This window comes from Lycium barbarum, chromosome 5, assembly GCF_019175385.1.
Source record: "Lycium barbarum isolate Lr01 chromosome 5, ASM1917538v2, whole genome shotgun sequence".
Lineage (NCBI taxonomy): Eukaryota > Viridiplantae > Streptophyta > Magnoliopsida > Solanales > Solanaceae > Lycium > Lycium barbarum.
Window position 1 is genome coordinate 63661638 of NC_083341.1, and position 72089 is coordinate 63733726.

Below are 72089 nucleotides of genomic sequence, written 5' to 3' on the forward strand. Positions count from 1 at the left end.
AGGAATGAATGACCTTCTTTCTTCATAGATCGTAGGATAGAGCCATGATATAAGGATTTCGTTTTCCTTAACCATGTGTTATGTATTTCAGAGATGCTTGTAAAGAGAAAAGCTACAGCAGCCTAAAAGGGCAAGACAGTGGCAGGAAAGCAGACTAAGAGAGTACCACCGACAGATATAGAGGAGGGTGAGTCCCAGTATAAGGTTCCATCTCGGTCCTCTCACTCGTTGCCTATTTCAGATGAGCATGAGGGAGCCTCTGCCCCAGCTCCAGCACCCCCAGTTCCCTCACCAGATGCTATGGGCCAAGACATGAAAGAGGCCATTCATTTGCTGACTCAGTTAGTCATCGTTCAGGCCCAGCAGTAGGGTATGGGTCATGGTGATAGGGCGGTTAGTGTAAGAGCCCGTGATTTTATTAGCCTGAACCTTCCGAAATTCTTCGAGTCAAAGCCGGATGAGGACCCTCAAAGCTTTGTTGATGGAATGTTGAGGACACTTCGGTTAATGCATGCTTCCAACGTCTAATCGGTAGAATTGGCCTTCTATAGACTACGAGATGTTGCGGTTCATTAGTATACGTTTTGGATGTCTTCTAGGGGAGTCAATGCACCTCCCCCGGTATGGAAAGAATTTGTTGATGCATTCCTCCGACATTACTTATCCCCAGAGGTTCGGCGGCCAGAGCCGATAAGTTCTTGAATCTTAGGCAAGGAAGTATGAGTGCCTTAGAGTATAGCCTCCATTTCAATTCTTTGGCTAGGTATGCTCCAGCCATGGTAGCAGATATGGGTGATCGAGTGCACTGGTTTGTGAGTGGCTTAGGGCCACATTTGATGGATAAGTGTTTGACTGCGTCACTTCAGGACAATATGGACTTTTCTCGCATTCAAGCCCATACACAGAATCTGGAGGAAAGCCAATAATAGCAAAGAAGTGAGCGTGAACATGATAAAGGTTGTAGCAAGAGGGCCAGATCTTGGGGTTCGACTAGTGAGTTTAGAGGAGGGTAAAGACAATAGTTTTTCAAGCATTCAGGCCATTCCATGACTAGTGCGCCTCCACGGTTCACGGGCCAGAGATTTGATAGATCTATTCACTTAGAGCCGAGTCAGAGTTTTAGAGCTTCAGGTTCTCATTACAGAGGCGACTCGGGCCAGGCAAGGCCACCCATACCACGATGTTCTTAGTACGGGAAGTTACAATGGGGCCAGTGTTGATTAGGCTCAGATGTTTGCTATGCATGTGGTCGGCCAGGCCATATCATACGTGATTGCCTCTCGAGAGGTACTAGAGGTATGGTCCCGGCCACAGGGTCAGTAGCTGGGTCTTCATCATCTATACGCCCTCCGGGGCAAAGCTCACAGACACCGGTTAGCCGTGGTAAAGGTAAAGGAGGAGCTCCCAGTTCTAGTGGTCCTCAGCAATGTATTTATGCATTGGCTGGGCGACAAGATCTTGAGTCCTCCCCTGATGTTGTTACAGGTATATTATTGGTATTTTCTCTTGAAGTATATGCATTGATAGATCCGGGCTCCACATTGTCATATGTTACTCTTTATATTGTTGGTCAATTTGGGGTGAAACCAGAGTTAATCAAACCTTTCGAGGTATCGACACCCATTAGTGATCTGGTAATAGCTAGTAGAGTATATAGAAATTGTGTAGTTGTGATTTGTGATCATCGTACTATGGTTGATTTACATGAGTTGAAAATGGTGGACTTTGATGTTATTATGGGCATGGATTGGTTGGCTTCTTGGTATGCCAATGTCGATTGTAAAACAAAAATGGTTCGCTTCCAGTTTTCGGGAGAACCAGTTTTGGAATGGAAGGGAAATACAGCGTCTCTGAGAGGTAAGTTTATTTCCTATCTTAAGTCAAGGAAAATTATTGCTATAGGTTGTATCTATGATTTAGTTCGGGTTCAAGATATAGAAGCCAAGTTGCCGACTCTTCAGTCTGTCCCCGTATGATTTTTCGGATGTATTCCCGGATAAGCTTCCAAGCCTTCCCCCAGAGCGGGAGATTGATTTTTCGATTGATGTGCTACCGAATACCAAGACCATATCTATTCCTCCATATTGAATGGCTCCCGTAGAATTTAAAGAGTTGGAAGAGCAATCGAAGGGCTTGCTTGAAAAAGACTTTATTGGGCCTAGTTCATCCCCGTGGGGAGCACCCGTGTTGTTTGTAAGAAAGAAAGATGGCTCTTTGCAAATGTGTATTGATTACAGACAACTGAATAAGGTGACGATCAAGAATAAATACCCTCTTCCAAGAATTGATGACTTATTTGATCAATTACAGAGTGTCAAATGGTTTTCAAAGATAGATTTTAGATCCGGGTATCATCAGGTGAGAGTTAGGGAGGAAGATATTCCTAAGACGACCTTCAGAACGAGATATGGTCATTTTGAGTTCCGGGTAATGTCATTTGGGCTAACTAGTGCACCGGCAGTATTCGTGGATTTGATGAACAATGTGTTTAGACGTTTCCTAGACTTGTTTATGATTGTGTTCATTGACGATATTTTGGTATATTCTCGGTCCGAGGCAGAACATGCAGACCATTTACGTACCGCTCTTAGAGCTCTTTAGACTCGAAAGCTATTTGCAAAATTTTCGAACCTGAGTTTTGGTTGAATTTAGTGACCTTTTGGGGGCACATTATTTCAGCCGATGGTATTCGGGTGGATACCCAGAAGATTGAGGCTGTGAAGACTTGGCCAAGGCCTACAACACCTGCGAAGGTTCATAGTTTTCTGGTTTGGCAGGTTATTACAGAAGGTTTATAGAAGGCTTTTCTTTTATTTTTGCATCATTGACAAGGCTAACTCAGAAATCAGCTAAATTTTGATGGACGGATGCTTGTAAACGTAGTTTTCAAGAGTTAAAGAATAAATTAACTTCTGCCCCGATTTTGACACTTCCAGAAAGATCAGAAGGCTATGTTGTCTATTGTGATGCTTAAGGTGTTGGGTTAGGGTGTGTATTGATGCGACACAGTAAGGTTATTGCTTATACTTCAAGGCAATTGCGAAAACATGAGAAATATTATCCAACCCATAATCTCGAGCTAGCTGCGGTGATTCATGCCTTGAAAATATGGAGGCATTATTTGTATGGTGTCCATGTTGATATTTATACGGATCATAAGAGCCTTCAGTATATTTTCAAGCAGAAATAGTTGAATTTACGACAAAGGCGATGGTTGGAGTTATTGAAAGATTATGATGTTAACATTCTATATCATCCCGGGAAGGCGAACGTTGTGGTTGATGCTCTTAGCCGTAGATCTATGGGTAGCTTATGTGATGTTCAGCCAGAGAAAAGAGAGTTAGCTCGTGAGCACCAGTAGTTAGCTAGCCTAGGAGTTTGGGTAATGGAATCAAGCAAGATGGGAGCTACCAGTCAGAATTCAGCTGTCTCGTCACTAGTAGTTGAGGTGAAAGAGCGCCAGTACGAGGATCCCGTGCTAGTTCATTACAGAAATACACTTCCTCAGAAGAAAAACTCATCCTTTGAGATTTCTGGAGTTGGAGTCCTCCGTTGTCGAGGCAGGTTGTGTGTTCCCAATGTTGCAGGATTACGTTATCAGATTTTGAAAGAAGCTCATTGTTCCCGTTATTCTGTTCATCCCGGAGCAACGAAAATATACCATGATCTTAAATCCATATATTGGTGGAATGGAATAAAGAAAGATATAGCGAAATTTGTGGCTCAATGTCCTAACTGTCAACAAGTGAAGATTGAGAACCAAAAGCCCGGTGGATTGTTCCAAGCTATGGAAATTCCGACATGGAAATGGGAAGTAATTAATATGGATTTCATCGTAGGCTTACCTCATTCTAAGCATAAATTTGATTCTATATGGGTAATTGTGGATAGACTTACGAAGTCAGCTCATTTCCTACCAGTCAGAACGACGTACACAGATGAAGATTATGCCAAGATTTATGTCAAAGAGATAGTACGACTCCATGGTGTCCCAGTATATATTATCTCCGATAGAGGGACACAGTTTACAGCCAATTTCTGAAAACCATTTCAAGAAGGTTTGGGGACTCAGGTGAGTCTTAGTACAACATTTTATCTACAGACTGATGGGCAAGCTGAGCGTACCATCCAAACTCTCGAGGATGTGCTACGGGCATGTGTGTTGGATTTTGGAAGTAGTTGGGATGATCACTTACCGCTTATTGAATTTGCTTATAACAACAGTTATCATTTTAGCATCCAAATGGCCCGTATGTGGCTTTATATGGGCGCAAGTGTAGATCGCCAATTGGGTGACTCGAAGTGGGAGAAACTAAACTGATAGGGCCAGACTTGGTCCAGCAAGCTATAGAGATGGTCAAGCTTATACAGGATCAATTATTAACAGCTCAGAGTGGTCAGAATCCTATGCAGATAATCGTCGATGAGACTTGGGGTTCCAAGTAAAGACTGGGTATTCTTGAAGGTGTCGCCAATGAAGGGCGTCAAGAGATTTGGCAAAAAGAGCAAGCTTAGTCCTCGGTACATTGGACCTTATGAGATTCTACGCAAGGTAGGCCAACTGGCTTATGAATTAGATCTACGTTCGGATTTGGAGTCAGTCCATCCAATTTTCCATGTATCGATGCTTCGCAAGTGCATTGGAGATCCTTCCAGAAGTGTACTTGTAGATGATGTTCAAGTCACCGAGCAACTATCCTATGAAGAAGTTCCCATTGCCATTCTAGATAGGCAAGTACAGAGACTCAGAACTAAAGATGTAACTTCAGTTAAAGTCTTATAGAGAAATAATAATAGAGAGAATGGCATAGGAAGCGGAAGAAGACATGAAGTTTAGGTATCCACATTTATTTCTATCTCCAGAGGAGACTCAGGCAGAGATGCCATTTCCCTCAGGTATGTAATGCTTTCTTCGATGTTTTCTTAGTCGTGTATGGCCATGGTTGTTGTTGTTGTAGCCCTGTAAGGCGATATATTTTGGGTTGCTGTAATAGGATGGTAGTGCTATATTACAGGGGAAACTCTGGCAATTTTTTTGTAGAATCTCCAATAGTCTAACATTTGAGGACGAATGTTCCTAAGGGGGGGAAGAATGTTACATCTCGGAGATTTCGGATTGTTGCATTGCGAGTAGACCAACGCAAGCTTAAGGTGAACATAAAGTCCTTATGAGATTAAGGGGAGTATTTGATAACTTTAAGCCCGTACCATAAGATTTTGAAGTCATATGAATCGGTGAAACTAAGTTCGTCAAAGGAAGTGAAACGTAAGTCATGTGTGGGAAGGTTTCGTAACAAGTGAACTATAATTTATTTAGTAATGTCTTGATAGGGATCTATAGGGCCCTTTATATTGTTAATGAAGTGTTATACAAGTTCCAATAAGGTTCCATAAGGATTGGGGGTTGAACAAATCCACGAGAATAAGATTTGGGAAAATATGGATTGTACGGTCATTTATACGGACCGTATAAATAATAAAACCCGTATATTTGTCCGCAGAATACTTCCAGAAGAGGGTGAGCCTCTGGTGGAATTATATGGTCCAATTATACGAACCGTATAATTTATACGGCATGTATAATTGGCCTTAGATTCCGGGTCGGGCCAAATTTATTTTTGCTATATATGAACGACCCTTGTTCTTTTTTTCATTTCCCACTTCCCCCAAACTCTTAAAATCTCTAGAACCTTTCTCCAAGCATATCAACATAAATCTAAAGTGAAATCAAGGATCAAGAGACTCAAGTGCTAAGAAGGTTGGTAGGGTTTGTAGAACTCAAGTTTTCCTATGGTGTTGGTGTTGGAGACTTCACTTTAGTGGAGTAAGTTGATCCAAGACTTGTTATTGAGTGATTAAGGTAAGATTTTACATCTTTTACATATGGTTAAGGTTATTTGATTGTTATATCATGTGGTTGGAGGAAGAAAAGTGAAAATAGCGTTCAAGGGTGAACTTGAGGATATCGGGAGCTATAAGTTAATTTGAATTATGATTCTTAGCATGCTATAAGTATAATCTTATTGTAGGTGGTACTAATTATGTTGAGGAAGTATTGTATGTAAGTAAATATGGTGTTGTGTTGTAGCTATTGTTATAAATGATCTTGAAAAGGAGTTTTGAGTGATGGATGTTGCTTAACTTGAATGAAGCCTTTTGATTATGGTATTTTTAATAATGTCATTGTTGTTGGGAATTGTTTTGGAAATTGGTAGAAGTAGATGAAATAGGGGAAATGCTGCCCAATTTTCGCTAGCTCATGAATTGTTCTAGTTTAAACTTAAGAGTGTCGTTATGACTTAACTTTGGTATGAATTCTTTTAAATGTAGATTTCTCAAGCTTTAGAGGTGAACGTTAAGTAGTTAAGAAGACGTAAAGGTATGTACTCCATTGTTGTATACACATATGTAAAATCCATAATGTAATGTCCTCCATGATGCCTCCATTTCTGGAAGTGTTAAAGCTCACAAGTCTTGATACTCTCATGATATCGTTGATCTCATTCTACGATAGTTGACCCTCTAAAGAAAGATATATTGAGGATGATGATTTTGACGCTACTTATGTACTCCGATGTGTATATGTATGTATATATATGTATGGTCATTATGTAATACCGAGCTTGTATGGCCGGGTATGATGTTCATTGCGTGCACACCACTGCAGTTGGGTACGGACAACACCGAGCCTTGCTATGGCCTGGTATGTGTGACACCGAACCTCTATGGTCGGGTATGGTATTAATATATATGTATGTGTATGTATGGAAAGTTTCCATTAGAAAGAGGGTAAGTAAATATGATGAACGTCTCAAGATATATATATATATATATATATATATATATATATAGTTCTCCTATCTCATAGCTCTTCTATCTCATGTTATCCTTCATGCTATTATTATGTTACTGCTTATGCCTTACATACTCAGTACATTATTCGTACTGATGTCCTTTTATTTGTGGACGCTGTGTCATGCCCACAAGTGGACAGGGAGATAGACTTGATCCTTAGGCTGCTTATCCAGAGACTGCTTAGAGGAGCTCCATTTGATTCGGAGCTGCAGCTGTTGGTACTATTCTTTTGTGTATACACATATGGGCATGGCGGGGCCCTGTCCTTTCGTTATGACGTTACCTACTCTTTCTAAAGGCTCGTAGACAGTTGTGTATAGCTAGATGTCTCTTAGCCTTGTCGGCTCGTATTTTGTATATCATTTTGCTAGCCTCGTCGGCTGGTGAATATGTATTTTAGGCATAGTTGATTATGTTGATATAAAGGTGTTCTTGCCCGATAAGATTTGTATTATTGATGCACAGGAATTGCTAGTTAGCCATGTGGCTCACCTAGTTATGGTTATGAAAGTAGGATGAGAGGTGCCCGGGTGTTTAGCTTCGGGTGCCTGTCATGGCCCTCCGGTTGAGTCGTGATAACTAGTTCCAGTTCCCATCCTCGAGAGTGATCCGAGTCTACTTGACAGAGATTCCAGGTTGATATTTTGGGCTAGATCCGCAACCCGAAGACTCTTCTTTGTATTTAACTGTCTACTTTGTATTTCTGAGACAGTATTAATATTTGAGATTTGTACCTCCTATCAGACTTGTATCTATGTAATAATGGCTCTTGTACTAGTCCAGACTAGATTTTGGGGGTTATTATTACTTCCGCACTTATATTTGTATAATTTTAATTTGTAAGCTAAATCATTGTTTATTTCGGCATTTTTTTTGGTCAAACAGAACAAATTTCATTTAACCAAGTGAGAATTACAAACCACTGATTCATGTTGGACTATAGAATCAGATCCGATGCTTCCTATATTAAGCTAGTTACAATTGAAAAGTAAAGCAACTTATACAGGGTATCTATTTAACTTCTCTAACAGCCTATGCCATTTACAAAATTGTTGACCTATAATATGTAACTTTTCCGCATAATTTTTATAAATGACTAAAATGATTTAGGAATGGTTCGCCTACCCGGGGGACAGTTTAGGTGCCATCACGATTCACGAATTTGGTCGTGACATTAATATGGAGGCCCAACATCAGAAACAAGAATTGAGATGAGTTCTACTCTGATACTATATGAAAGTGTGCGACCATATCATCTAAAAGTTTAATTCTCAACACGCTCCTCACATACAAGCCTTATTATTTTTTTTTCATGGGCAAACGCGTCGAAATTCTTTTTGATAATGGGTAATGGTGAGATTTGATCCTATAACCTCTGCCTTCTCTGATACCATATGGAAGTGTGTGACCATCTCATCTAAAAGCTTAAGTCGTTATAGAGAGCACATTTTTATTTACTTAATTATATTCTCAACATCTAGTTCATATGAGGGGTGAGTATGATCTAAATAGCTATTTTGAAAACCCGATATTAACCACAAGTGCCTTAGCTTTGTATAGTATTTTGTGGTACCTTCAACGGATAATGATGTTTAGCATATCTTCTTAGCTGTGTACTTAGCAGTTGATGTTATTTGAGCATGCCTATTTTCCGTTGATTGTTAAATCCTGCTTATTCAGTAGCACCTGATACTAGAAATATATTATTTGGTAGTTGTAGTACTTGTTTGTAATTTAGTACTGTATTACTTGTGGGTAAGATGTGGAATATCGATCTTGCCCTCCTTCTCATTAACTAGGTGCATCATGCCACTTACCAGATAGAGACTCAACATTACTAACTGCTTGTCAAAAAGACAGGTAGTCTATGGACCGAAGAAGGTGAGTAGCCATGTGACTAGCTCTCCGAAGACGCGTTAGACATAAGGGGCAGTCACCCCTTATGCATAAGCACCATATCTTCAACAATTAGTAGTGTTTGTCAGCTTTTGAGGTTATTTGTGCATCTTACTTGATACTTGATTCATCACTTATCTATATATATATTTATATCTTCTAAGCTTTTTATGATCATTATACATTAAACTGATCTGAAGAAGTGGTGGAATCCCGAAGACTAGAAGCTCCAGCAAAAACTCCAGAGGAAATGACTATCTCTGCCATAGGTGTGGTAGACCTGGTCACTTCGCTAAAGAGTGTTCTCTAAATAAAAAGGACAGTTATGACAGAACTGCAAGGAGAAACCAACTCCCTAACAAAAGGCTCAAAAGAAAGGAAGCTGCTGATGAAATAGTAAAGCAGGCATTTGCTGCATTAAGGGACTCCTCCAGTGAGTCTGAAGATGAGGACTACAGAGGGGATACATCCATGGTGGTCATTGAAAACGAAGCCTCCAATTATAAGTCTATCCTTGCCCTTATGTCAAAGTCAGATTCAGACGATAGTAACGAGAGTAATGAAGTGGAAGAGGTAAATTTCTTGGAGGTAAAGAAAAAATTGAAAGCCTACTCTCTAAATAAACTCATGCCATTGCCAGGTATGTTAATTGAGGCCTATCATGCCTTTATTGCTGAAAATGATGCACTAACTCTTGAAATCAGTAATTTTGAACTTGAAAGAGACAATTTGTTGGTGTCGATTGGAGAGATGAGAGAGCAGGTTGATGAGGCCAATCAGCTAAATATTATCCTGGAAGGTCAAATAAATGGGGATACAGGAGCTTCTCTTAAAGGGAAGGGTGAAGCTAGTAAAATTTACTTGGAGCTTGAAGATGAGATCAAAAAGGCAAAACTAAGTCTCACTACTAAAGTCGAGAGAAGCAAGCAATTGAAGGAAGACTTGAACAAAATTAAGTTTGATCTTGATAAAACTCTCAAGTGGACCTGGTCCTCTGACGTAATTATCTCCATGTACAAGAGTAAAGGAAGCGGTAGGGAAGGGATTAGTTACAAGAACACCTTACAAATCCCCACAGCAAGTATGTCTCTACCACTGAGAATTGGCTTTTCCTTCATTGTGGGTAAGTAGGTCACTACAAGAAGTCTTGCAAAGCACTAATTGAATTTTTTCAGAGGAACAAAGACTTCATCAAAAGGAAAGCAAGTTTGGGCACAAAAGGAACTAGTTCTCAAAAGAAAGGACTTCAGAAGAAGAAAAGGAATATGCTGCCTGTTTGGGCGAAGAGGAACTTGATTCACCCATTCTATAACTACAAAGGATCCAAGCTAGTTTGGGTTCCTAAAACCAAACACTGACATCATGTGCAAGTTGAGAAGAGAGAAGAGGAATGTGGATATGACAGAAGAAGGGGTATGCACACATGGGACGTGCAGGACAGCTTATAAACAAGTACAGAACTGCTGCTCAGCACGGTCAAAACTATCCAGAGACCCGGTCTCTCTGTGACTCAGGTTAGTAGTTCTTTCAGTACCTTCATATGTTCGAATGTCACAACCCTAATTACTGAACGTGCGGGCACCTACTTTATTATCACTAGTAGGCGAACCCTTACCCGTTAACCTATTAATCACTAGCCAATTTTAACTTCTTTAATCATTTATTAACAGCCAATGTGAATGAATAAATAAATATAACAAGTTATCATTAATAGATAATATAAGTGCAGAAGTCTTAACTATTACACCTCCAAAATCTGAAAGTCATCGTACAAGGACTCTAACTAACAATGTCTAAAGAATGAAGTATATCTCAAATATAATAACATAGAATGTCTGGATTAAAAATAGACATCTGGAAAGAGAGATCTTCAGGTGGCATGGTATGGATAGAAGCTCATCCTCGGATCTGATCGAGCAAACTAGCTTCAAGCTAGAGATGTAGTGTGGATGAAATCTCTGGAACACAATCTGCACTCAAAGAGGGTGCAGCAAGGTAGTATCAGTACAAACACTATGTACTGGTAAGCATCATAGGCCAACTAAGATTAGTTCACGTATATAAGCATAAAATCAACAAGATAAACAGTTAGGCACTTAATACTCAAATCCAAGTCACAGAATATCCCATAATAGAGTCACAACCTAAGATGAAGCTTCTAAACCACAAGTCTGACTAGTCTCAATAATCTCACCTGATAAGCACAAGTCCAAGTTCCGTACCTAGCTAGAGTCACTAATCCAAAATTTAACTCCGTCAATGGTCATACTGATATCACAATAGGCATTCAACACCCATATAAAAATCAGAGCCAAACGAGCATATAATAATGCAGAATAAAATGTAATAATGTGCAATCCAAATATGATAATGTGCAATGCAATGCAATGCACTGGTCAATCACTCGAACTGTACACACATGCTAACTGATGTCATTGCTCAATAGTCATGACCTGTAGGGGACCCATAGTGTCCATGTACTTCTCATTCTGGATTCACTCCTCGTACCCGAGCATAAACCTCTGCTCCGGAACGAAACTCGGACGCGGGCCATATCAATGTACCTGTCGTTTATGGAACGAACCTCAGACCACGAGCCCATAAATCCTCTGCTTCGGGAAGAACCTCGGATCGAGATCCACATCAGGTTCCACTCGTTTCCGGAACGAACCTCGGACCACGAGCTCACAACTAACATCAAATAGTATTACAAGTTCAACAAGAAGATTATATTAACTTCTTCACTAATTTCACATCACAATGTATGTCTCAACGTATTCCAGTTCATTAGTATGTATGGACTATGAACAATTTGCGATATCAATGTCAAACACAAGACATCATGCCATAAATCTTCCATGAAATGTTTCTGAACCATTTCCATTATGTATGAGTGTATAGATGCATACATGCATGTAAACATGGTAAATCAGTGCAAACCAATAAAGCAATAGTGAAGGTACAAGTCACAAGCCACAAGTCATATCAAGACTTGGATCAACCCAACCATAAAATGAATCATACAAACTGTCTCAACCAACATAAGAGTCTATGTCCCTCTTTACTTCTACACATAGCAAGTATGCCTCACAACTAAACCTTGTATCACTAAGAAGCTCCACTTTTCTATACATTATCATCAACAGTAAATCATACATCAAGTTCTCATCTACGTACTATTATAAATATATATCACAATCGAAGTTTAAACTTATTAACCTTCCTTCCTCCGAAGATGTGTTTCACAATAAGAGAGAATTGAGTACAATACGACAATTTAGGTAATAAGTCTAATCACAATAACGGGGCAACGAGCCATCATCAACAACAATCAACCTAACAGAAATCCATCCCGAATCGCCACAGTATGAATACAACTACACCTTCACAATGCTTAAATAATGGCGACAAGCCCACATAAGTAGAAGTCATACCAACCTAGCTAATATCGAACCAAAACACCATGTCCGAAGACCTAATCATACTTTCTCCCGTCAATTCTACACAACACATACATTTCGCTAACCAAAGTCTAACTCAAGTAAGCCATAACCTACCTCGAATGCAGAGCAGGAGCCTTCTGTTTCAAAAGAGCCTCATAACGGTAAAAGTCTAACAATATGATGCTGAGTAAGCAACAAACCATGTATTTAAACAAGAACAATAATTTGGGGAAGAAGACCCACTTAGGTCTACCCTTTTCAATTGGTGAGATGATCCATTAATGGTGAATTTATCATAACTTCTATATCTACAATCATTAACCTTCAATTCATGGGGTTTCTAATCAATTTTACCCCTTTCAAACAGATTTTAGGATAAAGCTTTCATTTTTATTAGAACCCTAAATCTCAATTCACTTAGTATATGGTTCTAAGAACTCAATTCATGATTAGGAGGAGTTAATCCAAGCCATTAGAGGATAAATAAGTGATAACTACCATAACCAATCAAGTTTAGAAGGTTTATAAATTTCTAGGGTTTCTATTACAATCCCACCATTAAAGACCCACAAAGGAGATGACAATCATGAAGGAGAAACGAGATGATAGAAAGGGATAGATGAGACTTACCTCTCAAGAGTTTCTTGCCCAAGCTTGGAATTTCACCCTAGGTGCTTGTTGGGAACTGTGTTGGTGTTTTATGAATTAAGAATGGGAGACTAAGTGTTATAAAATCGGGCTACTGTTTTTCATAGACCGCTACAGCGGTCATTTCACCATTGAAGCGGTCTCGCTATGGCGGTCAAGTGACTGCTATAGCGGACCAAGGGAATCCACATCATCGTTATGGCGGTCCATCCTCCGCTATGGCGGTATCGCCGTAGCGGCCAACTAACCGCCACATCGACCGCCGAGACTGGCAGCGGTCCACCCACCGCTATAGTGGTACTCCCATCACCCAATATTTCACCCGAGGCCTGAAAAACACAAACAAAACATGCATATATACATAAAGACGTCATAAGAATCCACCCGTGGCCTTGGAATTCCCAACGAAGTTCTAATTCTCTACATCACCCCCGACGGACTCGATAAAATCAAACAACAACCACAAGTAAGTCAATTTTCAGCTCTTAGGCTTACATAATCGAGTCTCTATTAGCTTGTTCTACCCTTAGGAAGGTTCTATTTGGTGGGGTGATCCTACATTTCTCATAACGATCGGAAGGGTCATTACATCTTAACTATTTAAGTGCCAAGTCGGTCAAGCGTCTTCTAATTCAAATTTCAAACCTTATGTCTTCCAATCGACGCTTCACTTCAGACCCAATCTGTCTCGTCTCTCACACCTGTCCTAAAATGTCATCTTGGACACCTCAAATGCATATCTCTTGTCCTTCTCTCTCTTCATTTACCAAAATCGTCAGACCATCGAACTTTTAATTCTCTCTTGTCTTATACAAGGCCGTCTGAACCAACTTCTATCTCATCACTCTTACCGAGTACAAATATCTCAAAACCCTCCTTCAAGCCAAATCAAAATGAACTACCAATCGTCATTCTCAGAGCACTCAGTCTCTTCTAACCAAAGTATATCTGCATCTCTATCTGGTGTCTTTAAACTAAGAGGACCCTTGAATATTGAGGAAAGATCATCAGACTCCTCTTCAAAAGAATTAGACAAAACAAGTGGAGAGGTTGGAGTGGGAAGAGGTAACATCAACAACTCTGAAGGATAACAAGAAAGAAAAGGCTGCAGATATCGTACCTGTCTCTAACCCTGAGAAGAAAACTTGGTGTCCCATATATGCTAAAGCACCTGGTGCCTCGAAAGAAAACTCAGGAGAAAATGTTGACTCCGATGGTGATATCATACTTCGCTCACTGCGCAATCATATCTCTGGGGTATGAAGGAAAACAAGACAAGGAAATCAAAGGGAATAACAGGAGGATATAGGTTGAGAAGAAAGTGATACTCAATATGCCTCGCAAAATAAACGGAGGACAAGTGCCATTGAGAGACATGAAATTGAGCTGAGAAAAGAACATCTCCAAACGTAGAAGATTATTTTGGGATAATGATTGTTGTAAACTTGGAAGAAGAGACTGGGATGAAAGAACTGTGGGAGATGGTGGAATTTCAAAAGTGGACTCATCTTTTTACTCCATTGGCTCCTTGTGTGTATGAAGTTGAATTAATGGAACTGTATACAAATCTGCTTCATCTTAATGACAGTGCCCTGGCCCTAACAGTGAATATGAAAGGCTTTGTGCTGACTGAAGCAGTGCTAGCCGAAATCTTGGGAGTACCAATCGAAGGGATGAGGGATGTGACTAGAAGGGCTTCCACCTCCTTAAAAAATGTGATTGTTAAGGAAGGCAGGTTAGTCCATCCAGGAAAGCTCTTTAAACAGGATCTCGAGCCCACTTGTCAACTGGTTTTCGAGTTTGTGGACAAGGTGCTCATACCAAGAAGTGGAAAGGATGGCAGTGCCATATCATAACATATGGTACTCATTGAAGCTTTGTCAACTATTGAACCGATCAATATACCAGCAATCATGATCAATCACATGATCAATGCAGTGAGCACTAGTGAAAATGATCTTGGTCTTCCTTATGGCTTTTTCCTGACAAAGTTCCTTGAGCATTTTAATGTGAGAACTGGCACATCCACCTTGGGAACAGAAGAGAATATGATCTCTATGGCTACTTTGGAAGATTGTGAGTGTGCGCCTAAGGGACCAAGCTCCACCATCTATGTTCTCACCAAAGCCCTGAAGACAGCACATGCAGAAATTAAGCAGGTGAAAGGTGAGAATACTCTTCTGAGGGATCAGTTGAAGATCAAAGTGGAAGATCTCAGGAACCAAATGCTCCAAGATCAAGGCGCTTATATTGAGAAAATTGACAATTTTCTTCAAGCCTTGGATCACCCCCAGTAATCAGCTTCTAGCATTTTCCTTCAGTCTCTGCTCCCTTCTCTTGTCCTCCCTTAGCTGATGTCTTAACCCCCATGTTCTCTACCTTTCTTGTCACACGGGAACATTAGTAGTTTACTTTGACATATGTTTGTACTGTTTGAACTACTTTCTATTCTTGGGCTTTTATTTTTTTATGTACTTTGCTCGTGTTGATTCTGCTTGTAATATTCTCTGCTCGTACCTCTTATTGGCTGAACTGTGGTTGATTTTTTGATGATGCCAAAAGGGGGAAGAATGAATATTTGTGCATATGTAGTGAATATTGTGCATATGTAGTGATAGTGTGACAATGGGATCACTGTGTTGTGAGAAAAAATACAGTGGATGTGCTGGAAGACATGCTGCTAAACTAAGGGGAAAGACATGCTGCAGAAATGTGTTGCGTTGTTGCTAACATATTGTGAGAAAGAATATAGTAGATGTGCTGGAAGACATGCTGCTGAACTAAGGGGGAAGATACGTTGTAGAAATATGTTGTGTTGTTGCTAACATGTTGCGGGTGCTCTAAAAGAATGGTCTGCTTCGCAGGGAGAACAGGTGGGAAGCTGGGTTTCAGGGGGAACATCGTTTATGAGTTTGTCATTATCAAAAAGGGGGAAATTAATAAGTCCAAGTGCATTTATGTTTTGATGATTTTCAAACTATTTCAGAACCAAATAGAGACCTGGTCTGCAACTTGCTCTCTGTGCAGCTTGCACTGTCAGTAGGGAACACCTATAAAGCCGAGCCACTTGCTGCACACAAGTACAACTATGAGTTGGCCCATGCTGTAGGTCAAAATGAATGAGTGGTCTCTATCCATCCCACATGCTCCCAATATATATACAATATGCTGGCAACATATTGAGTAGACTTGAAAAACCTAATCCAAATTGTGCAAAATCTGCCGATGAAAGTTTCTCAAGATCTCTCAAGAACAAAGCCATCTACAGGCTGAAGAACCTGATCCAGACACAAGATATTGTCTATGTTCTTTAGGTTTTTGTAAGTCTTTGCTTACTTGTGCTTAAACTGTAAACCTACTCTTCCCAAAAAGGAAGTTGGTTGTAGGTATTCTAAATTCTCAAGGTTGCTTCCACAAATTCTTGAGTGGTACCCTAGGCTAGAGTGAGTCTAGGTGTATTAGTTTCCTTGGCTAGAGGTAGTCAAGTGGAGGTACTTGCAATCGGAGTGTTGCAAGGGTGGAGGGACTGCGGGGGTTAGTTCCTAAGTTACATAAGCTTTACTGTAAGGGTAAGGGATTATGAGAGTTAGTTCCTAACTTACAATAGAGTTGTAACCTGAAGTTGCTCGGTGTAGTGGAGTTGAAATCCTACTGGCGCAGGTCGTGATTTTTAATCCCTTGAACAAGGAATTTTCCACGGTAAAAACAATGCCTTCTTTAGTTACCGCATTGCATAAGGGAACTGGTACACAACTAGGTCCTTCATACACTATTTGGTGGACGCAAAGCCTCTAACACCATAAATATAAGAACCTGTTCAGATGGCTAACTTAATTTTAATAATGTCATTTTTATAAGTTATATTATTTCGTTATAAACCAATTAATGAATCAAACTTACTTCGTTGCCAATGAATTTGAAAAGTTACACGGCATGATTCAATATATGCAGATTCATAACTAAAATTTTATTTGATTATTAAAAATACAGACCACATTCAGATTTAAAAATTGAATATGAATAGTCATTCTCCACTATTATGTAGGAAATAGTTTCAGAATTAAATTTGAATTTGAACAGTCATTCTCCATTGCTATTTAAGAAGCATCTTACAAACATGGATACTAAACTACAGGAAAATGAAAGAAAAGAAAGTTAAAAACTGCAAATGAGGGATAGCAAAGAACTGTTCGAAGCTGCTAAAGAGGAAAGAATAGCAATGGAAGAAAAAGAACATGAGTAAATTGAGCACAGGTGCAGAAGAACATTGTATATAGTAAACAGTCTTACGCTAATATGCTTACTCTAATAATAACAGAGTTATTTATATTTTAGAATGCGAGGGTTTTTTTTTTTTTTTTTTTGCCATATCTTCAACTCCTCACACTTGCTTTCTTTCTCTATTACAAGATTTTATTTTATCCTTTGGAATTTCATTCATTTGCAATTTTGATCAACTCAGTGTGGTTGTGGAATTCCAGCCATTATCGTGGGCTTTTGGAATAGTAAATATGTTGCCAAGTTTGTCATTCTTCTTCCTCCACTTTTATGTTTGATGTAATCTGCCTTTTAATTTTTTGAACTTCCTTTAAGTGTACTGTTTTCGTAATATTTCCCTTTTAATTACAAAAGAACGATTTAAAAGATATAGATTTTACAAGCCATGCTTTCAATAAAATGCTTTGATGAATTGAGTAATATTCATCTGTAAAAATTTTTAATAATCTTGCCGAAAAGTTACAAAAGAAAATTAAACATAATAGAAGTTATATCATCATATATGACTGCTTTATGGGCAAAGTTTAAGTCTTTTATTTTTTACTATTGAGCTTGATAAACTTTTATGTGGAAAACTAGTTTTGCATGTATGGAGACTGCATTAGCTAGTTAATTTTATAATCAAAACAAGAGATGTATAAATCTATAACTTTTGTCTCTGAAGTTGGAATATGGCATATGCTTTTTCACTTTGGGAGTCTATGTGCATGGGTTAAAATATGTTACACCTTTTCTTCGACAATAGTATAACCCCAATTGATTTTACCTTGACTATATGTCTCTTCGAAAATTAGTTTCACTGTTATATCAAAACGCTATCAATAGTCTCTCATAATCTCATATTGGTGACTTATTTGCTCGCGATAGAGTGTATATAACAAACCAATGAATATTATACATGTTTCTTTCTTAGATACATTTTATAGCTTAAACATGGTTAGGTGATATATATTTTCACTTTAATTTCAACTATTATAATTAAATCATTTGACTTAGCATAAACAACAGTTATGTATAAGCATTTTTTTTATAAAGTACATTTCTTAGAATTTGGAATATGGTGTACTTTTCACTTTAGTCTTACGTGCTTAGGTTAAAATATGTTACACCTTTTGTCCGAACATAGTATAAGCCGAATTTGTTTTACCTTATATATTGCTTGGAAAATTACTCTCACTATTATGTCAAAACATTAAAATGCTCTCTTGCATCTCGAACTGAAGACTTATTTTTCTTACGGAATATGTTTATATATAAAACACATATTTTACGAATCATATTAATAACGGAATACGCGTGCAACGGGCGTGTCGGAGGACTAGTTAATCGAAATTATGTATACCATTATCGACCTTTTTATTCGAGAAATCTCGCTCAAACTGACCCCTTCTTTTTGCAACTCCAACATCTAACATCCTTCCTACTCACGTCTTCCTAGACTTTAACCTAGCTACCGATTTGCCCCTCGCTCTTTGGAAAGTGCGACATCTAACCATCAAACTATCACCATGGTCTCCTTTCTCACCATTGTTGATATGATTTATCAATTCATGCAAATTGAAGGCATGTCTTACCATCTGTATCATGACCACCTTCTTACTATACACCATTGAATTGACTATGCCTTTATCAGCTGGTGTCAATAAAAATAATAGGTTGCACGCTAGATCTTTATCTCCCACTTTAAAATCTGTATGAATAAGGTCTATAGCCAATTTATTGAAAGCATCAATATAATCTTGTAAAGAGTTACACGTCTTCATCTTGAAGGTGTGCAAACACTAATTTAATAACATTCTAGATGTTAAAGATTTTCTAGTACAAATTTTCATGTTTCTTCCACAAATTTGCAACCGTTGCTTCGATACTGACTTCACACAGAACATTGTCAGATAAGGATATTTGAGTCGAACTAAATACATTTATCTCCATCTTCTGCTCCTCGACCTCATTCGTATCATCTAGATATGAGTTGTCAAGGCATAGAATGATCCTTCTCTCCGCAACAACACCATGATCTTTATTTTCTAGATGCTAAAGTTATTACTTCACCCATCAAAATTTGCTACCTCAAACTTCATGGATTTCATAGCCTCCCCACCTTCTAGATCTCAAGTTACGGAGGATCTGATACCAATTATTAATGCATAAATGATAAAAACAAAATAATTAACGCGTGGAGCGATTAGGCCTATGTCGAAGTTACAAGATAAAGCACCTCAAGGAAAAACAATAACTCTAGCGCGCGCGCATATATATATACCCTAAGGCCCACAAGAGAGCTCCTCTCTTCCTTTAACTTCGGTGCTTTCCGTTTAAAGTTGGAATTGCCTCGAACTTTTTCTCAAATTCACATCTAGCTCCAATCATGCTGGAGATATTACTTCGAGCATATTCAGTTTGTGGTCCTATATATCACGCTAAAAAGTACTACAAGCAAGTATAGGTTTCTAATTATAGATAAAGTTACTTAGTCATGTTTAGTATGTGGTCCATGAACATTATCCTCGTCACTGCTGATATAAACTTAATATTAATTCCTCACTACGTTCTGATAAGCAAGTAACCAACGAATCTATAAAGCACATTACTTGGTACTTATTCGTACCAAAGTAAGGGCTAGTGCATAAAAGGAAGGAAATAATTCACATGAATGAAATGAATCTGGGAAAGGATTTGAGTTTATATAGGGAAATGAGACCTTTGAATTCCCTTGAAACGGGCATCACCAGTCATTGCGAAACGTCAATCGACGCCGTCTTCCATGACTAGTGATGTTTCTGGTGATTGGCGCGACGATTGAGGTGATTGAACTTCTTCGATTCCCGCACAACCAGACGAAGTTTGAACCTTTTCCACTTCCCGATCACGAATGTTCGGAATCTCAAAAAGTTGGGGGACTATCTGTATTAGGCTAAATTCGTATAACACAACTGGACCAATGCCATTAAGACACGTGGAAAAAGGGATAAGTCAAGAATGAGTCAGCACACAGTTTCACCAGAGGTGGCCTCATTCTACCGGAGGCATCGCTAGGTCCGAAAGACCGTTGGAATAGCTCTGGAAGAGAGCTTAACGGACTGTCGTTACAAATTAGGCTTAGCGTTACCCAAATGGTATTATTAGGCTTAATGGTCCTCTTTATTGCTTATCATTATTGCGTAGTTAATGCTCATTATGAGCAGGGACACAATACTTGGAATGTGTACCCCTAGCTCTTAGTATAACTAGGGATTGTCATTCCTATTGTAAAGACACGAAATTCAAGAAAAATACATAACACATATTACACAATTACTCCATTATAAGTTCTTCTTTACTTTATACGATTTCTATCACAAGCTTGGGCAGAGGAATAAGTATCGAGTTTTATTAAGGCTCAGGCTATTCCTAATTTTACTTTGCTTATATTTCGTTTATATCAATTCTACTTGCATATTACATTGTTTTAGTGGTCATTTTGATCCACGTATCCTTGACCACGAACACAAATTTAATTGAACTGTTTTCCGGGTAAACAGTTTGGCGCCCACTGTGCGGCTAAGACAGTTGTGGTTGTCACTGTGACCATTGTTTGTCTTACTAACTTTTCTTGAGTTTCGTGTTTGCCTAAGTATCTGTCTCAGGTATGACAGGAGCAACCAACAATGCGAATACTGGAAGCCAGTAAGGCAACATTCAGCTAGGTCCACACAATTTGCCCCTCCAAGTACCAACAGGAGGTTTGCAGCCCCAGAATACGGGTGGAGATACAATATGACGAGAACAGGACGACCACACCACCAAAGATGAAATTCAAACCGACGAAACTGCAGAGGATTCAATGCGGATCCTGAGCAAGAAAAGTCACGCAATGAGGGCGGAAATGGAACAGATAAGGCAGAGTCATCCCGTCCCTCACATCCGTTCCTAGGGTTAGAGTTGCGGCTCCCGACTCAACCCCCACGACTTCTATCAATGGAAACGCCATCATCAGTAGCGGACAAACCATAGGAAGGAACGGAGATGCCTCCGGCAACGAATCTTCACCCAACGATCCTTTCCAAACCCAAGTCAAGCGGTTCATGAGGGAGATCACCGGGAAAATAGATCAAACAGCCAAGGAAGTCAAGAAGAATGCCAAGAAATTCCAAACGCATTTAAATCAAATTCTTGGGGCTCCCCCGGTTATAGAAGGCCCTGACGCAAGAAAATATATTCAGCGGACGTATAAACCTGAAGCCACTCCGGAGTTGATCCCGAAGAGGTTCGAAATGCCCGACATTCCCAAGTACGACTGGACAATGGATCCACTAGAGCACATTATGGCTTACACAATGGCGGTAAAAGGTAATGACTTAAAGGAGAAGGAGATCAAATAGGTCCTAATCAAAAATTTCGGCGAGACTCTCGCCCGGGGGGATTTGATGTAGTACTCCCAACTGTCGGAGCATTCAATCACTTCCTTTGCCATACTGGCCAATATATTCATCGAAGCTCAACCAATGCTCAGAGAGTAAAAAACCAGCAAGGCAGATATCTTCCGCATCACGTAGAGAGAATCGGAACGCCTCCGAGACATTGTCATACAGTTTCAAAGGAACACATGCTTTTGCCTACTGTACCGGACAAGTGGGCGGCTGAGGCATTCACTAAGGGATTAAACCCCTTAAGTTTGGATGCTTCCCGAGAGCACAAGGAAAACTTCTTGGAGTTCCAGGCTACTACTTAGGAAGACATGCATAAATGATATGAATTGAAGATCCGAGTAGAGGACGACTTGTTGGGGGCTCCCTCAGTGAATCCCCCTACAAAGATGGACAATGGTTTCAGGCACCCACCTCCTGAAATGACTAGTGCTGGGTCAGGATACTAATCATTGGAGCAACCGAATGCAAACAAGAAAGGGAACCGTGGGAAGAGCGGTCGCGGGCTGCAACCTAAGAACAATCCTTTTGAGGCCTCTTCAAATGGGACAGAGTATCCTAAACTCGTAGATTACAACTTCACCATAACCGAAGCTCAAATGGTGGAAACGCTGAAGACCCATCCGTCGTCACGCCCTCCTAGACCATTGCTGTCGGTTCCCAGTATTCGAGATCAGACGATTTGGTGCGAGTTTCATGGGACTATTGATACCCAATCTTTGCCCTCCAAAAATTCAAATTAACTAGTAAGACTTCTTGAATCGCAAACAGAGTAAAATAGTTATTCAGAAAACCAAAAATACTTTAAAACAACTTTTGGTGATATTTTGTCGTTTCATTCTGCAAAAGATCCTAATATATATTAAGTATATTTTACATATAATTTAGGTATTAGTTATGTTTATTTTATCAATTAATACCAAAAACAAGTGTTTAATCTTGTATGCATTTTTAACTGTCAATTTAGTCTTTCACGACTTAATTATTATAGTTAGTCCATTTACCAAGTAAATACTTTTACTTTGTTAAGTCAAGAAGCTTAATTAGTTAATGGAATAATTGATTCATCTCAACTTTAATTTAATTGGGTGTAGCCTTAAAGATTTCTTTTAATTGAGGGAAAATGATTTCAAAATCGGTCCTAATTGGTTATCTTGTGAACGATATGGCTACAATTGAAATCAAAAGTCCTTTATTTAAACACAAATTTGATTAGTTCTTTAATCCCTAATTAATCCCTCTTTGAAATTTGATTTCAGGCCCAACAACTAAACCCAACCTAGTCCTCTTTTTAACCTCGAAACACCTCTATAGTCTTTCATTTTTTAGAAACCAGCAAAACAAACGAACCAAAATCCCTAACCCTATGTTTGGATGGTTGTTTCTCGTGGTTCATTAATGTACAGTATGGTATGGTACAATATGGTGTTGTATTGTATTGTACTATATTAATGAACACAATATTTTGATAGACTGTATCGTTTGTTGTGGTTTAATAACATTTACATTGTTTGATTTGACTGTATGGTACTGTATAATAACTTTTAAGTTCACTAAAATATCCTTAACTCTTAATTACAAATTAGTTTATATATATCAATAAAACTCAGATAAAATAGAAACTTTAAAAATCAAGTAGGTGGTGAGTAGGGGTGGTCATTGGCGGGTGGTGGGGTAGTGGGTGGAAGGGTAGGGGTGAGTGGTTGTGGGATGGGGTTGGGTGGTGGTGAGGGATAGTGAGTGAGGGTGGTGAAGGGATGGGTGGTGTGAGGTGGGTGGTTGTGACGGTGGGGGTGAGTTGTGGGGTAGGGTAGGGTTGGGCGGTGGTGAGGGGTAGTGGGTGGTGATTGGGATGGTGGGTGGTAGGGTGTGGTGGGTGACAGAGGGGTGGGGTAGTTGGGGGTGAGTGGTAGGGTGATGGTGGTAGGATAGGGTGGGGTGGAGGTGAGTGGTAGGGTGGGGTGGGGTTGGGGTGGTGGAAGGTGACGGTATAATGGAGAAATAAAATACGTAATCATGTAAAAACCATCAAATTCGTGGTTACAAAAATTGAACTTTTTCATGGTTATATAACCACGAAATTACAACGGGTTTACAACATCGTACCACAAATTTTAACAACAATGAAAACAAACATAATTTCATAGAAAATCATACATTAATGAACCATGGGAACAACCATCCAAACATGGAGTAAAGGAGCTCTTCGCTGCACAACTAAGCATGAGCTGTCTTCCTTTCCTCTGCAAGATAATTTCCAAGGAGTTGGTTGCTCCATTTTGGGAAAACACATTAATGCTCTTGTTTTGTTCCTCCGAACGGTAACATGCTCTACTTTCAAATCTTTTTGATTTTCTATTTTTTCTCTTTAAGATTTCAAACCCCAATTCAACGAATTTCAGTGCAAATTGGGTTCCAAGGCAATTTGAAAATGTCCCACATTATTAGTTTACTAAAATCTAGCTTTTTAGGGTTCTACAAATTTGAACTTTAAAACACCAAAGGAATTCAAAGCTCAGACTTAGAATGTCTTTTAGCAAGTAGTGGTGAGTAAAATCTGTCTATGAATGAGGAATGGGGTTCTATTACAGATTTTACACAACAAATAGAATCCCATTCCTCAGTCACAGACATATTTTACACATCACTACTTGCTAAAAGACATTCTAAGTCTGAGCTTTGAGTTCCTTTGGTGTTTTAAAGTTCAAATTTTAATTTTTTGATTTTTTGTTAGAGTATCGATCTTGTTGTCATTGGTGAAAGGTGATTGATTCAACTCTCTTTACCCTCGTGGCTGCTCGGCAAAAAGGTAATTTCTTCCTCGTCTTAGCTTTATTTTTTTTTAAAGTTTTTTTTTTTGTTTTCAACTTTGTGGTAGATTAGCTTATTTTTGAAATGCTGTTAGAACTAGATAAGTAATTTTCCTTTTCTTTTCATTTTAGTTTTGTTATATTTAATTTAATCTTCAGTTCTGTGTTAGCTTTAATTAAAATTATTGGGACTATGTGTTTGCTACTAGAGTTTCTTATCTCTTTTAAGCATTAGTTGGTAGGAGGTATGAAGTCATCTCTGCATTTCTCAATGTAGACTTCGATTAAGTATAATACACTCGTTTTACTTTCATTTAGTTGCGAGCATGAATCACCTGTGTAAGTTTATTACATGGTCTGTCTTCTGCTTCTTTAAAGTCATCTATGAATTAGTTAATTCAATGAGTGTTTAGTTTAGTCCTAGATGTTGCATAGGCGTGGATTGTGAATGTATAAATCGACCTCTTTTCTTTTCAGTTCCATGTTTTGTTTTGGCTGTTATAAGAGTTCAGTATTATGTTTTCCTTTAACTTTTCCTTGACATTTTAGTTGAGAACTAGTGTTAAACCTTATTTCCCTACAGTAGAGCTGAGGCAAGGTCAAAATTTGAACGCGTTCCCTTTAACCAAGTTGTTTAAAACAACTGTTTTCAGATTGTACTTGAACATAAGTGAAGTGTGGATTTTGGGTAATAAATTACTGGTTTAGACCTTTCTCCCTAAAAATTAGTTATTCCCCTTTCCTGTTTAAGATTTAGTAGGGAGAACTAAATGTTTTAAATGGCCTAATGTTGTTATATCTCTAATAAGTGATTAAGTTCAATAGTAACTCCCAGGTCATTTACTGATTATATTTGATAGAGTGGGACAATAGTTCACATGACCCTTTAAAAATTATGCTTGATTCAAAGTTTCGATCTTTTTTCTTGAAATACTGGTGTTATGTTAGATGTTTGCTGATCTTTTTCCTGTTAGTATTATTTCAATTTAAGATGTTACAGGGAATAGTTCTGTTTCCAGTTAAAAGAATGGGAACACTAGCTTGTTTTTCTTTAAATCTTAAGTTTCCAAGTGATAGTCTAGGAACACCAAGTTTTCCAAGCCTCCTTTCAGTTTTGTGGGATCTGTCCAAATTTGGTGGGAAAAGGTTTGATTCAAATTTGTGAGATTGAATGCCTATTGTGTTAGTTTGGTATGGAGTATAAGTTTACACCCTTTTCTGTTCTGTTACAATTAATAAGTTCCCTTTCTTCCTTTTACAATCTGGTTACATATCTTTTTCCCAACTTAAGTATGTTATTTTTAGTAAGGTTACTACCTTCCCATTGATTTTGAACTAAAGTGTTTGATTGATAGTCATATGTTAATATGAATCATGTTTACAATTTATACAAACTATTCCCTTTTAAAACTAATCAATCACTACCTTTTCTTATTTGATGAGGTTGATCTTAACACTAAAATGAACCCATCTATTAATAAAGCATTGAGGCCACACTTTGTTTGAGCCTTGTACTTAGATGCTGCAAGTTATGATTTAAGAATTGGCTATGCGATCATAAGTCGATAAATCTTCATGTTCGGAAGCAAGTATATGTATGCCTTCTGTTCAGCATAAAGGGAAATTTGGACAAGGATCTCTTTAATTCGGGATTCGTATTGGAGTATATTTGGTTGCGTTAATTCTGTCTGGAGGAGGTTCATCCGAATTTTGGCTCACTTAGAGTTTGAGTAACCATATGCTTTGTTCTCTGAGATTTTAGTTTTGACTGATAGCTTATGATATGTCCAATTTAACTTAGCGATCATAGAATTTAATATGATTGACTATTTGGTTTAAGAAAATTACTTCTTTTAATTAAATATGTTGAGCTAAACTTTAATGAGTCTATTTAACATTCAGATTTCATTACGTTAATTATATATATATATATATATATATATATATATATATATATGCTACTTTCCTTTTCTTTCATTTTGGTGCATGAACACTTGATATGAGTTGAATGGATTCATCCCAATCCCTTCGCATTATCTTGTTGGGCCAGAAGCCCAACATTGCATTAGATCGAGTCGGACCGCATACAATGAAGGCCTAGCCATGGGTGAAACTTTAATAAGTTATGGTTGGTGGGCTCAAGAAAAAAACGATCTCTAGCTGGAACCCTACCTCCATGCAAACCCTAGTCTAGGTCAGCTCCACAACAACATCAATGGCCACTCCGGCCACTGGTCATTCACCTCCGGTGGTTGACCAGTCTACTTCTACTCCTTCTTCATCTACACAGCCTAACAACAACCTCGTAGAATCTCCCAAACTAAAGTTTAATGATTTATTCAAACCTACAATTATGGAACCCATGCAAAACCCCACTTCTACGTCCAACTTAGAAGTAAAGCAAGTTTCTTTCGTTAATGGCATCCTTGTGCTTCGTTGGACACAAAAAGAAGTTGAGGAAATGGAAGTCATGGAAAATCTAAAGCATGCAGTGAGTGGGAAGTTTGCACATGGATGGCCAGATCTAGAAGAGTTGAGAACTATTCTTCCTCAATAATGTGGGATTCAAGGGAAGTGTCTTATTGGTTTATTTCGATCTAGACATGTATTGATTCGATTATCTCTAATGGAGGACTTTGTGAAGCTTTGTTCAAAGGGATCTTACTACTTGCAATCGAAAGATGGATATTCTTATCATATGAGGCCTTTAATATATGATTCTAAGTTTAAGATTGATGAAGAAACATCAAAGATGATTGCTTGGATCTCTTTTCCTAACCTAATGCCAACCGTTTTTGTTCGTGAATCTATATTTCCCTCGCTACGGCTGTGGGAACACCTTTACAATTAGATCTTGCTACTATTAACCGCACTAGACCTAGTTGTGGTAGAATTAAAGTGTTGGTTGATCTTTTATCTGATCTGCGTAAGTTTGTTAATATAGAGATTGAAGATGAGTTGACTAAGGAAATTAGAGTGGAAAAGATGAAAATTCATTATGATTATTTGCCTAAATATTGTAGAGAATGTCGAGTACAAGGGCATACTGATCAAGAATGTTGGCAGTTACATCTTGAACTGGCATATTTTGATGAAGAGTATGTTGAAGAGGCCCCTAATAGTAGTAAGGGGAAGGATGTTATGACCTCTAGTAGTGCTGGTGTTAAGGATACCATGGTTTATAATGTTAATGATGGCAAGGGGAAGGGAGTTGTGATGGACTCCAATACAGCTCAATTAGCTGATCAGCCTCAGAAGAAGCATGCTACTTTCTTTAATCATAGAAGGAAGTTTAATGCTAGGATTTTGGCTAGTGGTAGAGTGCTTCGTGATCTAGGAAACTGGAATGTAGTGAAGGATAATAGGGTGCTGGTGGATGTTGATCAAAAAGCAAGTGCAAATGTGCATGATCTGAAGGCTGAACAGTTGCAACTTGACTCTACTGTGGTTGTCCACAACAAATTTGATGTCTTACAAGGTGAATATGAACAAGAAGAGAATCCAAAAGGTGATGACAAATGGGAGGACAGCCAAGTGGTGCAAGTTATGACTGGTAACATGGCAAGTACTGAAGAAGTGGAATCACAACAAACACCACAACAACTAGTTGGATCTTCTGAGGGTGATGGACTGCTAAATAAATTTTCATCTAATGAAGTTGAAAATATACACAACTTCAATGATGATAAAGGGTTTGGTTCTAAGGAGGTTTCAGAGGAGAAACAGCCTGAAGAAGAGAAGTGCTTGGCTACTATAGAATCAGGGTAGATAGGGGTTATTGGTGGTGCAATTCAACTTGATCTGACTGACTCAATTGTTCAAGAAAATGATGAGGAATTTCCTCTACCTGCTAATGACAGAGAAATTGTTTTAGTGCAAAATAATGAAGATGAGGTTCCAAATGGGGATGATAATAATCAGCTGGTCATACATGAAGAATGCAAGGAGGTTGCCATCATGGGCTGCTATCCCATAAGAGTGGAAGTCCAGTAGGAAGAGCTTGAAGTTTTGGATGATTTAGGTGTTGTCAATGAATCACTAGATCAACAACTAGCAATTGATAAAAAGGCTTCTCCTATGAAGGACCTTCATGATTTGGTTTCTCATAACTTGCCTAGCCCAGATGTAAAGGAAGAAACAATTGCTACCAAGCCTGTCTTAAAGGAGAATACTGAAGTGGTGGATATGGTATTAGAAGAAGTATGTAAAGAAGCAGGTCTTTCTCCAAAATCTCAAGTCAAAGGTTCAAAAAAGAAGCAAAAGAAAGCAGCTACCATTCCAACAAGGGTAGTACTAATAAGGGCAGCTCATAAATTCAGTTCCAAATGATTTTTAAAACATTATTTTGAACATCAGATCTGTTAAAACTCAAAATGCTTTCCATAGGGTGCAAATGATACATAGACATCATAAGTTTTTTCTTATTGCATTGATGGAGCCTTTTCAACATGTTAGCAAAATTCAGCAGTATAGAAGGAGGACTGGAATGCCTTCTGCAAAAAGTAACTGCAATGGAAAAATCTAGTTTTTTGTAAATAATTATGTAGATGTGGAGATTTTACAAAACACTGCTCAACAAATTACTGTGAAGCTTTATTTCCAACAGCTTGATAAGTACTTGGTGACCTCTTAAGTTTATGCTAAATGTGATTCTATAGAAAGACTAGCTCTTTGGGATAGTTTATATTGCTTGGCTGATGGTATGAAAGATCCTTGGCTCATTAAGGGTGATTTTAATGTCATTTTGAATGAGGCGGAGAAAATTGGTGGATTGCCTGTCCTACCACAAAAGTATGAAGATTTTGCATTTTTGTATCAATTCCTGTGATCGTACTGAGATAAGTTTTAAAGGCAGTCCTTTTACCTGGTGGAATGGGAGAGCAGATAAGGATTGCATTTTCAAAAAGTTAGAGAGGATGCTATCTAATGATTTCTTAGAAAATTGGTTTGGACATCCGGAGGTGAAGCATTTTTCCAGAACTGGCTGAAATCATGCACCTATGCTCCTTTCTTGCAATGACCAAACTCAGCATTTTGCAAGGCCTTTCAAATTTCTGAAGTTTTGGACCGAACATGAGGATTATAAGGAGGTGGTGAGGCAGAACTAGATATCTGAGGACACACAAAATGCTTTTGTTTCTTTCAAGCAGAAGATAAAGTAAGTAAAAAAGCTTTATCAATTTGGAGTAAACAATCCTTTGGTGATATATTTCAAAAACTTAGTATAAGAGAGGATACTGTCAAGGTGAAAGAGCAGCTTTTTGAAGAAGTGCCATCAGAGGGTAATAAAATGGTATTGCAAAGATCTCAGGCTGAATTGAAAGGCTACTTACATTATGAGGAGGAATTTTGGAGGCAAAAAGCTGGTTTTGATCATTTTGCAGAAGGGGATAGAAATACCAGATTTTTCCATAGTCTGGTTAAGGGAAGAAGGAAGAGGACTCTTATAAAGAAGATTAAAAATGCTGATGGATCATGGTTGACAAATGTGGAAGAGATTGATGCAGAAGTTGTTTCCTTTTATCAGAAACAGTTCACACAGGAAGCATATCAGACGGATTCACCTTTGTCTAATCATATTCCATTACTGGTTTCTCAGGAAGAAAAGGAAATGCTTTGTGCAGTACCTACTTTGGAGGAGGTGAAGAAGGCAGTTTTTGAATTATTAGGGGATAGTGCTAGTGGTCGAGATGGTTTAAATGGTGTTTTCTATCACTCTTGTTGGGATATTGTTGGTGCTGATGTGTATAGTGTTGTGAAAGCCTTTTGGGATGGCCATACACTTCCAAAGGCAATCACACACACTAATCTAGTCTTATTACCAAAGAAGAATGAGGTGGAGACATTTTCAGACATGAGGCCTATTAGTCTTAGTAATTTCATTAACAAAGTCATCTCCAGGGTAATTCATTATAAATTGGAGGATGTCCTTCCAAAACTTATTTCTCCAAACCAGTCTGGATTTGTAAAGGGAAGAAATATCATAGAAAGTGTGTTGTTGACACAGGAGATTGTGTCAGATATCAGGTTGAGGTGAAAACCTGCTAATGTTGTACTCAAACTTGACATGACCAAGGCTTATGACAGAGTGTCATGGTCATTTTTAACCAAGGTGCTAAGAACTAGTATTTTGTACTCATCAATGGTCAGACTTATGGGTTTTTCCACTCTTCTAGAGGGGTTAATAGAGGTGATCCCATATCTCCTGCACTTTTTATCCTGGCAGCTAAGGTTTTGTCAAGATCTTTTAATGCATTGTTTGATGATAAAGAATTCAAAGGCTTTGGAATGCCAAAATGGAGCCCTCAGCTGAATCATCTTGCTTATCCAGATGATACTATCATCTTTTTATCTGCAGACAGTTATTCTTTGAAACTGATTATGGATACCTTGCAGAATTATAAAAGCCTTTTTGGCCAGTTGATCAATAAGAACAAGAGTTTTTTCTATATGCACTATAAGGTGCCACATACTGTTGTACAAGAAGTGGAAAGTATAACTGGTTTTATCAAAGGGTCTTTCCTTTTTGTATACCTTGGCTACCCAATCACACATTCCAGGAAAATGAAGGCTGACTATTTAGAGTTGCTTAAAAAAGTGAGGGACAAGTTGCATGCAAAGAAAGGGAAACTATTATCACCAGGTGGAAAATCAGTGTTGATTTCTAGTGTGCTTCAGAGTATACCTATTCACCTGCTATCTGCTTTGAAACCTCCTATATGTGTGATCAAGGAGTTGCATAAGATTTTCAATAAATTATTTTGGAGTAACAAGGAAGATTGGAAATGCAGGCATTGGGCAGCATGGTTAAATATGTGTTATCCTAAGCATAAAGGGGATTGGGATTTAGATTAATTTTGTATGTCTCTAAAGCTTTGGGAGCCAAGCTATGGTGGAGGTTTAGGACTTCAACTACACTTTGGTCCAATTTTATATGGATCAAGTACTGTAAGAAACAATATCCTCAATATGTTTAGTGGAAAGGTGGTTCTCAGAATTGGAAAATGATGCTTGATGCAAGAGACAATATTGAGCAGGAAATTTGGTAGGAAACCAAGAGTGGTACTGCAAATGTGTGGTATGATAACTAGGCCGAGGTTGGTGCTTTATATTATGTTCTTGATGAGATTGATGAATTAGTGGAGTTTGTTAAAGACCTAATGCTAGATGGAGGCTGGAATCTGATGAAGCTACAACAGTTGTTTCCTGCTGATGTTGTCTCTCATATCACTACTGAACTAGACATTTTAGAAGTTTCACAAGAATGGCACAAGGCTTGTAGATGATGATTAGTAATGATTTATTTTCTGTATCTAGTGCATGGGAACTATTGAGACAAAGAGGTCAACAAGCTGATGAATTCAAGAATGTGTGGATTAAAGGTTTGCCTTTCAAGATCTCTTTCTTTCTTTGGAGATTGTGGAGATTTAAGATTCATGTGGATGAGGTGCTTACAAGCATAGGAATAAATGTGGTCTCAAGGTGCTGTTGTTGCAGAATTCATCATCAAGAAACTACTGATCACTTGTTTCTAAATGGAGAACCAGCAGCATCAGTATAGAAGGAATCTAACTCTGCAGCTGGTTTCAATATGAACTGTTTTCAGGTCAAGCCAGCTATAAAGATGTGGTTAGATGCTTCATGTCACTATAATTTGAAATCAGTATACAAAGCAGTCCCTTCTATTATTGTGTGGCAGATTTGGAAGTGGAGAAATACTGTGTTACATAGAGGTTCATGTTCCTTTTTCAAGGTGATACATGACATCAACTTGAATATATATCTATTGTGCAAGACCATCTTTCCCAAGATTCAGAATATTCCAAAGAAGTGGCCTGATATTATTGATTATTTTGAGCAGTTGAGGCCGAGAATAAGCAGCAAGACAGTGACTTGGTTTTTCCCTGATCCTGGTTCGTATAAGTGTTATAGTGATGGTGCATCTAGAGGCAATCCTGGTCCAATTTCTATTGCCTTCGGTGTTAGAGATCAAAGGGGTGATTTGGTATATGCTGAGGCAAAAAGAATACAGGATGGTAAAAATATGATTGCTTAAGCACTTGCTATGAAAGCAGGCATTGAATATTGCATTGGCAAGGATTTGTGCCCTCCGATAATAGAGACTGATTCATTGTCCATGAAGCAATTTATGAATGGAGCATGGAATATACCTTGGATTATCAGCATGATTGTTAAGGAGATTCATAGACTGATAAGAGGAAAACCTGTGATGGTGGAGCATGTGTTCAGAGAAGGCAATGGTGTTGCAAATGTTGTAGCTAACTTTGCTTTTGATTTTGCAGGTACACAACAGTTCAACAGATTCAATGATCTTCCAACAATGGCTAGGAAATTAATCAATATTGATAAAGCTCAGATCCCAAATCTGAGAATCAGATATGCTTTTGATTCATTTCATTACAGTTGAAGATAACAAATGCTCACAAGTAGCTGCATTTTGATATGCTGCTGCTGTGATGATGACACTGCTATGCTGTTATATGCTGATCTGTACATTATCTGATTGAATATTCTTTTGTATGGGTGGTATTAGTGTGGTTTCATGCTCATTCCCATGCAGATGATATTCAACTAGTAAGTAGGCAGATCAATACTGAAGAACATGGCTCGTTTCCCACTTGCTGATTGGTTTTAAGCAAAAGGGCATCTTTCATAAGAGTTGTTAACTATCTTGGCAGCTTGAATGTGGTTCAAGTAGACTTTGTTCCATACCACCTGGTGAGAGCTTAGAGGTGTGATAAATGGAAGGAAGTCAAGGCACCAAGACTAAATTTTCAATAGGCATGAATTGTTGGCTTTTAGCTTAGTTTGGATATTTTGCTTTTTGTTTTGCCTTTTTTCTGTTTTCCTTTGCTATTTTAGCTTGTATAGAACTTTTGTTTATTAATAAAATTCCCCATCGCAATGTGGTGGCTTCAGTTAAAAAAAAAAACACCAACCCATTTGCCTTTCTTTTAACTATATATGTATGTATACTTGTAAATGTGTGTATCATTGAAAACCCTTCGGTTAGAACGTAGTTAAAACCTTGTAGAAGAAAAAATGACTTCAGTTGTTTTCAAAGAACAATTTTTGGGCCTTGGCCTACATAAAGCTAACAAAAGTAGTTTTACTTCAAATCGAGTTGAGGAAAGGGATTAAAATAATGGAATATAGTTGCCCTTCAATAAAAATGGATAAAATTTGTCATCAAAAAATAAAAATGGATAAAATAAATGACTTGTCGTTAAAAGAAAACATTTTTATATACTTGTATAACCCATGACATACTTACAAAAGGAAATACACTCAATGTTTTTCCAAAATAACTTATATGGACTGATGGCATAGCATGAGACCAAGTTAGTAGAACTCTACTTAAGAGAAGTCTTAAGTGTGTTTTGATCTGGAAATGAAATGACTTCAACTCTTATAAAACTTTTTGCCTAAAAGAACCCTTTTTTCCTTAAAAATCTTTTTGCCAAAAATGGAGTTAAAAAATTGGCATGATAGTTTTTTTGCAAGAATGAAATCATTTTAGCAAATAATCACACATTGAAGCTTGTAGGTCAAACCTATTCTACGGATCCTTAATATTAGAGTGCTTAAAACCATTCCCAGGGGATCACCAGGACCCTTACCTCGAACTCTAGTTTAAAAAGGGTTTTTCTCTTATTTAAACAAACCCTTTTAACTTGGTTTCCCTAATTTCCGTTATAAAATTAGGCGGCAACTCTAAAAAATATAAAATTCAAATAGAGTCCATAACTTCTTAGTAGATTTTATGCATCACGTAATATTGAACCGTAACAACTACTCCTGGGCTTTAAAACTAGAGACTGTAGACACCACCGGGAAAAAGTGGCTAATATGCTCGCCAGGGGACACATTCGGAGTATCTGAGTGAAAGGGCGAGAAATGACTATGGTAGAGCCAAATCAGCTGAAGAGAAAGGTGCACTCGACACTCCCCCGCATGTCATCAACATAAATTTTGGTGGATCCATGATCGCCGGGTCAACTTCTCCCCATCTAGAAAGATGAAGATCTCAGTAACACGGGAAAAGAGAACTCGAGACTTCCCAGATGAGGATTTGATCACCTTCACCGATGAGGATACAGCAGGTGTTACTTTACCCCACAATGACGCCTTAATTATCACCGTGCTCATTGGTTGTTGTCAAGTAAAACGAGTAATGGTTGATCCGGGGATTCAACTAACATTATCCTCTGAAAAGTAGTGAAGGAGATGGACTTCTGGAGAAAATCATACCGACAACAACGACCCTTGCCGGCTTCAATATGTCAATTGAAACTACCAAAGGTGAGATCTACTTGCCAGTAGAAGCCAGAGGGGTCGTCAAAAAACAAAGTTCTACGTGACTGATTGTGATATCTGATACATCGCAATCAGGAGGCCTTGGCTCTATGACATGAAAGCTGTTCCCTCAACTATCCATTTGCTGCTTAAGTTTCCTACTCCGGAGGGGATTAGGCAGATCAAGGAAGCAGCTGGCGTAAAAAGAAATGTTCGCGATCGAGAAACCCGAAGTAGTTGGAAGTTTGGCTACGCCTGATCAATAGCAATCACAGAATCTGGAGCCCACATCAGACGCAGTTCACCAGATTGCATCAACGAACAAGAATGATGTGGGACTAGAAGAGGTTGAAGACGAATACGGAGTCCCGAGGTATTTCCATCCACCCAATGATTCAGACACCACCAAGCCTATGGCTGAAGAGCTCGAGCAGATCGCCTTGCAGCCGGATCTACCAGAACGAAAGGTATACGAGGGCACGGGGCTAACGCCAGAGCTCAAGGAATTAATACTTAATTATTTAAGAAATAAGAATGATTGTTTTGCCTGGTCTCATAAGGATATAATACGAATACCCTCGGACTTGGCAACCCACAAGCTTGGGCTAGACCTCAGTTTTCCGCCTGTGCATCAGAAGAAGTGACCCATTCCCGAAGTCCATAACAGGTTTGTCAAAAAATAGGTATCTCGTTTGTTAAATATAGGATCTATTCGGGAAGTTAAATACCCGGACTGGTTGGCAAAACGTAGTCATAGTACCGAAAAAGTGTAAGAAATTTAGGATGAAACGTAGTTATAGTACCGAAAAAGGGTAATAAATTTAGAATGTCCATAGATTTTAAAGACCTCAATAAAGCCAAATGATTCATATCCGCTTCTGAGCATCTGATCGATGCTACAACCGATCATGAAATAATGAATTTTCTCGATGCCTACTCTGGGTATAACCAAATCAGGATGTACCCGGAGGACCAAGAGAAAATATCCTTCACCACCAATTTTGGGACTTATTGCTACTTTAAAGAATGCGGGAGCCACTTACCAAAGGCTCGTAAACAAAATGTTTCAGCAACAAATAGGCAAAACAATGGAGGTATACATTGATGACATGTTAGTTAAGAGTCTCCATATTGGGGACCATCTTAGTCATTTGCAGGAAACATTTGAGGTCCTGAGGCAATACAACATGAAGCTAAATCCAAAAACATATGCATTCGGGGTTAGGTCCGGAAAATTTCTAGGCTTTCTTGTCTCTCAAAGGCGGATAGAAATAAACCCAAAGAAGATAAAAGATATTGAGGATATTCTAGATACCCTGGTGCATGTGAGGGCAGTGCAGCGGTTAACCGACTACGTAGCTACACTCAGCAGGTGTATATCCCGATCTTGGGAGAAGTGCCATAAGTTCTTCTTTTTGCTAAAAAAGAAGTACATCTTTGAATGGGCTCTGGAATGACAGCAGGTATTTGATACCTCAAAGCATACCCGTCTTCTTCTCTGCTCATGTCAAAGACAAAAGATAGTGAGGTTTTGCAGGTTTACCTGGCCGTTTCAGAAGTAGCGGTAAGTGTTGTCCTGGAACAAGAAGAGCAAGGTATGCAATTTCCTGTCTATATGTGAGTAAAGTCATGTCTAGGCCCGAAACACAGTACCCTCTCCTGGAAATATTGGACTTCGCGAAAGCTCCAGCCATATTTTCAGTGCCACCCGATTGTCGTTGTAACCACATTCCCTTCGAGGAATGCGCTTCATAAGCTTGAATTGTCAGGATGATTGGCAAATTGGGCAGTTGAGTTGAGTGAGTTTAATATTAAATACAAGCCACAGTACTGCGATCAATTTTTCAAGTCCTTGCAGACTTCGTTACTGATTTCAGTCCGGGTATAGCTCTTCAAGCCGAAAGGAAGCCTCCTTGGTGCCGGGGGTTGCACCCGGAGTGTGGATGCTTTATACCGATGGAGCATCCAACATAAAGAGAATAGGGCTAGGAGTATTCATCTATGCCCCTACGAGGAGAAATCCTGAAGCAGGCAATTAATAATGTGCTTCTAAATAATAATGAAGCAGAGTATGAAGCTTTGATTATAGGTCTCGAGATAGCTCGGGGACTAGGTACGGAAGTCATCAAGGCTAAGTGTGATTCCTTGCCGGTAGTAAATCAAGTGCACGGAGTATTCGAGGCCAAAGAGGAGCGCATACTATGGCACCTTAAGAAGGTGCTAAAATTACTTACCCGGTTTCAATAATGGACTGTGGTCCACATCCCCAGAGAAAAGAAAGTAGAAGTTGATGCGGGCTCTTCAACGGAGTCATCAGGCTTGAATTTTGAATCAGTGGCCCAATTGCTACACTCGGTGTTGGATCAGACACGTTATGATAAGATCAATTCGACAAGCCTGGGTTGGGATTGGCGTAATAAATTTCTGGACTACCTCAATCACGGGAAGTTACCAGAGGATTCGAAGGCATCACGGGCTTTACGAGTTAAGACGGCTCTGTATTGCATCATGGATGGCTTGCTTCACCAGAGATGTTTCTTCGATCCAATGGCATGGTGTATAAGGCACGAAGAGTCTGACTATGCAATGCAAGAGGTCCGTGAGGGGATTTTCAGCAATCACTCAAGCACAGAGTCACTCACTAAGAAATTACTTAGGGATGGATGGATATTACTGGCCTAGAATGGAGGAGGATGCAAAGGCATTCATCTGCAGGTGTGAAAAATGTCAGCAGCATGTTCAAATGATACATCAACCAGGCGAGGAGCTGCATCCGGTGATTTCCCCCTGGTCACTCATGAAATGAGGGATGGACATAGTCGGACCATTGCCGGTAGGACCTGGTCAAGTGCGGTTCGTATTGTTTGTAACAGACTATTTCTCTAAGTGGGTCAAGGTAGCAGCATACTGGAAGGTCTGAGAAAAGAGATGGTCTACTTCATTTGGCAGCGCATAATCTGTCGGTTTGGAATCCCAAAGGAGATAACTTGTCATAATGGCCCACAGTTCATTGGGTCCAAGGTCACTAAGTTCCTCGAGGATTTGTACATCAAACGCATAACCTCTTCTCCAAATCTCAACAACGGTAATGACCAAGCCGAATCGACGAATGAAACTATAATTCAGAATTTGAAGAAGAAAATAGAGGACGCCAAAGGAGCTTGGCCATCAAAATTAACGGAGGTGTTGTCAACATAAAGAACCACAATGAAAATTTAGCACTAGAGAAACTCCATTCTCCCTAGTATATGGGGTGGAGGCATTGATCCCGGTAGAAGTCGATACTCCCAGTTCAAGGTACTATCGGTCACAAGAGCAACCCCATACAGAGACAATGCTGGTGTAATTGGACTTACTAGAAGAACACAAAGATCTTGTATATGTCCGGATGGTCGCCCAAAAGCAACAGATTGAGGATTACTACAATCATTGAGCTAACCTCCGACACTTTAAAGTCGGGGACTTGGTTCTTCGGAAGGTGACGCAAAATACCCAGGATGTCAGCGCAGGAAATCTCGGCCATATAGGGAAGGCCCCTATAAAGTAATCAGAATCTTCGGCAAAGGATCGTCCCAACTGGAAAATGGTGATGGAAATAAGATCCCAAGCAGTTGGAATGTTAGCTTCTTCAAAAGATATTACGCCTGACCGGGGAGACCATGTGTGGTGATGTTGTACTCTTTTTCCCTTCGTTCGATTTTAGTCCCAATCGGGTTTTTCTAACAAGGTTTTTAATGAGGCATCGCCGTACAGTTATTTAAATGTTTTCTTAGAGGCATTCCACAGTGCTTGGAACTTTATTCTTTACTCCCAAACACCGGGGGAATATATGTACACTTTTGTGAATCTTGGCCATGAGCAAAAAGCAAAAAGTTGAAACTTCAGTGACTACAGCAAAAATCAGGGACTACCCTGACAAAGGAATCAATACATGTAATCGAACTGACAACACTAGATGGCAGCCGTGCTTCTGTTTTGTAACTCAAGTAAAAGTCAACAGAATCAATAAAATTTCCTTCTTATGAAAATTCTTTGCCATGGAAAGTGAGTACATTAAACGGATACAATTTTTGGCATACCGAGAACTTGTGCCACAATGAATTGGAGACATCCTTTTCTAAAGCTCCGAAAAATAAGGGCCCTCTCTTATATTAATAAAACCTCTTCTAAGAAAAAGGAGAAGGTTAATTTCGATAGCAACCGAGCGAAAACTTTTCCAGCATGATAACCGAAAATATCGATTATAAAACGCGTAGGGGACTGGCAGTTTGGAAGGATAAAATAAAAACCAAATGACTAGCATTCCGAGATCGCAAGGTTAAAACCATTTGGACCAAAACTCTGAGACTTTAGAGTAACAGGTTTTGTCATCTTATCCTTCGAAACAAGGGTTAATAAGTGTTATGCGAATAGTTAAAAAACACAAGAGTTAATTAAAGAGAAAATCATCAAAGGCATAAAGATAGTGCATTGTATAAAATCTCTCCGCGCTTGTAATACCCGAAGGTAAAAAAAGGTAAAAGTCCGCGAAGAAGGCCGGTGGGCAATGTCGTGAAGACCCATTCCAAAACAAAACCTTCAAAATATTTGTTCAAGACAAAAGATTAAACATGGGTATACAGGCCCCATCAATTGATAAGTCGTAAAATTAAGAGGAGGGCGGATTGCCCCCGTTATGATAAAGGGTCCCGATTCCCCGCTATCGGAGTTGCTGTTATCAAATGATCAAAAGTTCGCCATTGCAGATTCGGAAGGTACAAAGTCCACATCAACATCTAATAGGGCCTCGGAGAGATCCAGTTTCTTTTCCAAAGCTTCTCGGAAGGCGTCCCTACGAGACTTCAAAATGGCAAGGTCACGACCAAGATAGCCTTGTGCTCTTCGGCAACTCGGCGCCATTTCAGCCCTTCCTATTGTGCTCGAAGTCGGGTTTGGGAAGCCTCTGAGCACCTTAGTTTCCCCCAAGCGGTCTCTAGGTCACTTTCTAGGCGGTGGACCCTTACCTGAAGGTTTTGATGATCAGAGCTCTTGGCCCAAAGGGACCCCTCTCTCTCATCCAACTTTTTTTTTACCCCTATCAAAACTTAGCCGCAAGGACTAATTTAAGGACTCCGACTCGCAACACCTTATCCAAAGTTTCTCTACATCAAGATACAATTAGAAGTTCTCCGTGGTCATCAAGTTTTCCACCGACATCCTCCCCACTTCGGCTATGGCAGTGGTGGCATGACTTGTAAGCATTTGGTCAGCAAGCTGGGCCAGTAATGTTTTCAAGTTTTGACCAAGGGACTCGGGCAGAGCGGAGCTTTCCTCCAGGTTCAATGGTGTCAAGGTTTGTTCTCAAAGGGTTAGGACCAACCAGCCCCCCGTCAAACTCAGACGGCTCCGTCCCCTCGGGGGCAGGGGTTCTTATCCTCATCATCAATATTCACCACACCGTAGCTAGCCTGCACTTCTCTATGTGCCTCAAGGAGGCGGCGCCGGGTCCTCACGCAGGAACCTATTCCTTTGGCCATAGTCCCGGGGTTATGAGCTCTGCGCTTTCAACCATCTGATTTTCGTGTGGCGGCGGTCATGATGTGGAGAAAGTGCTTTCACTTGAGGGGATTTTCCGGGCAGAGGACCGCATCGTGGGGATACGTATAAGAAATTAAATAAAGTTCATAAGGAAAGAAGGAGAAGCACACGCGGAAGATATATAGAGTGGGGTTCATTATTTTACCATGGTTCTTTCCCTTCTACTATTCAGTTGTTAGGTTTTTCCAAATCCTGATTAACCCTAGAGTAGCGCGCAACAGGTCCATCACCCAATCAAATATTCCGTGCACGAAGTCGGGCGCTATAGGGATAGCTATAAAATAGAGGTAAGTTATACGGCGATGCCTATGAAAATACGGATGAAAAAACACGGTAGACTCAGACTTACGGGGGTTGTTCCAGGCCTCCGGGAAGGGTTCTAGGGAAACACGATGAAGAAGATCTGTTCAGATCATAACAAATTGGTCACACCAGTCCCGGTCAAAGTCATCCTCGGGTCGATGGTAAAGGCGAGCCCGGTGCGGTCAACAAGGTTCTGTCTGCAATAAACGGTCCTCGATAATTGAGGGGCAAGTTGACCTAGGCAGACTTGGTACCTTCGGTAGAAGTTCTCGATCAGATAAGGGACTGGTTGCGAGAACCCGATGGTGAAAGGATAAGTGTGGACCATGGAGTACCCCTTAACGTGGTGCGTGATCCTACCTTTCGTGCCAATCGGGAAGGCCACAATTTCGGGTCCCTAGTGACAATCCACCTATACTTAAGGGAGGTTTTCATTAGTTACCAGCGAACTAATCTCACCTACTGATTCATGGCGGGGGTCAATTCGGAAGTCTTCCGGGTATGCACTCTGCAACAAGGGACCGCAGGTTGATTTTCATAGAGATAGAAGTCTCGGGACCTTTACCTTGCCTTTGGGAAGGAGAACTCTCAGATGAGCAAGAGGAGGAAGGAAGTGAATGCGTAGGACTATGCCGTGCTAGTGCCATAGTGGAAGTTGAGTGTGTTTTTCTTAGGGAAAATTTTGTGGCTTTTATACGGAAGGGTTAGTGCATAAACGGAAGGAAATAATTCACATGAATGAAATGAATCTGGGAAAGGATTTGAGTTTATATAGGGAAATGAGGCCTTTGAATTCCCTTGAAATGAGGCATCACCAGTCATTACGAAATATCAATTAACGCCGAATTCCATGACGAGTGACGTTTCTGGTGATTGGCGCATCGATTGTGGTTGAACTTCTTCGATTCCCGCGCGACTAGACTAAGTTTGAACCTCTTCTACTTCCCAATCACAACTGTTCGGAATCCCAGAAAGTGGGGGTACCCTTTGTATTGGGCTAAATTCGTATAAAACAGCTGGATCAATACCGTTAAGACACCTAGCAAAAGGGATATGTCAAGAATAAGTCAGCACACAGTTTCATCAGAGGTGGCCTCATCGTACCGGAGGCATTGCTAGGTTCGGAAGACCATTGGAATAGCTCCGGAAGAGAGCTCAATGGACTGCCGTTACAAATTAATCTTAGCGTTACCCACATGGTATTATTAGGCTTAATGGTCCTATTTATTGCTTATCATTATTACGTAATTAATGCTCATTATGAGGAGGGGCACAATACTTGGAATGTATACCCCTAGCTCTTAGAATAAATAGGGATTGTCATTCCCATTGTAAGGACACAAAATTCAAGAGGAATACATAACATACATTACACAATTGCTCTATTTTAAGTTCTTCTTTACTTTATTACGATTCCGATCACGAGCTTGGCCGGAGGAATAAGCATCGGGTTTTACCTAGGCTCAGGCTATTCTTAATTTTACTCTGCTTATATTTAATTTATATCAATTCTACTTGCATATTATATTGTTTTACTAGTCATTTTGATCCATGTGGCCTTGACCAAAGACACAAATTCAACTGAATCTTTTTTCGGGTAAACAATAGTTACATCTCTTCCATACTATAAATAAAGATCCCCTCCAATAAAGCAAGAAGATACATTAGAAGTTACAAGAGAAGCAAAAGAAAAGAACTTAAAAGAATTTTTCTGTACTAGAAATTGCACCTACCTAATTTTCAATGGAACAGGAAAGGAAATGCACAAAAATATAACTTTAGCATAGGAAGCCATGTGGGGTTTAGATGAATTGACTTTCCGCAAAAGCATAAGTTTCAAAATTCAGTGCAAACATTTTCGGAATCATAAGAAGATGTCTTCCAATCAGGTTACACCTCTATTATACTTCCGTTTTTTAATTTATGTGAAGTTATTTTTTTTATTAATATGTTTTGCAAATAAAGTACATTTTTATATTTCAAAATAATATATTTTATAATATACTTCTCCTTTTATCTCTAATAAAAAAAATATAACCATATAAATATTTTGAGATGTTGAAGATCACTGCAACTTAATATGCTCCTTAAACAATATGAATTGATTACTAGCAAAATCATTGATGCTTATCAAAAGTGTTAAAAAAAAACTTGTTCACACTATTTAATTTGTTCACAATATATTTAATTTAGTTCATGAACTAGTAGATTAATGTATTAGGAGATATATGAATTGGTGGAAGATTCTAGATCAGTATAGTGAGTTCTTATTCATGTACTTAAAATATGAGAAGTGCTAACTTATTAATAGTGATTCATGTATGCTAGGCTAGATACATAGATGAATTCACCTATAGACAGTTATGTAATCTAGGCATTTGGATTAAGTCAAGTTGAAATAGGAAATCATCTTTCCTCGATTTTTCTTCTAGTGAGTTTTGAGTGATTTTTGTATTGTCTTTCTCTCCCAAATTTCCAACATTTGGTATCAGAGTCGGTGTGCTCGAGAGACAACTAAACGTTGAGAGAAAATGACTAACATCGATGGAACTTCATTTCAAGTTCCGATGCTCACTAAAGAAAACTATGGAAGTTGGTGCATCTGAATGAAGGCTTTGCTTGGAGCCTATGAGGTTTAGGAAATGGTGGAGAGAGGCGTTGATGAAGAAGATGATGCCACTGCCATAAAGAAGAAAGAACAAAAGGCGCACACTTTCATCCATCAAAGTTTGGATGAAATGATGTTCGAGAAGGTTGCAAATACAACCACCTCCAAGAAAGCATGGGATATTCTTCAAACTTCCTTTAAAGGTTTCGACAAGGTGCAAAAAGTTCGTCTCCAAACCTTAAGAGGAGAGTTTGAATCGCTGCAAATGAAGGAATCCAAATCAGTTTAGGATTATATTTCAAGATTCTTGGTCGTTGTCAATCAAATGAAGAGATATGGTGAAGAGTTCAATGATGGTAAGGTCATTGGAAAAGAAATACTACGATCCCTAGATTCAAAGTTTAATTATATTGTTGTAGCTATTGAAGAGTCCAATGACTTGGACACCATGACCATAGAGGAACTCACGGGTTCTTTGCATGCACATGAAAAAAAGTTGAAGAAACCGAAATAAGAGTCGGTTGAACAAGCTTTGCAAGCAAAACTTTCTTTGAAGGATAAAGATGAAAGGCGTGGCTCACAACAAAGAGGTCGTAGGCGTGGAAGATCTCGTGGTAGAGAAGGAAGAGGTGGTAGCCAACCTCCAACCAAAGAAACTAGAAGTCAAGACTCTAACCAAGGAAGAGGTCGTGGAAGAGGCAGAGGATGGAGGTCAAATCAAGGAAGGTATGACAAATAAAATATTGAATGTTATACTTGTCATAAATATGGTCATTTTTCCTGAGAATGTAAAAATAATTTGGAGGAGATAAATAATTTTGTGGAGAGCAAAAATGAAGATGAAGATGATACTTTACTTAGGGCATGTCAAGAAGAAGAAAGTGTAGAAAGAAATAAATGGTGCCTTGATTCCAGTGCAAGCAACCATATTTGCAGAAAGAAGCATTTATTTGTGGAGTTTGACGAATTTAATGGTGGCAACATCACTCTTGGAGATTCTTCAAAAGTTCAAATCAAAGGCAAAGGTACGATTTTAATTCGTTTGAAAGATGAAGTCATCAATTTATCTCCAATGTCATGTATATACCGGAAATGAAAAGTAATATTCTTAGTTTGGGACAGCTGTTGGAGAAAAATTATGACCTTTATTTGAAAGATAAAAAGTTGACTATGAAAGATGAAAATGGGAGATTGTTAGTCAAAGTTCCTATGGCTAAAAATAAAATGTTTGTTTTGAATCTTCAAAGTGATGTACAAATGTGCTTATTTTCATGTGTTAAAGATTCATCTTGGCTTTGGCATCTGAGATTCGGCCATTTGAATTTTGATAGTGTAAGGTTGATAAAAAAGGAAAATATGGTGAAAGGGTTGCCACCCATCCTAATCAACTTTGCGAAGGATGTCTTTTTGGAAAGCAATCAAGAAAAAGTTTTCCCAAAGATTCATTGACAAAAGCAAGGTGCCCTTTGGAGTTGATTCATATGGATGTGCACCTATCAAGCCAGCCTCATTTAGAAAAAGTAATTATTTTCTTCTCTTTATTGATGATTATTCTCGGAAAACTTGGGTTTATTTTTTGAAGGGAAAGTCTGAGGTTTTTGAAAACTTCAAGAATTTTAAGAGCATGGTGGAGAAACAAGTGGCTATCAAATTATGTCAGCTCGGTCTGATAATGGTGGAGAATTCACTTCGAATGAATTCAAGGCTTTTGTGAAAATAGGAATTCAACATTTTTTAACGTTCCATGATCGCCTCAACAAAATGGCCTGGTAGAGAAGAAGAATCGGACTATGCTCAACATAGAAAGAAGTATGCTGAAGAGCAAAAATATGCCAAAGGAGTTTTGGGCTGGAGCGTTTGCATGTGTGTTGTATTTATCAAATCGGTGTCACACCAAAAGTGTTTGTGGCAAAACATCGCAAGAGGCTTGGAGTGGTTTCAAACCAAAAGTTACTCACTTGTGAGTGTTTGGAAAGAATTGCTTATGCACATGTGCCGGATCAGAAGAAATCTAAGCTTGATGAAAAAAGTCAGAGGTATGTCTTCGTTGGTTATGATCAAAGATCTAAAGGTTATAAGTTATATAACCCAAGAAATGGTAAAGTTACCATAAGCAGAGATGTTGAAGTTGATAAAGGTAGTGCTTAGGATTGGAAATCTAGAAAGATTACTCTTTTAGTTTATCCCTTGGTGATGAAGATGATGAAGAAGTTATGGAACAGCCCACTACACCACCTGCAACACCTCAACCAAGTTCAAGAAGTTGGGAATCAAGTTTAAGCAGTATACCTCGAAAGTCTAGAAGTCTTCGTGAATTGTATGATGCAACAGAAGAAGTAACAAAAAGTTTAAGTGATTTAACTCACTTTTGTTTATTGGTGGACAGTGAGCCTTTAAGTTATGAAGATGTTTCCCATAATCCAAAATGGAGAGATGCGATGGATGAGGAAATCAAGGCAATAAAGAAGAATAACACTTGGGAGTAGGCAAACCTTCCAAAAGGAAAAAGCACCATTGGAGTCAAATAGGTTTACAAGCTAAAGAAAAATTTCAGAGGTACAAAGAAATATTGGTAGCAAAGAGGTGCAAGCGAAAGGCCGGTATTGATTATGATGAGGTGTTTGCACCAGTTGCTCGTTTGGAGACAATTTGCTTGATTATTTCTTTAGCAGCTCAGAACCAATGGAAAATCCAGCAAATGGATGTGAAGTCGGCTTTCTTGAATGGGTTTTTGGAGGAAGAAGTATACATTGATCAACCTTTGGGCTATAAGGTTGAAGGACATGAAGATAAAGTGCTGAAATTGAAGAAGGATCTTTATGGCTTGAAACAAGCTCCACGGGCTTGGAATTGTAGAATTGACAAATACTTCAAAGCAAATGGTTTTTCAAAGTGTCGACATGAGCATGCAATTTATGTAAAAATTAATGATAATGGTGACACAATACTTGTTTGTTTGTATGTCGATAATTTGATCTTGGCAGGAAATAATCCAAAGATGTTTGAAGAATTCAAGAAACAATGACAAGAGAATTTAAGATGACGGATATTGGTCTAATGTCATACTATCTTGGCACTAGAATGGAGCAAAAGAAGGATGCCATTTTAATTTCTCAAGGAGACTATGAGAAGGATATTCTTAAGAAATTTGAGATGGAGAATTGCAAGCCTGTTAGCACCCCTGTGGACTATGCAGTTAAATTGTTCAGCTGTGAAGATGAAGAGAATATCAATCTCACATATTTCAAGAGTATTGTTGGAATATTAAGTTACTTAACTTGTACGAGACCCGATATTCTATTTGGTGTTGGACTTGTCAATCACTTTATGGAAACTCCAATAGCTTGTCATTTAAAAGCAGCCAAAAGAATACTCTGATACACTTGATTATGGAATTTTTTATTTATCTTCCAAAGACTTCAAGCTTGTTGTTTATTGTGATAGTGATTGGGATGGTGATGTTGATGGCCGAAAAAGTACTACCAGATTTGTTTTCTATTTTGGTAATTCTGCATTTACATGGAATTCCAAGAAGCAACCAATTGTGACTTTTTCAACTTCTTAAGCGGAGTATGTAGCAGCTTCTTCTTATGTTTGTCATGCAATTTGGCTAAGAAAATTGTTGGAAGAAATTCACCAACCAAAAGAAGATGCAACTAAGATTTGTATTGATAACAAATCGGCCATTGCGTTGGCCAAGAACCCGGTGTTTCATGAAAGGAGCAACTATATTGATACTAAGCATCATTTTATTAGGGATTGCATATTCAAGAACGAGGTAGAGTTTGAGTTCGTGAAATAGCAAAACTAAGTTGCGGACATTTTCACCAAGCCATTGAAGATTGATATTTTTCAGAAGTTGCGGATGACTCTTGGAGTAGTGAATCATGTTTAAGGTGGGATGTTAAAAATAAACTTTTTCACATTATTTAATTTATTCGCATTATATTTAATTTAGTTCATGAACTAGTAGATTAATGTATTAGGAAATACATTAATTGGTGGAAGATTCAAGATTAATCTAGTGAGTTCTTATTCAAGTACTTGGAAGACGAGAAGTGTGAACTTACTAATAGTGATTCATGTATGCAAGGCTAGATACATGGGTGAATTCACCTATAAAAGTCATGTAATCTAGGCATTTGAATTAAGTCAAGTTGAAATAGAAAATCATCTTTCCTCCATTTCTCTTCTAACAAAATCATTGATGCCTATCAAAAGATCCTTCTCATCTCGTAATCCAAGTAACGAACCCACTACAATTTTTTTTTTATTTTCCCACTTACTTTCCATTGAAAAATGTTTGATGGCTATTTCCCACTGAATGTCGGTGGGAAAAATCTAAATAATAGTGTTTTCCACGGAAAAATTAGGAAGTTTCCTATTCCAATGGAAATCTGTTTCCCACCATGTGATTTCCCAGTGAACTGGTTTGGTGGGAATGAGGTGGGAATCTCATATTTTATAGAACAAATTTCTCACTGAATGTCGGTGGAAAAAAACCTTTAATTCTTGTAATGACCAATCTCCTACTCATGAACTTTACTTTTAATTGGCGATTGAAATGAAGAACTCACAGTACTTCTGTACGTAGGACTATTATTTTCTCTCTCTTCTTTACATCATCAAAAACTGGTTCTCTATGAATAACATATTCAAATTATGTCTTAAGTGGATCTGTCAGGAGTTACTGAGCTCGAATTGTATTTTCGAATACTAAAGTGACCTCAGAATACCTTGACCCCTTACAATTTCTATACTACTCCTTAAAAGTATAAGCCAGCAATATAGCAACAAGTAAAAAATAGGAAATTTAAACAAGTGGGCCTTTTAACACGATATATACAATGTTGGTGATAACTGATAATGATAGTACAATATGACACCACTTAGTAATAAGAAGACAGTTGCATTTATTTGGTGATTCTTATTATACCTAGTATTCGCGCGGCTACAAGTCTATAATTTTAGTACATTATCCCCTCATACTTTGTGCATAATTGTGTGGCTTACATTATTATTAGTGTGTTTTGAGCTTATTATGTGTGCCATGTGCTTATTATGTGTTTCATGTGTGCAGGAAGTGCTTCGGATGAAAACAGACCAAAAAGAGACGATTTGGCAAGACTTGAAGCAGAGGCGGATCCAAGATTTAGAGATTCTGGGTGCCACTCTGCTGTAAAGTAGACGTATTGCAATTTACATGGTCCAAATAGAGTAAACATTTGATTAGTTGGATCAAATGTGAGTTGCAGTTCGAGTTATTTATCTTTTCGATTTGCATAGCCAACTATTATTCCAAGTATTATCTAGAACAACTCAAGTTTATGAGCATAATTATTACTCCTATAACATAAAGAAGATTTCTTTTCTAAATTAGCGTGAACCAAGACTAAACATACCCTTTTCTCTTGTATTTATTAAATCAATTAAATAAAAATAAAATAACATGTAAAATTAAATGTAAGAAACAACAACGGAAGAGAAGCCGGGGCAATAGGGAAAGATTATTAAAATTTTGAAGAAGAGAGAGAGAATTTGGGAGAAGAGAAAGGGTTTGTTGCAAGACGAAAATTATTTACTGAAATTTTATGCTTAAAATAAAAAGGAAGAAAAATGGTCCAACTCTACACTAACAATATTGTTTACCTAAAAATGTTCTAAAAATTGTGGTAGCAGGGAATCGATCCTGCGTCCTTGGAGAGGAAAACATGGGTTTTAACCACTGGCACCACAGACTCAATTTGTCCTCTGGGTGGCACGGGTTATATTTATAAGAATTCTGATACATATATAAGCAAAGTTTCAACCGACGCGTGGGGGTGGCGTGGCACCCCCACAGTCCTACATAGATCCGCCCCTGACTTGAAGCAAGGAAAAGAAGAGCTGAAGAAGGCACGTGAGGCTGCTGGACTAGCCAAGGGAGCTGACAGTCACGTAAATCGATGAGTTACACCCTCGGGGGAGCCATCGCGAGAAGCCTGGGATTTTGGCGAGAGGAGCTCTAGCTAGCCAAGTTTGGATTGGTTTGAATGATCTCCTACACAACCTAGGTCATATATAAACCTCAAGAAACATCATTTGAAGGGTACACACAACTTCTGGAGGCACAAACATACGAGGAACAAGGGCTATTGGAATTTAGCGACGAGTTTCACCTTCTTCCTTTATTTCTTATGGATTATGAATTCTAATTTTGTGTTTTTGAACAATGCTATGTATAGCTAAATATGTACCCTAGAATTTTGATGGAACCAATTGATGGATGAACTCTTGACTGAGAGTTGTTTTACTCTCTCTATTTTTCAACTATGTTTTTATTGTTGTTAATTAAATGGTCATCAATATAACATATTATATTTTGTATTTCTTGAGAGAGATTACAGGATTAGATTGTTGTTGAAGAACATCATTTCAAATTAGTTAAGAGATTAGTTGCTTGGATCTAAAACTGGATTATAGATAATAAAGCTTTGATGCGATCTTGTGAGTTGCTTTAATTGCTAGCTAGGATTAGATCGACAGAATAAATTTAGAAATTACTACTATTGATAGAGAGATAGTTGCAATAAGTACAAAACTCACGATCAGTAGAGAATAGTTTGGTGAGATTATGGTGAACAAATTGAGAATTCACTCCGATAATTGGGGAAGTCACGGTCCTTGGTTTTTTACTCTTGAATATACTTCATCTCTTAGTTGATAATTTTGTTGCTCTAGTATTTTATAGTTCTCTGTGGGATTCGATTTTGAACTCTTTATACGGATATATTTGCAGCAACCGCTTATTCTTTTGAGGACTAGAGTTGGCCAACATCAAATTCTTGCGTCGTTGCCGGGGAACCAATGATTTAGTCGTAGTTGTAATATTGCTAGATTTCAAATGTCACGATAAGTCATGCGGGCACCTACCTTTCCCACCTCGGTAGGCGAACCCTTAACTCAACATTCATAAATAATAGAAAATAGCGGAAGAAGTAAAATAGCGAAAGTCTCACAACTATAATATAAATTAGAAAATGCGGAAGTAAATGAAATCCGCCCCAGTATCTGGTCTAGTCATACAAGAGCATCTAACTAAAATCTACAAGTCTGGAATATCAATAATACATTAAGTCCGAATATGTCTCGGAATAGGAAATAAGACATAAATAAGAAGAATCTTCAAGGTGGCGGATGTCTCGTGCTCACCCTATAGACTCTAAGCAAATCTCGGAGCGACTTTCAGCCACGAGAAATAGAAGTAGATCCAACCTGGAATTCTACATTCATAAAATAATGCAGCAAGTGCAGGTCAGTACAAAACTACAGTACTGGTAAGTATCATCGGCCAACTAAGTATAACTAACATAATTCAGACAATAAAGTAAGATAAGCAGATAAATCAACAAGTATAAGTCAGCCACAAACAAAACGAAGTACACGTCATCACCTAGGTGGAAACATCTAAACCTCAGTGTGCCAAGTCTCAATATATCCAATCCGAACCCAACAACACAAGTAAATCACCAGATAATCACAATATAAGCCATAATGCAATGCAATTCAATGATGTAAGAATGAAAATGAAATGCCATGCAATGTTGTGTAAACATGTACTCCGGACGGAATACCTCCACGTCTCGGTAGCACAACCCAAGCTGACTCGCGAAGTCTAGGTGCTACTCGTCCCGAATCTTTGCCCAGAAGACAGACAAGATTCCGAATCTTTTCCACGGAGGATTTTCATCAGCACCACCCTAGGGTACGCCAACAATATATCATGAAGGATGAGAATGTATGCAATGTATGTGCCAACATCAATAATCAAATAAATATCACTAGCACCAAACATGGGTACGCCAACAATATCATGAAAGACTACACAAGTCATATAAAACTCTATTCTCGTATCAACATCAACAAGTAAGGTACTACAATATCACAATCAAGTTGGAACAACAGTTCCCAATATATACTAACAACACGTGGCGTCAAGCCCACAACGATAGAACAATCAAGCCACAACACAACGGGGTGGCTAACAATAATCATACAACAGGGCCCAACCTATTACCATATCCAACCCAACTTCATACCCGAAGGTTTACATGTTGTCTCTGACAATATCATCTAAATATATGCTTCGCTAAATGAAGTCTCACCAAGGGTAAGCCATAACGTACCTGGATTGCCGAACAGCAATATACCAACAATCACTCCTCAGCCTTGCCCTTCCGCTGAGCCTCAAGATCAAGAAAGTATAGGCATATTTGAAATCTAGATTAGAATTCATGAAGATCGATACCTATATTGCTATCATTCAAATTAGGTCAAAACCAACCCTAGAATTTGGGGAAACGGGGCCCACAAGGTCAAAACGGGAAATTCACAGGTAAAGTATCCAATTAAACACTAGGTGATATAACCCATCAACTAATTGCTAAATTAACTCAAGGATTCATCCAATTTCGAAATCCAGGAAAAACCCCCAATTTTTGGTATAAACTCTAACTTTTGGATTCAAAGATTCAACACTAATAGTGGAAGATATATAATTAACAACCTTAATTACATCATAATCTAGCATAAACCCAATTAATTTCATCATTTAAAAGCCTAAGTAGAATATCCATTAAATCCATTTTTTATCTTCCATTACTAAGGAACTAAAAAGGAAAGAGGGATTTTAATATGATTAGGAATAAGGAATTAGTAAGGACATTAGCAGGACTTACCACCAAGAATTTATCCCAAGAATCTTCTAGAACAGTTCCCAAGAGCTCAAATTTCATAATGGTAATTAGGGCTGTTCACGGTTTTGGTTAAAACCAAAATCAAACCGAATAAAAAAAAATCAACATTTGGTTTGGTTTGGTTTGATTTGGTTTTAAATTTTAAAAACCGATAATATTTTATTTGGTTATGGTTCTAGTAAAAAATAACCGAATAAATAACCGAACCAAACCGATAAATTATATACATAAATTTTATAATTATTTATATGTATAATATTAGTTTTTCATAAATAATTATAAATATTTTATACCTTTTAATCATTAATTTGATTTTTGGTCTACTTATTTCACATGATTGTTTAAGGCCTATGTTTTTAAGAATATGTCCAAGCCCATGTCTTTAAGACTTTTAACTCTTTTAAGTGGTAAGTGTAAACCTACTAACAGAAGCTCACGTTAGAGTCTAATGTCTTTTAACTTAAATTTTTAGCCTTTCTTTCTCAGCCATTTGATTTTAGGTTGTTTCTTTTTTTATTTTTTTGAATTTATACCTTTCTTTTTTCTTGTCAGAATGGGTCCTAAACTTCTAATATTTTTCATATGTAAAGGACAGAGGTTGTAGATTTGGAGGTTCCTATAGAAGATACTTCAGTAACATCAGCATTTGTTGCAACTCAAGTACATGGTAATGCCCTAGTACTTCTTCTATGGGTAATCCTTCTAAAAAGCAGAAAAGAACAACTTCTTGTAGTCGAGACCCTAGCCTTAGGGATAATGATAGAAAAACATCTGAAGTTTGGGTTCATTACACAAAGTTTTTTTAATAAAATGGGAGAATTGAGGACAAAATGCAAGTACTGCCCTAAAGTTTGGGATCATTACACAAAGTTTTTTTATTTCATATATTTTCATTTTAATTTTAGGTAGTCTTTATGTTTAATTAATATGTATGTTTATAACAACTAAAAGCTCCTATGCTCTACTTTATTTAGGTATGTGCCTTAAGATGATAAAAATGGTGCAACCACTACTAAGTTAGTTTTTAGCTCTATATGTAATAGTTTAGCAACTTTGGGTAACTTGAGTACTACACTATCACTAATAGTAAAAATGTTTCTATGATGTATGTTCCACCTTAAACTATAAATAAAGGTTATCGTTTGAACAAAAAAAAAAAGACATGTCTTTTTTAACTTTTTAATGTTTTACTGATAAGTCTCATGGCTGCTAGTCATAAATCGAAAAATTGAACCAAACCGAACCAAACTGATGGTTATTATTTTATTTGGTTTGGTTATGGTTTTATACATTTAAAAACCGACTAAATTGGTTTGGTTATGGTTTTAATCAATAACCAACCCAAGCCGAACCATGAACGCCCCTAATGGTAATAAATGATAGACTAATGGCTTTTAATACACACTTAATGAAAATAACAGGCCCGATACCGTTACGGCGGCATCGGGACCGCCACAGTGCCACCGCCCCGGAGTCCACTCAGACCGTCAGGACAGTTAGGCAAAAATAAGCTTGGCCGTCCCAGCGGCCATCACGCTGCTACGGCGGTGCCACTGGGACTGTACTGGCGTCGGCCAGGTGGACACCAGGTACCAGAAATCCTAATTATTTCCCAAGTCTCAACCGAAATCCCGACCAACTCCCGAGGCCATCTGTTCGCAAACCACATACACAGACCCGCATAAAAACACGCTACGAACGCACTTGTGGCCTCGGAATTCCCAGCGGAGGTTTCGTTGACTGAGTCAACCCCCGATACCTCAATTCCAACTTTCCAACCCAAGTCCCAAAATGCATCCAGGTGCATTCGGAATCGAGCCAGATATACTCACAAGTTCTAAGTGACCATCTGGACCTCTCGGAATCGACGAATTTTCGATAAAGATCCGTTTACCCAAAAGTCAACTTTGAGTCAACCCTTTTCGCTTTAAGCCTAAATTTCACAAAAAGTTGCCCAAATCAAATCTAAATACCTCGGGAAGCGTGTCAACAGTCCCCTCAGGTTAAAAGGTAGCTAACGAAGCTCGGGAAAGGGTCAAAAGGGTCGGAAATGCAGTAATGACCAAACAGGTCATTACATCAAATACTAATTAAACAATCACTCGTCCTCGAGCGACAAGGAAGCGAGGACGGAAAAATGCTCAAATCGGCAATAACTGAAGATATCGGCTACGCATGTCGAACTTCTCCTTACAGGAAAGATTCTCATCGAACAAAACTGAATCCCAATGAATGATACATAAACCACCCAAAATGGTACTTCTCTAACACAGAACCATGGAAAACTGGATGACAGATCTGGTGAAAAACTAATTCATAGAACAAGGGTCCAACAATGAGTAGTCTCAACGGCCAATACACCTCGGGCTCACTTGCCCTCTTTCCCAAATCGCAAGACCGCCTTGCCGGGTGTAACATAAAAGCCTGATCGTTCATTCTACCAGTCACAACTCTCTAACATGGCTCAAGATCCATTTCTCGTATCTCCGCATTCAAATTTCCTTCTCAACTGATCCTCGGATAATAATTTGCTTTTACCCAAATTCTTTGATTGGATAACACTGCAATCCTGAACGCGATCAATAGGTCCCACAAACACTTTCCCAAACCAACGCAATCCTCTAAAACCTGGTCACAAACCATAGCCCATTCTGAACCAATAAAATACTCTGATTCCGCTAACTCCTTCTCCCACATCTTCTAAAGTCGTTACTCACACCGCGATTTCTTAGAAATATATGAACATATATACCAAAATTTTGAACTCATAACTTACTCTCGCCAGAAAGAATCTTTGATTCATCTGCGATCTCTTCGCAATTCTATCAAAATTGATCTTATCGGCAGCCAACTTGGCCAGTTCCACATCTTTTTGAACCTTCAAATCACAATCCAGGAACCATACTACTAAATATCTCATCGAACAAACAACTGATCACTATAGAGATTTCTTGCACAACAGTTCCTTCTCAAATCTGTACTAGGCTCATTGCATACTCTTATTCTTTCCCGAATAACTGTTCTCAGAAAACATCATCAAATCCACTAGAAAACCCTTACAAAGCTCGATAAATCGGTCATACCCCAAATCTGAGCCAAAATGCTTCGAGTCCTTAGATATCTTACTGGAGGTGTAATTATAGACCTTTAAGCTTAACTCGAACCATGCTGACCCTGAATGAATGTACAACTCTCGAATATCACCAATAGTCATTAGAACCGACTCCAAATTTCGAAACAAATCACAGCCATACCACGCATAACAAATCATGTCTATTACTTTCGACTCCATAAGTTGAGTCCTATCCAAGTTATCAACTTAGTACCGAAGAGCTATACCTTACAATTTCAATCTTCATATTTCTCAACCTTTACCCGATACGCAATTCCGATACAACCCGAACCTTTCGACGCGAAACCTGAAGCCTCATATAGTAATTAGATTACCATCGAACCTCTCATAGTATCACCTCGATATGCTCGTAAATTCTCCGAAAGTATTCAGTCTTACACTGCCGCTCTAAATCTCACGCGATCACCCCCAAGTCTTTAATAACCAAAAACTCTTACCCAAACCGTCCAGTCAATACCACTTGCAACATAAAATATCACCACGAGTGGGGTCTCACCTCGAAAATATAACTCTAGTCCTCACATGATAGGGATTCCACAATGTTCTCTCTTAAGGCATGCTAACTCATCCTCTGTAGAATATTACGAAACTTATCCGAAGGTGTACCACCAAGACACTTCTTATAAACCTCAACATATCGGTTCACTAAATTTGCTTCTCACTAGTAGCTGATCACGAACCTCACCGGACTCTGTCATATCACATAGTCCATTCCAGTAGATTTCCTTCTTAAGCTCACACAACAATCACATCTCACTTGCAATAAGTAAGAAAACGACACCACAATCCATACTGGCCCAACAAATCCCCAAGATGTACCTTTTTCTTACTGATTCACAATCAACTATACCTTTTCTCGACTTGTCAATTTCCTAATTTCTAATCAATTCACGATCAGCAATACCTTAGTCAATCCTCGAATCCACTCAATCGAACACCGCATAATCATAAGTTCTGCAAGCTAGCCGAATCATTTCGAGAGATAGGATAATACCACACACTTTGCACATTAGAGTTTTCTTAACACTTACAACTTAAAATTGAACACTCTCTAAATCCAGCATATCGCACAACAGTCTCACTAATAGCCTCATGTATCTCACAGAAGCATCCTTTCCCGAATTGCCTTACTCAATTTACAAAATGTTAAGTCGAACTCAACTCAGTTAATCCATCATCGATCTACCATCTCAAGTATCCATGTTCATGTCACGACCCAACCGGAGGGCCATGACGGGCACCCGGAACTAACCTACCGAGCACCTTTTAACATACTTCTCATTATTATTTCTAGGTGGACCATAAAATATAACTCATGAATATCATAATCTGTAGGGGCATGAGTTCAAAAAGTAAATACATCTCTTTATAAACGTCATCAACTATGCCCATATGTACAAGCTGACAGGGCTGTCAAAAATGATATACAAAGATATGAACTGACAAGGTTATAAAGCTTCTAACTGTATACACCTATCTACGGGCCTCTACATAGAGTGCATAGTATCATAAGGACGGGATAGGGCCTCGCCGTGCCCAAATATGTACACAAAAGAATAATACCACTACAATGCAGCTCCGAGGCAAATGGAGCGCTCCTGAGAAGTCACTGATGAAACACCTAAGGATCTGATCTGTCTCCTTACCTACCTGTGGGCATGAACGCAGCGTCCACAAGTAAAAGGATGTCAGTACAAATAATGTACTGAGTATGTAAGGCATGAATAGCAACATGATGAAAGCATGAAGATAACGTAAGATAAAGAGATCAATTTTATACATCAGAATACCTCTTAAGGTGGCTGTCATGCATACTTATCCTTATTCTAAAGAAAACATTTTCAGATATACCTATGTGTATAATGATGTTGTACCCGACCATAGCAAGACTCGGTGTTATCCGTACCCAACTGCAATGGTGTGCACAATAGGTGTCGTACTCGACCGACTATAGCGCACTTGGTGTAAGAAAATACATTGATATATATATATATATATTGTTGACACCCAATTTTGTCCCGCCTTTCCTCCGAAACGTTTATTTGCGCTTCTAATATTTTTGATAACTTAAGAATAATTATTAATATTTTATTACAAATTAGCTTTTATTAATATCGTCGTTTTCCATTATCCAACTATAGTCATTGGTTATTATCACTATTATTACCGCCATTATTATTATTATTATTATTATTATTATTATTATTATTATTATTATTATTATTATTATTATTATTATTATTATTATTATTATTATTATTATTACTACTACTACTACTACTATTATTGTTATTATTATTATATTGCCATCATTCAATATTATAATCGTCATGATTGCTTTTAACATTTCTATTTATCATCTTATGCAAAATGCATCGCATTTATCTTGTTACTTATTTTTAAACTTTATAAATATTATCACGCAATTATTACGATATCATGTAATTTTATTTGAGTATTAATAAATATGTTTTTACATTAAGTAATATTTTAGCACGCGTTAATTTTGGAAGCCTAAAGAAATATACGAAGAAAGGTATTTTCAGTCCAAGAATTGAGCCCAAAATCTATTCCAAAATAAAATCCCAAGGGGCTTCAGCAATACAACCCATTGGCTATCCAAAAATGCAGCCCAGACAGCTCCAAATAGGCCCAAATCAGTTAGCCCAATTAATTACCCAAGAAATACCTAACGACCCGTCCCATTTTTGTTTTTCTTATTCATCTTCCAAACCTAATCCTTGATCCCAAACATTCAGCCGCGCCTCCCTTCCTTCCACTCCTTTCTCCATTTTTGGCTAAACCCTACCCTTCTTTAGCCACGGACAGAGTTGTCTATCCCATTTTGTACAAAATTTGTCTCTACATCTGCCTACATATGTGCTCTGTTGTTGAAAGAGAAGGCTTTCCCGTTCTTGCTTGAGGACGCGCGATAATCTTCAAAATCCATAAGTGGTCGAGCCATTTTCGGGTAATATCCAAATCAAATCACGTGAAGATCTGTTCGAAAACACCTTCAATACTCCGATTTACACGGTTCCATTTTGACTCGTTTTCAAAACGCTAGATGATGGAAATCCCGCCCAAAAAACTTCGAATCCTAGCAAACCCTAACCTGGATCTATAAATATGAACATTTGGAGCCTTAAAGGGAGAGTTTTTTTTAGCCGCCTCTATTCCCCTTGAAAGTATTAATCTTCTTCAGTCCCAATACCTCTTGGTATTCACTCGCAGTACTAAGTCATTTTATTCTCTTTTTGCCTCTGCCACCACTTCGAATCTGAGCGTATTCAAGCTCGGAGTTGTTAGTGTTCGAACGTACATCTAAGACCCCCGCACCCTAGTTCGCTGCACCCCAAAAAGGTCAGTAATTCACCTTTCTTTTTTACTTTGCATTTCTGTTCTGTCTCTTTAGTTATTTGTAGTCGATTATGTGTTAGGTTAGCATGTTTTATGTGTTGTTTAGTTTAGTTACTATATGGCATGATTTAGATGTTATTAGTCTTAAATTTTATTAAGTACATGATTGGTTCTATTTCTACCAATTGCGTTCTCGGGCATTTGCCATATTCCTATTACGATCCTGTTAGCATATTGGTTTACTTGTGTAAGTGATTAATTTGATCATATTGTGCTAGCTTAAATATCTTGTTTATGCAGAATCGGTGAAAATGCTTATGTAGTATGTTTGATGGTTTACCTGATCCCTATGTGACTTGTAAATAGCTGTTTGGTATTTGGAAGCATAAAGTCATCTTTAAGCATGTATATGTCTGGTTGCTAGTTAATATAGAGCTGTTATTTCAAATGATGTTTGGCTTTAGGAAGTTTAAATTTTGTTGTATGTTAAACCCTGATGATAAGTTACGTACCAGTTTGTATAAGGCTGCTTGGATCTAAAACTACGTTCATAGAGACCAAAAGACATGTAACTTGAGTTATTAAACTGACCAAGACCTTTGTAAACTCCTTTCATGTGGTTTTAAGTTCCAGCATTCTGTATGTTTGTGTGTGTATAACATACTGTGTGTTTATATGTGTATCAGTCTAGTCTTATTTAGTTGAGGTTTTAGGCTAATATGCTAATCAAACTATATATGATCTACTTAGTTCTAAGTATGGATTTCTGTTCAGTCTTGCTTATGTTTAGTTTATCACATCTGTTTATGCTTAGTTTAGTTAATGGTTTGATCAGGTGATTCACCTGTAGGATAGCCGACTCTAATAGTGTTATGACTAACTCTGTGTTGATCTTAATTCCTTGATAAACGATTTAACTTGAATATGATGCTTAACTCAACTTTGAGTCCGGTTCATGTGAAAAGATGAAAGGGTAAGCAAATGGGTTCCCTGAACTTGTAGTCAAGATTTTGTGTGCGGTCACCCTTGTCTATCTTATTGTTAAAATGCGCTCAAGCAATTTGATAATGAGTTTAAACTGGTATTTTGATGTCCCTGGATTAAGCTAAGACACTGTTAGTTCCTCTCGCACGACCTTATAATTTAAATTCCGTGACAAGTTGTTTGAATCTATGAAAACTAGAATGCTATGATCTCAAACTCATTATTCTCCTCACTGCTAGGATGTCATAAATTGAGCTATAATATGTTAAACTTGTTGTGGCAGTCTCACTGATTGGCTAATGAAAGTGTCTTAAATGCTTAAAAGATGATTTGTATACATTTAACATTGCTATTATTCCTTAATATGAACTCACATACTCTGTGTGAAGTATGAACATCTAGTAGGAATCTTATTAAGCTTCCTCATAACCTGGTTATAGTGTGTAATGACATGCCTTGACGCCTCTTGAAAAGAATGGCTTTACTGCCCTATTCTATTTTCAAAAGGTGTATTTCATTGTTTAGTGCACCTCACATTTGCTGATGCAAGAAATGGCACACATAAATCTGAGTCAGTGCATGAAGGAAAGTATGGCCTGAATTTGTGGAACTTGTATTCTAATTGATCTTAACCCTTGTGTGTATTGTTTGGAATGGGATAAGATGTTAAATCTTGTGCTTGATGGTGACGCTTATTTGCTTTTCTATTTTGCTATATATAAGAGTTTCTTATACTAATCCTTCCTTTCATCTCCTTATTTTGCATGTCACGGAGTCGCAAAGAGTCTCGAATGAGACTCACATCACCGATAGTCAAAATCAGCATACATCTATGTCGTCCCCTCGATGTACCTCCAAGCAGAACAGAAAAGGAAATTAAAAGAGGGACGATGAAGCTCCCGTTCCTTATTATTCATTTCCTCGTTCTCCCCCATCCGAACAAAAAAAAAAGAAATTAGAGCGAGGGGTTGCTTTTATGTTCCTTGATTCCGTTATGATATGGTTGTTTTGGTTTTAATTTGTTGAATTGTTACTTTGCTTTTCATGATAGAAGGATAGGATCGGTACTAGTTTTAACTTAGAAAGGGTAGTTGATATAAGGGAAACCGATAGTATCTTTTTTAAAATCCCTTTATAATACCTATAATGTTTTTAATGTTATGAGAATTTAGGTATATATTTGATTTCACTGGTAGTATTTTGCATAGAAGGAGAAGATGTGATTTAATTTTAAGTATATTGCAAACTGATTTTTCGAACCTGGGTAACTTCTTTTGAGATATTACAAGTTGATTTTCCACATGAACACAGTTTTGAAATGCTAATCGATACATGTATCTGTTGAACTCTTCTTTCCTTTTAACAAACAATTAACAAGTTTAATACAAGGTAATTTAGGATTTTAGAGAGAAGAAAGCTAAATTAAAAAAAGTACTTTTGGGGGCATCGCTGGATCTTTTTTTACCAGAGCTTATATTTTTTTTCTCCAATGTTGATAGTTTTTTTTTTTAGTAGATTTCAGATCTTATAACTTTATTTTTAAAAATCAATCACTTTGAGTTCGAATCTTTAACTCCTTGTAAACGAGATTTTTTTTTAAATGAGGTGAAAACATTGTTTTGTCAAAGAACTGATTTGGGTATGTCATTGGCTAAAAATTAGTTATAGTCTTTCCTTTGAATTTTGAAGCAACTGAGTATCAAGTCCATTACGCCATCACATGCAAATTTTCATATTAACTACTGGAATACCTAGTTAAACTATTTTGTCACATTCTCTTATATTAACCTAAGTTTGATTGGTAACCGTAATTAATTGATTCTAATGGATGTCTAAGACCTTCCCATTAGGATATTTAGAACCCTTACCTAGAATTTATTAGGTTAGTAAGACCTTCAAAATTAGAGTTTATTTTAGGCATTTACTTAGGTAAAATAGGTGTCCTAATTCACCGTTAAAATAATTAGGTGGCGACTCCTTAAGATAAACAATTAGGAATCACCAATATGTTGTACTCCGCTTTGACCCGATTAAAATGGTGTATAACAGCTTGGCGACTCCTCTGGGGACTCTAGGTTCTTAACCATTACAAACTTAGGTTAATTAAGTTATTGTTCTTTAGTTATTCTTCTTATGTGATTTTTGTGATAATTTTTGTTATTTACTTTAACTGTTTCTTTTATGTGAATTCTTGTAATTATGTGTTGCCGCTTTCTTTAAAACTGTCATTCCGCTCGTATTTCCTCCGATTACGAAAAATTCACACTATCACACGTGCACGCGAGGTGTATTTTGTGCACCCACAAATTTCTTTCAAAAAATCCAAATTTAGGAGAGTTGGCATATGCGCGGGGTGTCCGAATTTCCGGTGACCGCGTAGCCTTCTCACTCGAGTAGTCCGCTTGGGAACCTTGTGTTTAGTAAGCCAAATCTTAGAAGGCTTAGGATAGAGCTATACCACCAATTCTATTTAAGTCATGCATGCATAAACCTTAGGTGGGTCGGTCCTTGGTATCGACTCCACAATTAGGAAACCTACCAAATTTTTGACGGGTTTCATAACCCAACGACCAACAAGCATATTATGTGTAACGTGATAATGATAGAAGGATCCAAGCCTAACCTTGACATGTCGAGTTTGGAAAATCATTTCTTTTTTCTTTTTTGTAGGATGGATTTCGTCGCTCAGATCCACAAAATTAAGATGGTCAATGGTGTCCCGAGCAAGCTGAGGATATGGTGGGAAGATTTTGACTTGGGTAGTAGACTGGTTGTAACGAGGATGTTGAAGTTCTTCCCTTCACTATTCCAGATCACTCCCGACAAACATGTAGTTAGAGCCTTACTTCTATTTTGGGATCCAAATCGAGTTGTCTTCAAATTTAAAGACTTTGAACTCACACCCACATTGGAAGAAATAAGTTATTTCACAAATTTAAAATACCAAGGGAGGGGTCAGATTATCCCGCACAGTCAATCAAGAAAGAAATTTCTCTGCTACTTGGGATTGAAGAACACTACGGAACTCCGATGCTTCGAGAATAACTGGGTCTTTTTGGATTATTTGTACGAGAGGTACGGTCATCAGGATGGTTACAAGCTGTTCAAGAAGGAATTCTCATGCACTCCCGCCCATTGGCAAGCTAGACGTCCCATTGTATTTGTTGTTGCCTTACTTGGGACTTTGGTATTCCTGCGTGAATACGGCAGGATAAGTACTTGCATATGTTCCATGGCTCGAGCACTTTTTGAAGGAGTTGATGGCGCGCAACTCACTTTGGTTCCCATGATTTTGGCAGAAATACTCCGAGCTTTGGGAAAGTGTAAACGAGGTGAAACAAATTTCTTTGAGGGTTGCAATCTTCTCCTCCAAATGTGGGCAATGGAGCATTTTTACCAACGTCTGAATATGGCAGACATATGCTTCAGTGAATCAAATAAAATTGGTAGTATTTATGAAAGAACGAAACCGTTTGTATCTCCAATTGGCACTAATGATTGGTATGAGTTCTTGGCTTCCCGAACTGGTGACCAAATCCAATGGAAGTACCCTTTGCTATCACGTACCACGGCCTACATAAGAGGTAGGAGGCTTTACTATATTGAGCTTATTGGGTTGAAAGGACTCCAGCCATACGCTCCGGTACGCGTACTTCGACAGTTTAGTATAGATCAAGTAATCTCTCTCCAAGCTAATATGAGTGGTTCTGAAATCCTTTTTGGGCTAGACTTCAAAGTTCCTAGAGCTAGCTAAATTCTCGATGAATGGGTTAATATTGATCCGATAAGTATTGGGGCTGGACCGGCAGGAGGTTTCCCAGAATATCATGCGTGGCTGCAAGAAGACTATGGTAACATAGATCCCAGCCCAGCAGGTGAATCGGGCTTCGAGGATATTGGGAAGACAATTTGGATAAGACATTCTCGCTTAGGAACCATGGTTGTCACTCCCGAGATGTGGGCTCAAATGGCGAATATAATGCAGTATTTGGGAAATGCGAGAGCAGGGCCTAGCAATGATGGAGCATCATCTTCATTTCCGCCACCAGCGTGATCAAGTGCAAAGGATCTAGGCCAAGTCTTAGGATTGTTTTACATTATGTCATCTTTTATGTATTTTGGTTTATTGTCTCATCAATGTATTCGCTTTAGTTATTTCAATGAAAACTTGGCCTTTTATTTCCAAACTCAAGTGTCTCAATTAAATGGCTTGGATCAGTCTATCATAATCTCGAATATTTGGCGTTAGGACTACTCGCGCTATGATTGCTAGATTTCTCTTTTACTATGTGATTTGTTTGCTATGTAATATATGTTTCTTTCAACGTTATTTGTCAAATGTGCATATTATTTTATTTTAGCAATCATTCACACTATACTAACGTAGTTTTCTTCATTTTTGAAGGTTTTCTTTTGTTTTGATTATTTCCCCAAAGGTTGATTCGTGTTGACTGCGAACTGGTGGATCACCCATACTTCACAAGATCAAAAGCATGAGCATCCAACAATATGAATGATTCAGGTGCATATGAACAGACTGGCTTGGGACTTATCACCGTTCCGAGAGACGAACCTGAGGCTTCGGAAGGAAGGAATGATGAACTATCGCCCAATTGATGCAGCAAATGGCCAACATGCAAAGTGAAATTGAGCGACTGCGAAATCTTACCAACCTATCCATTACCCTCAACACTTCTCATCATGAATAGAGAACAAGTGCGACAATCCCACCATCCTTTTCGCCTGTTGACTCGCCCGCTCCTCAGCCTTTTCCCTCAAACCCTCTGCTTCACACAATCAATCCAAGCACTACTAATTCGCTCCCCATCCCACAACAAACTAACCTGTAACAAACCATCTCACAATAATCTAATCCACAACAAGCCATCCCACCACCGATTAACTCACAACAAGCCATCCCGCAACAAACTAACCTACAACAAACTATCCCGCAACAAAATGACCCGCAACAAGCCAACCCACAACAAGTTAACTTTCAACAAGAAAATCCGCTACCTTTCACCACTCCATATATTCCTCAGCCTTCAGTCATCCAAACTACCCCACTTACCCAAAGCTACCAAGCAACCCAACACATACTGTTGGCACACACCGCTAATCATAACACGCAGTATGTGCCACCGGTATATGTAGCGGAAGCTCAACCTTTCACTACCCAATTACAGGCCGTGCAGCATCCAGAGGTTGATCCTTATGAGGAGATGGAAAGGGAAGCTAGGGCGAAAGCAAATGAGGACGTTGCAAAGGAGATTCGTAATCTGAAGGAAGCATTTAGAAGCATCCAAACCCACAAGGGATGTGAAGGAATGGAATACGAGGATCTGTGTATTCATCCCGATATTTTGTTGCCTGCTGGATATAAGGTGCCAAAATTTGATATGTTTGATGGAAAAGGAAATCCTCGGGCTCACTTGAGGTCGTACTGTGATAAGCTTGTGGGAGTAGGGAAAGATCAAGCCATTAGGATAAAACTGTTTATAAGGAGCTTGACAGGAGAAGCACTTGATTGGTACACATGCCAAGGTCCGCAGAAATGGCATAGTTGGGGAGAGATGGTGCAAGAGTTCATGGATAGGTTCAGGTTTATCACCGAGACTGTCCCAGACAGATTTATTTGATGAAGTTGGAAAGGAAGTCAATAGAAACTTTCAGAGAATATGCTATGCGTTGGAGAGTAGAAGTCGCGAAAGTCCAGCCCCCAATGGAGGAAAGTGAGATGACGCCGCTCTTTGTACAATCTCTAAATGATGCAACATACTATGAAAGACTGATAAGTGTCATCGGGAAAAAGTTTTCTGAAGTTATTAGGATGGGAGATTTCATAGAAGAAGGTATCAAGATAGGAAGAGTCACAAATTTGGCAGCCTTGCAAGCAATAAGTAAGGCAACTCAATTAGATTCAATTGGAGGAGCAGCTAAGAAGAAGAGCGACGGAGTGTCTGTGGTCATGACCATCCAGGAATGTAGACCAAACCAGATGTTAACGTACCAATACCCTTCCTCTCAGCCTTCATATTACAGCCAATACGCCCAAGCCCCTCAGCCTTATTATCAACCTCCACCCACTCCCCATCCTGTTTACCACACCCAACTAGCATATTACCCACCTTGAGCACCTGCCTATCAAAGCTCATCACAATACCAGCCAACCTACTCGTCTCAACCCCAATACCAACCACAAAACCATCCACAAAATTGTTATATCTCGCATTTTGCGCATTCGGAAAATTCAAGACAATTGCGGGAGGTTGGGTGCGAGCCTACATTTTAACCTTGATGAGCACACAAGTTGTGTATAAGATTTTTGGGTGCGGAAATATTGAGGAAGGCTAAGGGAAAAATTGGATTTTTGGAAAATGGTTTCATGAATTACAAAAATTAGCCACAAGCAATTGGGCTTGGAAAATCAAAAAAAAAAAAAAAAAAAAAAAGAGGCCCAAAAGGGGCCGGCCACTAAGGTCAATGGGTCAAGGCCCATGTAGGATTTAACCCATGTGCTAAATAAATAAAAAGGGCCATGTATTTATCATGAAATACATAGAACTTTCAAGAAAACAAAAGAGAGAGCAAGAGAGATGAAGAATTCGGCCATGGAGGAAAAAATGGCCATCTTGAAATCTTGTCCCAAAAATTATTTTCTTGTGGTATTCCTACTAATTCAAGGGTCCTCTACAACATGGTGTAGTTGTTTCGGAAGATAGGTCGCTTGTTTCGTCAAAATCACAACTTTAGCTAAGTGGAGAAGTTGAGAAGAAAAGGTAAGATTTAATTCCTTTTTATTATGTTATGAAGGCTTGTTTGTGTTGTAGTGTGTAGAAATGGGTAGAACTTATGGAAATATGGAAGTTTACATAGTGGGTGTGTATGTGGCCGTGTGTGTGTATTGTTGTATAGGTAAGATGAGTTGAATTTTATGTAGTATTCTAGTTGTGGTTATTATGGACTTCATATTGGAAATGAAAGTTGAATGGATTTGGTTGAAGTTGGAAATGTGGAGTAGGGCCGTGTGGTGTAGGGTGATGAGATGGAAATGAATTAATTTTGTTTAGTATGTTAGTTGTGTTGTTGTGACCCTTATAATGTAAATGAAGGTTGAATGGTTTAAGTTGGCATCGAAATTGATTGTCGGAAATTATGTCACTTTAGTATAATCTTATGATATTATGGAAATGAAGTTGTCAAGTGTGGATTGTTGTTGTTGATTATGAATTTGAAAGTAGAAGATGTGTCGTAGTAGTTTTGTTGCATATGTAGAATTTCGGGTGGAATATGGAATTGGTGGAATTGTTTGAATATTGTATAGATTGCTTGGAATATTCTTGAATTATGTTTGAATAATCTTGAATTAGTGAATGAATATGTAAACGTTGATATTGGCTTGAACGTACGTAATTGGATTGAAAGTTGATGTACTATGTAGAAAGGAAGATTACTTATGTTAGAATGCGTTTTGGAGTGGTTGTTGGTATGGTTGTTGGTATTGTGATTGATGTTTTGGCCGAGTTAGATTCTCGGGGATGTTGAATTTATAGGGGAGATGCTGCCCAAATTTCTGTAGACAAGTGTTACTTAAAGTTGAATGCTTAAATGCCTATATGTTAATGTTTGGCACTTGTGACCAATTGTAGATTTTGGGAAGTTTGGACATTGAGTTTGCATAATCGTAAGGAGCGAATAAGGTATGTAAAGGCCTACCTTTTATTTCTTTGGCATGTCTTAGTCATAATAGGTTATGACACGAGCCTCGGGGAAGACTCCATTCCTAGAAATCGGAGCTTAGATTTGGCCCTTTTTCATTCAATGTGATTGAATTATGAACCTAAGTTTTGTTGAAAAATATGTTTAAACACTTCTATTTCTTGAAAAGTCTTGCGTCATAAAACGTCTTTATCCTTCACAAATAAAATCGGAATGCCTCGAAACTTTTTGGCAATTGACTCCATATAGCTTAAGGTTTGTAATTTATGTACGCCACCTCGGTTGACCCTAGGTGGGCCCACTATTTTCGAATCCTCTCCTATTGTGCTATTAACTTGCTTTCGAGCAAATCTAAAGGAAACGTTTCAGCTACTCTTCTAACTTCTAAACGGCAATTGTTTTAAATATTCCATTGAGTCTCATAAACTATTTTGGAACGTAAAAACGATCCCAGAAAGATTATTTTGACATAATCCATTATGACATCCGAAAGACACGCATTATGATTATCGTCCGATTTCTTTATTATGATCTGTCGTTTGAGATGTCCTATCGAGTCTGTGTAAAATGTGTTATGTTTTATACTGCATTTAGTTTCTCACTACTCCACTCGTGGATGCCTCAATGCTTCCTTCACTGAGCCCGGGCCAGGATATGTTATCAAGCGTATTCCACTGCATTGTTCGCCGTGCCTCGATGTGAGGGGGCAAGTATACATGTACATGGGTTGTGGAGTATGCTGTGCCATGTACATATATTCTGATATGATATGATATGATATGATATGGCCATCTGATATAATATGATATGTTACGGAGCTATTCCCTACTCTGGAGTTATGCTGTGTTGTGGCGCCAGTGTCGGGGGGCGACCACGTTCTGGTCACCGAGTCCCCTAATGGGGGCCGGATATGGCATATGTTTTGACTTGCATTACTTATGCTTTATGAGTAAGCATTTCTATTATTTTGTTTTTTGATATTTTGGTTTTGCACCTATTTGTTTTCGTACCTACTGTCTCGGTTATGATTCTGTTTATTGTACTTCATGCTTTACATACTCAGTACATATTCCGTACTGACCCCTTTTCTTCGAGGGATGCGTTTCATGCTGCGCAGGTACGCCCAGGTGAGCAGATGTCATGTTAGAAGATGTTCCAGCGGAAGTTGGCAAACTCCAATTGTTCCTGGAGTGCTGCCGAGTCAGAGTAGATGTGCTATATGTTCTGGTTATTTGTTAGAGGCTTTGCAGACAGAGTCGTGGGTATAGAATGTCAGTTTTGTAATCGGCTCCACCAGCCGATATGTTGTTCTGTACTATGTAATAAATTTCATATGTTACTGTTTTGTTTGATTTGAAAACAACGAAGAAGCATATCTCTGAAAGCTTTTACTGTATTTGTTATTTTCGTTTTGACTAAGAGTCCGATAGATTATGTTTGTAATAAGAGTCAGTGGGTTCGCTCGGCTTCGAATGTGGGGTCGGGTGCCCATCACACCCTAGTAAGACTGGGGTGTGACAAAGTGGTATCAGAGCCTGGTTTGTCCTAGGGGTTGTCTGCAAAATCATGTCCGGTAGAGTCCTGTTTATGGTGTGAAGCGCGCCACATTTATAAATAGGAGGCTACGGGGCATCTAGGGATTGTTGACCTTCTTTCTGTCTTAGATCGTACGATAGAGCCAAGTCATAGGAGGATGAAATTCTATTATATGGGCCTTACATACGATGGAAGAAAGTAAGTGATGACATGGAAGGTTATGACATAAACCTTGGTATATTTGTTCCGCTACCTGAAATTGGAAGCTCTGGATGGTTAGAATGCGTCATATAACCGCATGTTCTGTGAGGTATTGTCGGTATTTGCTGTGTGTAGAGTTTAAATAGTAAGAACGGTAAAAGAGATTCTGCGGAAATTGCTAATTAGGATATTTAGTTAGATACGTCTAACAGGGGGAAAACGATTGTGAGGAAGATGATTAGTGGCCTGAAAGATCAAAACGGATGACATTCGACGCTTAGTAGAGGCAAAGTCGGTTAGAGGATTCAAGGAAAGCCGATAATCTCGCTTTTGCGGTAAATTAGCATGTACGGATGGCAAAAGGAAATCTGGACATACGGATACCTGAGTACTTATAGGAAATGGCGACGAAGGTATGTCCGCCACCATTAGTAACCTGGAAGCCCAGGACAGGCAATAATTATACATATAAGTGAGAAGGGTAAAATGTTAATTATAGAAAGAAGGACGGGTTACGAAAAAGTCTCGAAAACTGTAAGACTTTGACTGGCCTCAAATTACGTAATAAAGGCCATATAATAAAGCGAATGCGATTATATCAGCATTAAGGCATTGAATTCCATCGAAATTTCGAGGTTAAGCGTGCTAGGGTGGGAGGATGGGCGACCCCCCTGGGAAGAATGCAAGAATTTGATATATTTAGACATAAGAGACAAATGAAAAGCTAGAATAGTCTGAGTGAAATTAGAGTATACGGGATGGTTGGAAACCATGAAAGGCCACCCAGCACACAACAGGCTAGACTAGAAGAAAGATAGAAAGTACGCCACAGCTCTGGAATTAAGATAGGCTTGAATAGCGTTTGGAGGTATTTTGTGGGCTAGTTGGTAATAATTATATATGTATGTATGAATGCGTACGACATCCCATATGTGATCGTATCGGCGGACATGTGAGTCCCAGCAACCGGCACTACGGTGTGGAAGGCATTAATTGAGTAAGGGCACCGGAGCTTCAATGATAACAGAAATAAATGGTGCAAGTGCAATAAGGCAAGCTGTTATTATTTTCATTATAGGCTAAGACTGGAAAGGTTAAAATACAACGATATTGAAAAAGAAAGAGAGTGCGTAAATGGAAGACAAAGAGACCAAAATGTCGAAAGAAAGGTAAGAAATCCCGGGAAAGGAGTACCAAAGGGAGCACTCAAAATGGGCTAAAATATGTTCTAGCCATATTATGGTGTAGAAGGAGGCCCAAATTGACGGGCAATAACGCCTGGAAACCGAGTGCGACTATGATGAAAGAGTGCAAAGCACACAAGTAAGTAATTGTGACCTAGATAGTTCGTTCAGAACTCAAGAATAAATCTGAAGGTAAATCATGCGAATCAAGTACTAGGTTGCCCTGCGATGCTTGCCAGGCTCCAGTCCTTTCTGATGGTGATTGAAGAATGTCTCCTAATAACAGCTTACTAAATTGTGGTCGACCAATTGGAAATGGAATTCATGGAAAAAAAAATAATAGACATAAACGGGAAGAGTGAGAGAACGTGGGGCATAAAGGAATACCGCATACTACGTGTATATGACCTCACCGCGGAAGTAACAAAGTCTTTAAGAGACAAGGATTGGGAATCTGCGAAACAACTGATATGTTGCGAATTTATTAGAAAGAATAGACAATATCCATTGGGAAGATGATGATGTTATAAGAAAGCTTGGAATATCTACTGTCAAAATATGAATGCTACCGAATGGAGAATTTGAAACGATTATTGGCACTAGCTAATTATTAACAGAATTTAATGGAATGTGACCTGAATATGTTGTTGCCACAATGACATTACTCGAGTAGTAACCGTTAGACTAGATTTCATACGAGATATTGAGAGTTCCTATCGCCTCGTGGTTGTGTTAGGATTTTATGCAGGAAGACGTGGGTACGGTATGGTATGCCAAATATACTGGGAAAGAATCATGTGAGTTCAAAAATTTTAGATGAAGATGTAGAATTGAATATAGGGAGAGAGAATGCTATGGAAACACCCCAAAAGGGGGGAAGCGGAGAAGAGAACCGCAAGGGTAAGATGGAATTAACTGATATTATGGCATATTAGTGTGAACGCTTGAATTTTTCGCGGAATCCCTCCTATCGGGCAAACTAGCGTCGTACCTAAGTACGTAGTAAAATGTTTTGAAGAATAATAAAGAAAGAAAGAAAATGGCCACGAGCTAAATTCCTAAAGAATAATGGAGAGAATTATAAGACTCAAAGGATGTTTCGGATAGCAACGATTATTGTAACAGAAATATCAGCGCTTGGTAGTTTGGAAATTTTTTTGAAAGGGAGAAAGGACGTGATGCCTATGAATGAAATAAAAGGGTTCGTTGGATACTAGAAAATAGTTCGTGGACCATTAATTATATGAAATATGAGAAGATACGTCATGAAATTATATGAATTATCGGCGTGAAGTGGTGTTCGATCATATTTGTAAGGAATCCACACTGGAGGGCCAACAAGGAATAATAATGGACGGAACGGTATGTGTAAAATAGAATAAACCAGGAGATGGAAAAATATGTCTGAGATCGAATACCTTCTATACGAATATGCAAGAATGGTTATGCAACTTATGAATATTTGTAAGTTAAGCAAGCCAAGTGAGTTAACACTTGATGAGAGGAGTAAGGGTCCAATAACAATAATGTAGCTATGATATTTTGGACACGATATAGAAAAATGCAGAGATGGGTTAGACCAAGTTACCAAGATAAAGTTGGTACCAAGGGCAAGTAGAAATTAATCAAGGTTGAATCAAATACCCCTCCCGATATTTATTGTAAGATAATTGAGAGAAATCAAGGAAAAACGTAGAGATTGGCGAAGTGTCGCGAAGGTATTCCTTGAGCTAACGTGCGTATTTTCATATGTCCTCGTAAAGATTCTGACCTAATGAGAGATGAAAAGTTAAGAGCAAACCGCGGAGAAAGGGCAATAGAAGAATTTGAATTAAAGGCAACAGAGCGACACGAGGTAATATGCCTAAAGTATGACAAGTTAAATGAAGGAAATTATAGAATGGTTAAGCAGGACGATCAGGACTATGTAAAGTTATACCTCGAGGAGGTAGTGAGATTTCATAAGATTCTACGTCTAGTATATCGTACGAAAGGCCTAGTAGTTAGTTAACCTCTAAAGATCTTTCCGGAGGAAATTGAGGACACAAGTAAATCTCAACGCAGCATCTGTTAAACTGACGGACAGGTTAGGCGTG

General features: G+C 38.5%; 1 long non-coding RNA gene across 1 annotated transcript; it reads left to right on the forward strand.

Moving 5' to 3' along the window:
* The first annotated feature begins 23671 nt into the window (after positions 1-23671).
* LOC132640906 (uncharacterized) lies at positions 23672-33295 on the forward strand. The gene is made up of 2 exons (XR_009582483.1): positions 23672-24335; positions 32640-33295. It is a non-coding gene; the product is annotated as an uncharacterized LOC132640906 (long non-coding RNA).
* Positions 33296-72089: the final 38794 nt, after the last annotated feature.